Source organism: Eretmochelys imbricata, chromosome 1 (genome assembly GCF_965152235.1).
Source record: "Eretmochelys imbricata isolate rEreImb1 chromosome 1, rEreImb1.hap1, whole genome shotgun sequence".
NCBI lineage: Eukaryota > Metazoa > Chordata > Testudines > Cheloniidae > Eretmochelys > Eretmochelys imbricata.
In genome coordinates, this window is record NC_135572.1 from 38,231,001 (window position 1) to 38,303,089 (window position 72,089).

The 72,089-nt window shown below is 43.2% G+C and overlaps 2 protein-coding genes across 2 annotated transcripts; one reads left to right on the forward strand and one right to left on the reverse strand.

Moving 5' to 3' along the window:
* Positions 1 to 659: 659 nt before the first annotated feature.
* On the reverse strand, positions 660 to 24,764 carry SLC35F2 (solute carrier family 35 member F2). The gene is made up of 8 exons (XM_077816591.1): positions 24,640 to 24,764; positions 21,290 to 21,465; positions 20,328 to 20,455; positions 14,160 to 14,319; positions 11,014 to 11,170; positions 10,036 to 10,088; positions 8,691 to 8,845; positions 660 to 884 (listed from the first exon to the last, which is right to left on the reverse strand). The coding sequence occupies exons 1-8, from the start codon at positions 24,762 to 24,764 to the stop codon at positions 660 to 662; spliced, it is 1,179 nt and encodes a 392-aa protein (XP_077672717.1).
* Positions 24,765 to 49,065: 24,301 nt separating this feature from the next.
* On the forward strand, positions 49,066 to 65,580 carry RAB39A (RAB39A, member RAS oncogene family). The gene is made up of 2 exons (XM_077805936.1): positions 49,066 to 49,388; positions 65,154 to 65,580. Exons 1-2 carry the CDS (start codon positions 49,066 to 49,068, stop codon positions 65,578 to 65,580), a joined length of 750 nt encoding a protein of 249 aa, XP_077662062.1.
* Positions 65,581 to 72,089: the final 6,509 nt, after the last annotated feature.

Sequence of the window (72,089 nt, forward strand, 5' to 3'; positions counted from 1 at the left end):
TTTCAAGCTTCACAAAGCGCTTCTTTCCTGAGACCTGAGGAAGGGCTTTGTGAAGCTTGAAAGCCTGTCCTTTCCACTAACGGAAGCTGGTTCAATACAAGATATACCTCACCCACCTTATGTGTCTCATATCCTGGGACCAACACAGCTACAACATTGTAAACATATGTATGATGGCATGTAGAGCTAGATCTTGCAAGGTGCTGAGGGCCTCTTGAGAAGTGCCGAGTGCTCTCAAATCCCACTCATTTCAATGGGAGCAGAGGACACTCCCTTAGCACCTTGCAGGATTGGGCCCTTAATAGTTAACACACAACAAAGGATTTCTGCTCCAGCTAGTAACCTGAGAGCTAGCTTTGGCTTCATCTTTGTAAGGCATTTGCTCTTAAATTAATCAAACTTTCTGAACATGAGGTTCTGTCACTTCCCAGAGGCTTCCAAATATATTTCTACTTCACTTTAAGGGACAGATCTTCAGTTGGATTAGATTAACATAGCTTCATTGATTGAGGATCCAGCTTTAACAGCTAAGCGTTTATCCAGTGTACTAAAACAAATGCAGCATGATGTACACTCTTGGCAACAGAGCAGTTCTCCATATAGATATTGAGAGATAATTTTGGCAGTATAAAGGCTTCCTTTAAAACGCTGCTAGTTTTCTAACCCGTGTTCACCCGCACATTTTCCTCTTTAGTAAACTGTACAGTAGCAGCAGGAGTTTCCTGGTGGTTCTCCTCAATTTTTAGTCCAAGGTTATCAAACCCAGTGCTGGCTGGTTGTGGCAAACTGGTTGTGGCTTCTTCTGCTGTTCGAGTTGGAGTAGAACAGTACAAAATGAAGCCCACCATAATGACACCAAAGGACAGGAGGTAGAGACCTGAAAACTGACAAGGATATGGGGAGGGGAAGGGAAATAGATGTGGTTAGTAATCCTGACTTATGATTGTACCTTGCAGAAAGAGCATCAGTTACAGCTACACTTTCTTTATGACTCAATATTTAGAGTGCATCCATCACCAGAGTATATAGGGCCCAAAAAACAAAATTCAGAAGCTCAGTCCACTGTCAGACTCAGACTGCCTTATTGTTCCTCTCCACTTCCCCTTCTTAACACTGGTATACAGGGAATTGTTGTCCTAAGTTTAGACTCCCATCTTGACGGATGTGACCAAGGATAACATGGTTCTAGATACGGTGATGGCAAGGAGTAATTGTTTATGCAAGTGAACACTAATGTAATGTACCACTGAGTGTTTTCAATTTTAAATGCAACATGGCCAAATTCTGTGATGGATTTACTCCAGACTTTCACCTGTGAGAAAGAATTTGTCCCTGTTGTTGGAATTCTGCAAGTCACTAGATCAGTAGGTGTGTTGTACATCACTTTTAACCATTTGATGTGCTATATACTTGTTATTACTGGGCCAAACCTGTTTTTCTGTCTCCTGATATATACCAGTTTAATTTCACAGAAGTTATACCAGTGTAAAGAGATAACTACTACTAGGTGGATCAGGCAAACAGGAATTGGTCCATTATTATCCTCCAGTAAACTGTTAACATTCTAAAAAAGGAAGGATTACTACAAACCATCTTGATAGGAAAATAAGAGTCCACTTAAAGAGTTGACTTTATAAAATTGGATTTAAAATGTAAAAGGATCAAATTACCCTCAGCTGGGAACAGTTTGTCAGCAGACACAAAAAGCTACAGATTTTCTTCCCAACACCATAATTACTGAAGCAGCTGGATGACTGAAATCAAAATATCCCTGCTCAAAACTAACTCCCCAGTAATAATACAGGCCTAATATTCTTTTGAGGCCTGACCCTGCTGTCAATAGAAAGACTCCCATTGGTTTCAATGCATGCAGGATTGTTCCATACGTCTTTGTTATCTGGGCTTATTGTCTTATGGCTGAGATTTTCAATTATGTCCTATGATTATTGTTTAATACTATGAATTCTGATGGAGGTTTGTATTGTTTCACTTGTCTGCTAATACTTGCACTGACAGTTCTGGTGTCAAGAGGATTCTATTACCAACTACAATTAATGGTGACAAAGTCAGTGTCGAAAATTATTTTCAGCTGAATCAGAATGCAATATAGCAACCCAGCTTTAAACAAGTTCAGTTGCTCGGCGTATTGGCATGAATACTAGCCAGAACTTTTCAAACATTGGCCTCAATTTTAAGGAAAACAAGTAATTCCTCACAGTCACAAAATGAAGGAAAAATTGGGACTTCAGACTCAAGCCTCTTTGATAGCTCAGCGCTTTGAAGGGCACCACATGATACTGCACATGGAGAGGTGAGCTGGCTCAGAATGGACAGGGGCCTGAGCTTAATATGGTCACGCAGGCACAACTGAAGTTGAACTACTAAGGAAGGGTAAATGGCTGCTGCAATTCCAACTCCTCAGCTTCTACATCGAAGGATTTCAGAAATAATGTAAATTGTGCCAGATTCTGCTCAGTTACACTGATGTTAATCTGAAGTAACTCTTACCTGTAATGGAGTTACAAAAGTTTAAACTGAAGACAGAATTTTGCCCGTGGATGTCTACATTTTATTTATTGGTTCCCATGAAGACGGTCTGTTTTCATAGAGCCTTCGGTTTACGTCCACGGTTATCTTATAGCCAGGCAGCTAAATTCTCATCAGGCACACAGACGTAGCAAAGCAGAGTGTACTGGTGCCCATAATCTCTAATAAGCATGCTCATGCACAGCTTCCCCTGCTATGCCCCACCTAAAAGGATTATTCTTCTTAGAATCTGTGGCTAAGACTTTCAAAGTGACTGATCTGGGGGCGTGACTTTCTAAAAATGCTGAGCACTCAGCCCTGAAACTCAGGCCCTTTTTGGGGTGCAACCAAAACTTGAGGCACACAAAATAGTCACCTTTGAAAGTCTTAGCTTAGCTGCAGAGCTATTGCCAGGTCCAAGGGACACACACAGGCATAAACATGAAGATCATACCTTGGCCCACCCAGGAATGCCTCTGCCTCTCAAGGAGGGGTTGTAGGACAGTTTCTTCAGGGCTTTAAAGGGAGATAATGAGAACAATGATCATACCCTTTTCCTCGCACTTTCACTGCTGAACATGGGATTTCTGGACACACAGCACCTGCTGTGACTTGGCATAAGACAGACAACTCATCTCCAATCTGCACTGTGGATTTCTGTGACATAACATTGTACCATGCATGAAACTCCCACTGTCATTGATAGGAGGCCTGAGTACATAATGTGCAACAGACTGCTACAATATGGACTGGAGAAAGTTTTGGCCACTGAATAGCTTGCAGCACAGGAACTGCAAGTAAGCAAAAGGGGTGATTGGAGCCCATTTGTGAGTACCCACAAAATGACTGCTGAAACTTACATCCATCCTGTAATTAGAGATGATGGTTCCCTAAGCTTTCCAATCATATTTATGTTTTACCTAATTATTGCACTGATGTCTTGTACTGACACCAATTATTCCAGAATATTTACCAGTCACTTTAATGCAAACTCCGCTGGGATTTCTTTTCAATAGGATACTGCCAACTGCTCTTGGGGCACTCTCCCTCTAGAGGTCCTAGCTTCCTCCTAAGCTGTCCCCCTTTCTACTTCACATTAGCCCATTCAATCAACTTAGCTTAAAATGAGTCAATCAGCCCTTAAACTCTGGGGGTGTCTACCTATCATTTTCTTAGGCCATGTATACACTACAGAATTAAGTCAACCTAACTTATGTCAGCATACAGCCACCACAGTAATTTCTTCACTTGTGCATGCCTACACTTTGCTCGTGTCAGCAGTGTGCGTCCTCAACAAGACTGCTTGTATCAATTGTGCTGTCAGTGTGAAGCATTGTGGGACGGCTTCTGAAAGCCAGTAAAGGTCGACCTAAATAACAGTGTCTACACTGACACAACATCGACCTAACTACATTGACCTTAGCTCTATGCCTCTCATGGCGGTGGAGTTATTAAATAGGCATAGCAGGGTGGTTATGTCAGCGGAACTGACATTTAAGTTTAGACACTTCCATAGTTAGGTCGTCATAAGCTGCTTTGCATCGATCTAACTCTGTAGTGTAGACCAGGCCCTAGAGGCAGCTGGGCATGGTGCTATTGTCCCTACACTCTCCCAAACCTTTCTGCCTCCCCAGCCCTCTCCGTTTTCCTTCCTTTATAAATGGGCTTCTTTTCCTTATTGGTCCAGGCTGTGGTGCATGCCTCCATGATTGGCAGTCCCAGCACCTGTGCTGGGGTGTGGTCAGCCTGGTCGCCTATAAGCCAGGAAGTCTGTCTCCCACTTCTGCCTATGCTCGGTATGGGGTTTGCACCACAGACACAAAAACATTTTAGATGCAGGCGACTCAACTTTTTAGAGATGAGTCATTAGGAAAATTAAATTTGGATTTTCTGATACATAAGTTATTCTAACCACTAGAGCATGTGCTAGAGAATAAGGTATGTATCTTAGACACCAAGGCAGAGATACTTTTCCTGAAATAATAGAATAAAGGCTAAATCCTGGCTCTGAGTACAGGGGGTACGCAAGGAGGAGGCGGCTCCATCATAGTCCAGGCATCGTGGCTGGAGCCATTCTCCCCATGTGTAAATCTCAATGCCTGCATAAATAGCACAGCATTAGTTAGCTAGACGGATGGCTCTGGAAGTTGGGAGGAGGGCACTAAAGCAGCAACTGTCAAAAGCTACAGCCAGCATTCCTCCAGCACAGTCCTACTAGCTCTGTGGGGAGAGGCGTAAGGCCAGGGCTACGCTCCCACCCTGCTTACACAAATGCCCCCTGAAGCGTTGCATGCTAAGACGACTGCTGGCTGGCCTCCATCACTTAAGCTCCGAAGACCAATCTGAATCTGTGTAGACAACGGCAGACTTTACAGTGACGGTGATGGGAATCAGATTGGGCCCTAATAACAGAAGCAGCCACACCACGTTTGCTTCCTGCACTGGGGCAGGAAAGGGTCTCCCATCCTCCTTCCCCCTACAGACTCATAGGCAGAGACATGTAATTTAACCCTTCTGGTGCACAGCAAGCGGATGGTCTTGTAGTGAAGGCACTGAACTGGGTTCAATTTCTAGCTCTGTCACAGACTTTCCTGTGTGACATTGGGCAACTTACTTCACTTCTCTGGCCTTCAGATTCTCTAGCTGTAAAATGATGATCAAAATCCTTCCTGACCTCGCAGGGATGGTGTGGGGCTATATGTTTGGGAGAGCGCTCAGATACGATGGGGATGAGGCCAGATAAGAATGGGGGTTGGGATTAAAGTAGATAGCAGTGCTGCTCAGTAATCCAATGTCACTAGAACTCATTTGGGTTGAACTCACTAAATTTGGGGGTGTGGAGAAATGTGTGGCACTGACAGCAGCCCCTTCCCTTTGGAACGGAAACAGAAAGGGGGTTATTCCTCAGGCACAAAGTAAGCCATTGTTCCATTCTTTGACACCTTTTGCCTTGGTAATTCCACAGCTCCAGTGTGTTTTATGCCTCACACTGCTGAAGAAATAAAATCTCGCATAGTTTTGCTTGCCCTCCTCTTGCTGCTTTGAGAGGAGAGATTTTGTTTCCCCTTCCACTAGGACACCCTCAGCATGTCTTTTAGGCTACTGTATGTGGAAGAGGGCTGAGTTCAGAGGACTAAAAGCCCCATTTTAATTAGTGCCTCATGTACCGTATCTGAAAAACCAATATTCAAGAACAAGTATTTATTTGTTTTACTCTGTTTTATTCAGTCAGGCTTTGTTGCACCAATTTAAAGCAGCATAGAAACTAATTTTCGTTAAATCTGTACAACTTGTGTATGTAGACAAGGCACCATTCAATACCAAATCTAAAGTCTACTATCAATGTGATTGGTAATCCGGTAACTCCACCTAGTGTCCAGATTTGCAATAGACTCTTTCCTAAAAGTTTACACAACAGAAGCACGTTCAGAAAATATTTGTGGCAAGCAAACTCTCTGTTCAGTCTTTGGAGAGCTCCTGGGGTTTTGGTTTGTTTGATATTTGCCATTGTATTTCAGATCTCAGCTGCAGCTGCATGTAAGACAATGACAGAAGTGATGTTCCCAAGGGGTGAAAATGTAATTCTGAAAGGGAGGGTTGGCCATATGAAGGCCCCCTGTGGGCCTGATCCTGTAAGGGACCAAGTATCCTAATTCACATCAATTCCAGTGGTAGACAAGGGCTCACACCACCACACAGGAATAGGAATGGGATCTTCCCCCACCCCAGATACTGTTCTGTGATGAGCTTATTCCAAGTGGCAATAATGAAGAAGGTTTCAGAGTAGCAGCCGTGTTAGTCTATATTCGCAAAAAGAAAAGCAGTACTTGTGGCACAAATATTCCTTTTCTTTTTGCCAATACAGCCATATGGAGTAAAATGAATTTAGCCATATGGAAAAAAATTTTAAATTTGTTAGTCTCTAAGGTGCCACAAGTACTCCTTTTCTTTTTAATAATGAAGAAGGTTAACAAAACCATCATGTACTAGAAGACCACAGCCAAGAACCCCTGGGGTTAGCAGAAATCAGAAATGTAGAGCAGAATAAAGGCACTCTGTGGCATAAAGCTAAGATGAAGAAAGAGATACTCTAACTTCACCTGCAACAGCCTCTGAGGGGGCTTATATGGAATATCTTTTGGTGACAAGAGAAAAACTGTTCTTCTTCAGTAAGAGTTGAGTGGTTCCTTGCATTTTTTGTAGTATATTCAATCCCCTATACCTTTATAATCCATGAAACACCCTTCCTGGTGTCTTTGTGCAACAGCAAAGGAAATATAACATAACTTTGCTGCTGTTAAATATGCAAAAATTGTGCTTCCTGGTGTGTAGTTACCTAGTTCTCCCCTTAGACCTGCTTGTAACTGTAGGTACTGCATTAGTATTGCTCCATTCTCTCGCTGCCTCCCCGTGGCTGTTTTAAATTACTTATGGAAGCTCTCTGATTGTGGAGTTGTCATTCTCCAGAAAATTTCATTCCTTGATCATTCATAGTGTGATCCAGAGTTCATTACTGCTCCTTTCGCCCAGGAAAAATGTATGATGGTTTCAAACACCACTCACTCCATCTTGCTTTGTGAAGACACTAGCAAAGAATTAATTTAACCTTCAATAAATTAGTCTTGCCATCTCCTCCACTTCCCATCGTGGCCTTCACTCTAATTTCTATATGTGCCTGAAATTCTCTTCTAAGTTACCCCCAATGCCTTCTGAAATCCCCCCTTCTTTTTTTTTTTTCTTTTTTTTTAGCCAACATTGGCTGGTACCAGATGCTTCAGAAAGAGATGTAAGAAACTCTGCAGTGGGCAATTATGGGACAATCTGCCTCTAGGGAAAGCTTCCTCCTAACCCCCAACAGTAAGCAGTTGTCTTAAAAAAGCCTCATGCTTCAGGGGTTATATATGTCCCTTCCAAAATTCTTGATTATCTTTTAAAAATATTTACTATTAGCTGTATAAAAGTCTAATCCCTTCTTGAATTACACCATTAGCTGTTTGGTGCCAAGACACGTCATTGATAAGTGACTTAGAAATGGATGCAGTAACTGAGCTGCCTGTTACAATGCACAGTGCAGACATTTTCAGTCTCTCGTATTTACTTAATTTTTAAAATGAACACTGTTGAGTAGGTTAGATCCAAAATTTATTAATGCTCAAAACTGTTGTAATCTGGTGGGGAATGTCAATTGCTACATATCTCTTCGAAAGGAAACTCTAGCCGTTGTGTGTGCCTGACACTACAATATTTCTGTTCTTATGCTTCAGAATTAAAATAAATGGTCCTTCACCTTTACAACCAAATCTGACATAAAAGCTTCTGATTTCTGTATGGCTGAGGGCAAGTGACCTTGTAGAGTAATACAGCTAAGCCTCTTAAGCAAAGTTCTCAAGCTTCTCACTAAGCTTTTCCATCTACTGAGAAGGTCAATGATTAAAAAGGTGATAGTAAGCTCGGAATGACTCTGGGTGCAAAGGATTAGCCAGAGTGGAAGGTTGTTTTTAATAGGACCACATGGCTACAACAGAATGCTAAAGAAACAAATCTTACAGAAGCAGTTCCACAGACTGTCCTAGTCAGAGTGTAGAACAGATACATTTGTGTTCAGAACTCAGTGTCTTGAGTTCTGTTCAGAGATATAACTGCATAGGCTTGATTCTTCTCTCACAGATGTTCTAATAACTGATTAAACATGCAGAAAACATTTACTTTTCACATCAGCCCAAGCCATAGCTTCAGATGTAGACATGCTTGAACTTTTGATGAACTTTGGATCTGAACTTTTTAACTGGCCTGTGAGGGCTGACCAGATCTGAACACTCTCAAATTTTGGGTGATTCAAAATATGGATTAAGAATTCTGGGACTAGGATGAATCACTAATTTATTTACAGTTTCTTGTGCTGATTGCAAGACTTTCTGAGGGTTTTGCAATGGTCTTTAGCAACTTAATCCAGAAAGTGTAAAATGAATTTTAAATCACCATCTACCTAACAATGCAGTATTATCTAATTAAACTTTAGTCTTCTGATTAACTTTTTCATTTCAATGATAAATGAATGATGTAATCTGCACAAACTCACAGCTGCAAATAGTTGTTAGAGACAGTTAAAATGGTTATGCTTTGGAATGAAACTTAACTGAAACCACAATTGGATGTTTGCTTACCTTATAGCCAAACAGGAACAGTCCAAAGAAAAGACTGTAGAGATCAGCTGTCAGAATGCCCAAGTTGACAGAAGTAGCGCTAGTAACTTTAATCACTACTGGCATGAAGCTGTACAGCCCAAACATACAGAAGGCAAATGCCACAAATAGTAACACTGAAAAACAAGACAACAATTTACACTAAAAGGGATGAATAACAAGAGAGCAAAAAAGGCTGAAGTTCTTCAGACACTGTAAACCTTTGCACATTTTATCAGGTGCTACAGTCATACAAATAATAAATGTTAATCAGACTGGGTACAAGCAAATTCCTTACCCACAACTCTCTTGTATGGCAAAAGCAAGCAAGAAAGAAAATTACAGTAACAAGGGAAGTCTTGTACAGATTCAGACGCGGTGTGGATGAATGGCAGGGAGGAGGTACTGAATTTCTATACAGAAATCCCTTGATCACAGGGAGATGAAGGAGGGGGCCTGTCACATCAAAAAAAGGAATAATCCCGTTCCTTCGTTCTTCATTGGATAATATTAGAGCTGGTCAGAGAAACTTTGATGGAAACATATTCCAGGTAATATGTAAATTCATCTAAATCAAAACACTTCATGAAATCACGTCATTTTTGCTGGAGTTTAATTTCAGAAGAAATCAGAAAAACTGCAACAGGTTGAAACATCCCATTTTGACCCTTTCAAAGCAAAACTTTTCAAATTTTCATTTTGAAATGACATTTCATTTCCATTTTTTAAATATTGTCTCATATGATACAAAAGAAAAACGTTGGAATTGAAATGAAACATTTTGATTGACCCAAAATGAATTCTATTTTGGAATTTTCCTTTGCAGACAATCTCAAGATTTTTGGTTTTCGCTCAGATTTGAAACAAAGCCAATTTTGAAATCTGGATCTTTTGCAAAACTGAATTTCTGTCCTCCAATCAGCTTTAGTTAAGACTACCTTTGCCTAGAGGGGACACCAGCATCTGCCTGAAATATTCTGGCTGAAACAAACCCAGTCAAGACAACAATGATGTTGGTGGCATGAATAAAATATTATGAAATAGCAGCCAATTCCATAACTTCTGTCTTGATTGGGTCTTCTGTCCTTTGACGGTCAATGTGGTTCAGTTCCATGGACCTACTTGGCTTTTGGGGTCCAAAACCTGTAAAGCTTATCTCTTTGCTACCCAGAGTCTGCACAGAGTACAGCTCTTCTTTAAACACAGTATGAATGTTGCTTGTTTTATGTCAACAAATGAATTAAAGGCAAATGAAGATATCACAGCTCTGATAAATTCATTTTTCTGAGGTTTTTTAATTTATACATTCATTTTAATGTATACATACCAATTTTCCAGTTCCACTGAATGTGAGCTATGTCCGTGTGTTCCACAATGGCTCTACATAAGAAAAGACATGCCACAGTGAAAATTATTTTGCATTGTTTTCACTGTGTATTCAGTGACTTAGAAATGGATGGATTTAATCAAATGATGGATTTAATTACAAGCATGTATAAGAAATGTTTTGACTTTCTGTCTCTTTTATAATAAGGAAACAATACATAAGAGTTAAATAAAAGGGCTCTTGCCTTTCACGGGTTCACTTGCTATTTAACATACCAGCTGAGAAAATGATTAACTGTGATGCTGAGAGGTGAGGAACATAAAATTAGTTAGTCGGCCTTGTTTGCCTGCTCTCTCTGTCTCCATGTTTGTTTGTAATAGTAAATGTTGCCTCATTTTTAAATTCAAGCTTAAACATCACAAATACCCCTCTTTAATCATTCTTTTTCTTTTGAAATAAATTTTAACACTGATTTTTTAGTCACTTTTTAGAAAATCACAGAAGTCATTCTGCCAGGGAGTAACTTCTGCAGGTTCCCACTGGAAAAACCTTTACAGAAATGCAATCCTGTGAGTAGTCTTTCCTCACATGAGTGGTCCCATGAAGGTCAATGAGACTATTCACACAAGTACAGACTATGGCCCAGATCCTCAGAGGTATTTAGGTACTGCACTCCCACTGAAATCAATGGAGTTTGGCACCTAAATGCCTTTGAGGATCTGGGCCCATACTCAGAGAGGTTTGCAGGATTGGGCTTCAAGGGTGCTACATGAAGCAGCAGCATGTATGACCTAGGCAGAAGATGTAAAAAGGAAATGAAATGCATGCTGCAGCTCAAAAAAAGGACCCCAAATGCCTACGTAAATGCAAACTTAACAATGAATTAATTTAAAAACAATAGCACCATTTGGTGGTACACAAAGAAATCATTCTGCAGTGTTCTTAATTAGGGTTAAAGTAAATATATTAGATCCTTACAGCTGTAGACCGCTGATAATAGTCCCAAACAAGCCCACCATTCCTAGAAACTCCACTCTGCTCAGATTTTTCACAATGTACTCCTCACTCACATTAGAAATGGCATAGAAAGAAGCACCCAGCAGAACTAAGACATCGCCAATCACCACGTCACTTCCTGTACAGAAATATTAATCCACAAAAAGGGAAATACTGTAAACACTTTTTAGCTTTTTTTAATAAACAAGTTTATTTCTAATGTCTTCACCTTTCAGGATAGGGAGAGGGGAATGTTTCTGTCCTGCTTGTGACCTATCACTTGCAAACCAAAGGCTGACAATGCCAAAGGCTCCAGCCGCCCTTGCAAAGTTTGGGGTCAGCTGAGCTTTTGGTTTTTATTTTAAAGGTTAAAACACACTTTAACTCACCAGCTGTTTTATAGTAAGGTCCAGTTCTATCTAGTTCTGCTAGAGTTAAGCACTGTGTGGGAATTCCAGCAGAATCCAGAAGAATTCTAACTTTCAGACCATTGATTCAGTTCTTCTGCATTAAGGGCCTGATTCAGCTCCAATTAAAGTCAATTTATTGATTTCAGGGGGAGCTGAATTAGGCTCCAAGTCTACAAAAGCTCTTAAATGGGTGCTACAAGTCTATGATTGCAGGATATGGACTAAAATAAGCCTTTTATACTATACTAATGGAATTCCCTGTAACGCCAACAGTCTTCAGGTAATGCCTTATGCATCAGTTCAATAGCCAGATCGTTGCTCTCATTAAAGTCCTTGATTTGATTTAAAACCTCTTCCCCAAGCAGTTTGATAATCATTCTTTAGGAAACATGACTGGGAGCTGGGGGAAGGACTGAGAGAGTCACTTCTTGCAAGAAGTATAGCTATGGGCTTGTCTACACTTACATTTTATAGCGCTTCTAACTTGCTGGCTCAGGGGTGTGAAAAATCACACACACACCCCCCGAGCACAGCAAGTCTGAGCGTTTTAAAGCACTAGTGTAGACAAACTCCGAGTATTGGGAGCTGTGCTCCCAGCACTCAGAGCTAATCCCTTGGTGGAGGTGAATTACCAGGAGCTCTGGGAGAGCTGTCTCCCAGCGCTCCCGCGTGACCACACTCACACTTCAAAGCACTGCTGTGGGAACGCTCCTGCGGCAGCGGTTTTAAGTTTCCAGTGTAGCCATGCCTTATGTTGTATCTATGATGGATGAATCACGACAAATCTAGATATCTCAGGGAAGGAAGATTTTCCCTTTGGACTCTATTCTGTCATAGATTCTAAGGCTAGAAGAGACCATTGTGATCATCTAGTTTCACCTCCTGTACAACAAAGGCCATAGGACTTTCCCAAAATAATTCCTAGATCCGATCTTTTAGAAAAACATCTAAACTTGATTTTAAAATTGTCAGTGATGAAGAATCCACCACGACCCTTGATAATTGTTCCATTGGTTAATTACTCTCACCATTAAAATTTTACACCTTATTTGCAGCCTGAATTTGTCTAGCTTTAGCTTCCAGCCATTGGATTGTGTTATACTTTTCTCTGCTAGATTGAAGAGCCCATTATCAAACATTAGTCATGCTTACTAATGTCAAGCAGCACTACGACTACACCTTCACTACAAAAAAGATGTCTTTTTACATCGAGATAGCTATCACACTCACTGTAAAATCCTGGTGGAGACAAGGCACGAGGCGGTTTTACCTCCATGTAGCTAGTCGAGGTCAAACTACACCTCCCACCTGAGGTTTACCTTGACTCGTTTCTGCTAGGATTTACACTGAGATAGCTAAAAGCTGTGTAGTGTAGACAAAGCCTAAGTCATACGAAAAGACCCACTGACATCAATGAGACTGGTTGTGTAAGTAGGTGCTATTCAGTGTATTTAACAGATGCATATCTGGGCCCACTATACGTTTTTTAATTGGACTAAAGACATGTTGATACGTTAACTCTAGACAAAGAGTACTCATCCACACTCTCTTTGGTTTGCAATAGTACTAATTACTTGAAGTTTTAATTAACTCCAGAATCTAAAGGACAAGGTTTTATTTGAGGAGAGGTTAAAAGAGATAAACATACACATAGGCCACAGTACTCAGCTGCACCCAATAAGTGCTGTACACAGCAGGGTTGCCAACAGTCCCTTATTACAAGGGAGCTCCCTTATTTTTTCATCTCTGTACAACAAGATTGGGAGTTGCTGAGTGCTGCAAAAAGCAGCAAGAAATACCCCTGGCGAAGATAAGTACTGCTTATTATTAATAATGATCATTAATAATGATATCAGAAGGCGGGGTGGGGCAGGGGTACGAAGAAAATGGTCCCTTATTCTTGAAATACAATGTTGACAACCCTAGGTAATGGGCAAGCTGCAAAGGAGCTCTCTGTGGCTCCCTAATGCTGGAGCTGGCTTGAGATTGTTTTGGCCCCAGCATAGTTTAGAGCAGCCCTAATGCTGCTCTAACCGATGCCCAGTTGGCTGTTGGCCTCAAGGGGCCAGCCTTCCTGTCCACACATCCTCCATCCCCAGCATGCCCCTGACACCGGCTTCTATGCCACGCAGGGATTCCCTTATGCAAGCAGTATCTCCAGCTGCAGAGAGCTGCTAGCCTTCTGGCCCCTTCATGCCTTTGGAGTGGTAAGATAGGATAGGAGCAGGTCTTAGTGAACTTGGGTTTAGATCCTCAAAGGTATTTAGGTGCCTAACTCCCAATGAAATCAATGGGAGTTAGGCACCTAAATACCTTTGAGAATCTTGGCCTCGTTCTTTGAGGCAGTAGCATTAACCCAGGTCTGCAGGCAAACGGATACCACCATCCCCATAAGTCTGAATACAAGCCCTCAAATACTGTCTTTGGGGACCGAGGAGCTACTACACTTCAATAAAGGAACCAAAAGTGGGAGTGTTGTTCTCCAGGACAAGTAGAAGGGCATCCTGTAACATATGGCTCCACCCCCATGTCTGCAGTCTGAAAAGACAGAAGTCCTAGAGTTTGGAAGGGCATTAACCTGAAATAGAGGGTGTCACCCTGGAATAGAGCCAAACCCATTCACCATGAGTTTTCTCTTCTTTTGTCTCCCCTTTGAAAGTAAGAATGTCATGAAACCCATGTTTCCACACTCTGTCCAGATGATAACCAATTCCTTACCTTCACCGTTCTGCCTCCCAGCTAATATGTCTGCACCAACCATTGTTCCCACACCCAACAGGCAGACAGCAACAGCTATGAAATGGATGAGTCTGTATCTTGCACGCAGAATGAACCATGATAGAGCCATCAACACAGGGATCCCAAAGCAGTCCAGGAGCTACGTGTACATAGAAACAGTTTTTAATTAGAAACCTGCCAAAAAAAATCTTGACTTCACCATCCAGAGGGCAAACATGGACTTTATACTCCACCAGAGTACATGAAGAGTAAGCCTATGCCAGTCAATGAAGTTACACCAGTGTAAAGCCAGTTTAGGTCAGAAGGGAATCAGGCCCACAATTTTGCCATCAAAGCCATTATGTGACTTAGGCAGGTGTGGATGCTACTGAGTTGAAAGTCTCTCGTATCTGTAAACTAAGTGTACTATATTCATGATGGGTCTGCTCACCTCCGCTATCATTAGGAGTGAGAGCGTTGAAAGTGTTGCTGCTAAACTCAAGTTCCTCCAGGGGCCACTGAACTACTAGAAAGAGGATTTTTGTTTGGATTTCATTTTTTCCTCTTTTTATGTGGTTTTATTTTGCCACGCTAAAGTGGCTAAATCTGGTCATGCTCATCTGAGTTTTTTTCTTTTTCCCCTTTTCTACTTTGGAATCAGAACTACGGGCTAGATTCTGATCCCAGTTACACCAGTGAAAATCTGAAGTAAATGCAGTAAAAAGAATGGAGTTATTGCAGCTTTGTCCCATTCTGACTGAGACCAAAATCTGGCCCTGCATTTTTAAAATGGGTTCTGCCGAAAAAGCTATGTTTTGTTTAATTTAGTGCTACTGAAAGGAAAGGTGTAAAGAATTTTTGAGGGGAACAGTTATCCCATAGCCAGTTTCCAAAGCCTCCTGTTTCTTCCAGAAAACATCTACAATACAGCAATGCATTATCAGTCCAAAACGCTGTAGTATACTCAAAACTGAAAACTGGGTTGCAGCATAAAACAGATTGAATGTAACAGAAAATTAAATAACACAAGGAACATTGTCCCAATTGTATTAGTCATTTTTTATATTTAATTCCGTAAAAACAAAAACCACCTTTCCTGTTGGAATTTGCCAGAAACCGATGTGGACTTTCTAGTCTGCCTTAATGGATGCCATAGAAAGTGAGGGTCACGGGACTATAGCCGAATTCAGGTCCAACTTCCCACAGAGCCCTGTACATTGTGCTTCAAATCACTGAAACTTACCAGAACTAAAACATAGGTATTAAAAACTGAGCTCCTGGAGTCACATCCAAACATAAGTGCTAAATCAATGGGAAGTCTCACATAAGTACCATGATCAAGATTTAGCCCTCCGTACTTAATGTTCACTGTTACTTTTTACCTTTCTAAATACACCATTTCAGTGTTTTATTCTGCACTCCTGTTACTGAAGTGTGATTACCACTTAGAAAAGCAAGGCTGCAAAATGACTTTTGTTTATAACCCCATGTTTTCACTTGCTCATAACTATACAGAGTATTTCAACTAAAATCAAGACAGCAGAAAGAGGAATTGACACAGGTTAAATTTTAATTGGGCTTCATAAATCACATGCTCCATCTAATCCTGCTATCAGTTTTTTCTCTGTTCCCTGGATTCTCTCCAGTTTGCCCTATTTGAGAAGCAAAAGCAAAGCTGTCTAGAAATGTCCCTTTCACTGTTAATAGACAAACGCGGTCACCATTTCACTAGTTTTCTAATCATTATACAGTCCTCCAGCCAAGACAGAAAAAAATCATTTTTAAAATAAAAAATTTAATAGATTTCTAAACCCAGAAGGGACCATGGGATGATCTATTCTGACCTCCATAGAATTTTAGCCAGTGTTTCCAACATCTAGCCCAATAACTCCAATAACTTGTAGTTGAGCTAGAACACATCTTTTAGAAAGAGTTCCAATCTTGATTTAAACATCCAAAGGATGGGTAATTTTTCTTGGTAATGTTTCAGTGGTTAACCACCCTCAGTTAAAAAAAAAATCTTATTTCCAGTTCGAATTTTTCCAACTTCAACTGGATCTTATTATGTCTTTTTCTACTAGATTATAGAGCCCTCTAGTATAAGATATCATCTTCTAGCACCATAATCGGAGAAGGGCAAAGCAGCTGAAGTATAGCAGTGAATCTGGCCAACTGATGTCACTGGGATTACTTATAAGAATAAGGGTTCATACTATAGCACTCTAAGACACCTATGGGGAAGTAGGCAATTGACATTTGGAGTTATTGCTACTAGCACCTCAGCAAACTCTCTGTTGCTGTTCAATTCTGCCCTCCTTTTTTATCGGGAGGACAAAAATGACCCTCCAATTTGATTTACCAGATGTTCTGTCTCAGCTCAGTTTTGGCCACACTTTATACTGAGGTTTCATTTATAAACAGCTAATAGATGTTTTAATAAATGGTTAGTCAATTATTACAGATTCAGAGATCCCAACAGGTCAATAGGTTGCTTATAACCATTATAACACCTTCAACTAATGTGCTTATAAATATCTATAATAGATAATACTCTTGTCTATAACATGTTGATAACATCTATAATTATTCAGAAACCATTTATAAATGGGCCCTTAATATAAAGCGATCTTTCTTTCAATATTGCATATTTTGTGCTGTGAAGTATATGGTCAAACAACTTGTTTCCGTTATCAGCTCAGCTAGACGATGGTATGAAATTAAAACATGTCCTTGTTACAATTCTAATTTCCACTGGCATTGTCTGAACTGTGGCAGGATAAACCATTGCACATGTGCACCAAAATCCTTTTTTCTTTATCTACCAGGAAATAGCAGTTGCCATCTCAATGTTATCGCTGTAAAAATCTACAAGATCCTTCCTTGGCAGTACAAACATCTGCTAAACTAAAGAAAATAGTTTTGCTTTTCCATTGTTGAAAGCATGTGGAAGTTTCCCACTGAGTGGAAGTTTCCCACTGAGAAGAATCATGAGGCTGATCTCAAGCTCCATCGATTCACTGATGCACAGAGGATCCTGAACTTGCTTTAAGGGGGCAGCCCACTGGGCCATTTTGTCAAGTAGCCTGTCTCCAGCAGTGACCAGGGCCTTGGGGAAATTCAGCACCAGAGATAGGGCTAAATGTTATGGCTCGGGCCTCTCTCTGTATTTTAAACACCTCTTTCTCCCTGCTTGGCTCATTCACGGTCATATTCCCAGATGCAGGCCAGACCAGTGAGGGGCTGTGTCAACACGGCCCCTGCAACCTTGGGTGCCTCAAAGTGCTTTGCTGTTGTAGCTCCCAACCTGGGCTGCACACAAACAGCCAAACAGTATTCACGTCTCACCCCGAGTGTCTGTGTATAGCTATACCCCTGGTCCAGCAACTCTGACCCCAGCAGCCTGTCAGCAACACACCAGTCACACTTTGGCTTCCCTCACGCTTGGTTACTACTTGCAGGGAGGATCCCAACACAGTCCCAGTCCCAAAATTTCCCAGAAATGTCTGTTCTGCACTGTCTCTTTACTCCTGAGGAAATTCTGCACCAAAAAAATTAATATTCTGTGACAAAAAATTAAATATTTTATGCATAATATTTTAAAATTCTGCAAAATTCTGCACATTGTATTTGTCAAAATAACACAATATAATCACACCATTTTCAACTATTTGCTGACAAGTATTTTGAAATAAATTACCAAAATAATTGAAAATGGTGTGATTATATTGTTATTGTGTTTGTGTGTTATTTTGACAATTAAAATATGCAGAACTTTGCAGAATTTTAATTTTTTAAATTTTTTGGTGCAGAATTACCTCAAGAGTTCCAGGGTTCTGTGTGGCGCAATCTGGGTGTGGGCAGCTTGGTAGGGGTTCTGGGTGCAGGAGGAATGGGACTCTGTAGGGGACTCCAGGTGAAGGTGGTTAGGGTTTGGGTGGGGGACTGGGGGAGTGGGTCTTGGTGGGGGGGTCTGGGGAGCTCCTGATGCAGAGGGTGAAGCTCGGCAGGGTGGGAGCTTGGACAAATCAGGGGGGGGTGGTTCTGGGTGCGAGGGGCTCCTGATGCAGAGGAGGCTCAGGGAGAGGGGGCTTCTGGGTGCATGGGGGGGGGGAAGGGTCACTGTACAGGGAGCTGCTTCCCCTGTCCACCTAAACCCAGTGCATCCCCCACACACACACACCCAGCCCCCGCCACTGAGCCTCACCCCGCCACACACCTGGAACACCCCCCTCCCTCACCCCCGAGCCAGATCCCCACCACAGTGCAGGGCTTCCTGCAGCCAGGGTAAATTTCTGGGGCTTGATCTGACCCAGCCCCTGCTGCTTCGTGCAGGGAAGGGAGAAGGGGAAGGGGAACTCTCTCTCCATCCTCTTCCCGCGCTCTCTCCCCCAGCTGGAATTAACAGTCTCTAGTTTGCTGGGGCATGCCCAGCGCAAACAGAGCATCTGAGCTGCCTGGAAGGGGTGAGTGAGTACTGGTGCAGCTTCTCTTTGCTTCCCCGCAGAAACCATTTTCTGCAAGGAAGCAAAGGGAATTCAGGGGGCATTTTTCTGCTGCACTGCAGTTGCACAGCATTTCCCCAGGAGTATCTCCTGGACAGTTCCAATATTAAAGGTTTATTGTCCCTGTAAAGGGTCAATAATCAACAGTTTGCTACTTTAACTGGAGTTACCAAACAGTTCAATTTACACACGGCACTGGATTGGCTTATTTTAAAAAATAAAACAAGTTTATTACAAAAGAAGATAGGATTTTTAAGTGAATTCAAGTACAGGAGATGAAAGTGAAAACATAAATCTAAAAATCTAAAACCTAATCTAGCAAATTTTGAGTCCAGGCTTTGTTTAAGATGGCCTTTCTCACCCACAGTCTTCCAGAAAGATGATGACTGACCCTTTCCTTGGTCAGGATCTCTCCCAGAGGCTCAAAGGCCTTGGACACTTTGTCTCCTTAGGTGAAGGAGAGAGATATAAGGTGGGGTTCTCGGCCCCTCTCTTGTATAGTCCAGTGAACCTGTGAAGTGGTTTCTTCTGAAGGTTATCCCAAAGCAAAGTTTAATCAAACTGTAAAGAAGGTGACAGGGAATGTGGTGGTGAAGAAGGCGCCATTATCTTCCTTCTCACCTGTGTTTGCTGAAATGCAAATTTTGCTTTGTCTCCTGTCATTTCCTCCCCCTGCTGTCCCGAGGACCCTGTTTACTACTCATGTCACACATTCCTTTGTTTAGGGTAGGCCTGTTTAACAACTTCTGCCTGGGCAGGGCTATGTGGGTTGGAAAGTATGCTAATAATATCATACAGGGGGATTTCATAATATTACATATAATATTGCTCCTTACATTTCACCACCATGATATTATTGACAAGCCTCGAGATACCTCACAGGCCTATTTAGTACTAAGATTATTACAGTGGTGCATAAGGTGTGAATACAGGGTTGCTTTCAGTCACACTCACAAATCTCTGTCTCTGCTGGAGCTCCTTAGGGTGTGGCTGACTCCCGTGCAGCTGCTCGAGCAGAAGGGTGTGAAAGGAACCTTCCCATTCTCCTCACACTAAGGGGCAGCCACAGCTGCAGTCCTTGCTCTCCCCTGTGTCCTGGGACTGCTCCCTGCAGTGCTCCTTTGATGCGGGTACAAGCCGCATCAAAACAGGGTGAAGAAGAACAGGAGGCAGGTGGGATGATGGCCCTGCTCCCATTCCATACTGGTTGACCGAGGATGAGAATGCACCCACCTAAGTGTCGTGCAACAGGCGTGCCCCACTGTGTTACAATGCTTCCCAGAGCTCCTTGGGGCAGGGACAGCACCACCCTGCCCCCAACAAAGGCCTTTGCCAGAGAGACACAATCTGGCCCAAATCCTTGTTTTGCACCACCCAGGAAATGGAGCTGTTGTCAGCAAACTCTTAAAAACGCGTTCTATCAAACGAATAAGAGCTGTACTCAAAAGACTTGGCACTGGATACCACAAGCAAATGTTCACTGCTTCCCAGAAGTATTACTCATGGCACAGCATGCTCCACTCCCCAGACTGCAGAGAGGACTCCATATATTGACAATCTTTTCCATTTTAAAACAGTTCCATATTTGTTCTATAAAAATCTCATGATAATAACAGATTCAAACGGATTTAAAAGCAGCAAATCAGAAAGGGAAAAGGACCCATACCTGAACACTCGTTAGGGTTGTATACTGGTAAGCCTTTACAATTGTGTAATTAGCTTCGACATCCACTAGTGCCAACAGAATATACTTCCACCATTTCTTTTTCAGAATTTGCAAAAGGTTGTCACTGCCTGGTTAGAGAAAACTTCAGTCAATATATGTTTGTTTCAGAAGGAATGCTGAATGTTTTTTAAGGTATATCTGATATTACTGTGTTTGGTTCTAGTTGGCCCATCTGAATTAAGATAAAGTAGAAACAGACCGCAGCCCACAGACGGGCAATAGAAATGATTAAAGGCATAGAAAGATTTCCGTTTGAAAAGAAACTGACAAGACTAGGGCTGTTTAAAGAGAAGATGAATAAGAAAAGCAGCAGCCTCAGGACTGCTCTAATTTATTCAAAAGGCTGAGCATAGCCCTATATAGCCCCGAATACGGGAAGTGCAAAGATATCTTAAAGCTGCCTTTGCCATCACATCCTCCCTCTTCATTCCTGCCAGAAGTATAGGAATTCAGTAACTGAGAATTAGGTCCACAGACTTCAGTGGGGTTCTGTACAAGTAAAGGGGTCCACTCGTGCTTATCTGAAGGCAGGGTCAGAGCCATAAAATTGCCAGCTTCTCACTATGCTATCACTGATACTTTAAAATATATACAAAATGGGTTTTTTTAACTAATTATGAAACAAATAAAACCTCCTTTGCTCTCCCCACAATATTCAGGTGAATTCACACTTCTACAGCCCAATCCTGCTTCTACTGGAGTCATTGGGCATTTTACCATTGATGTCAGTGGGTGCAGGAGTGGACCCCTACTTTTATGATATCTCTCATATCTCTCATGGTGTTCAGTTGGCCCATACTTCACAGAGTGCATGTCTCACTGTTTTAGTGCATTAATCTGAAAAGTATGCAAGGAAAACAGAGTTTTATGAACCAAAATCCCTCCCACAGTATTTCACATACCTCTCCTAAATGCCAACATAGTCGTATAAACTAGAAGAAGCAAACAATAGTTGATAAAACTTTGTAGCATTGGAGTGTTCACTTTGTAGTGTTCTGCTAAATACTGGCTTGCAACAGCAGTCCCACAGATAAACAGGGAAAGCATCTGACCCAGCGCAAGTGTTTTCAAAATATGACTGTAAATGTAAAAGAAAAATGTAATTAATTTAGAATTAAAAAAATATTAATTATCTTAATATTTACAGAAAAAAATAAGAAGCCGTTTCTTCCAAGCTAGTTCTTTCTTCCACTCCCTTTCATTAGCTCCTCAGCTCAAACATGTTGTTGAAACCATTTTTTAGCGCACCTCCTACTTACACATGCACATGGGGCCCTGTCTACACGGGAAGCATTTTCTAACCTCATACAGTCTTGGAACCCGTTCAGTAAAAATAGATCAAGCCAACTTAAATCACCTAAAACTGAGTCCATACTATCTCTTTAAATAATTTTAAATTCAGTTTAGCTGAAGTGGTTTTAAAACCAAGCAGAGAATATCTCCAGTGTAGCTAGGTATTCTGATACCAAGGGCCTGTGGTCTATTCCTTGCTCTGCACAGACTTCCTGTGCCACCTAAACTCTCTGTGCCTCAGTTACCCAAACCATAAAAGAGGGATAATACTTATCTAACTCAAGCCTCCTGTGAGGCTCAATTCCTGAGTGACTTGAAGTCAGCTGAGACATTTGGAGGGAAGGTGCTACAGAAATGCAAAGTGTTATTATTAGGTGTGGATATATTTGCTATTTCCCATCACATTCCACTGCAGTTCTTGATGGTGATTAGAACGAACACTTCCTGTGCAAGCATTGCTTTAACTCACATGCCTCTTCCTATGCCCAGCTAAAACTAGGGAAAGGGTTCTAGCCCACTTTGGTTTTCAAGCACGTTATCTATTTAATTCAAAGTAGTTTTGAGCTTTGTTGTATTCCTAGACATTCAAAGTTAATATATCAAATTATATTCCTAGCCTAGTTCACAGGCTGGTTATGTTGGTGACATTCTGTCTATTCTATTCAGTGTAGGATATTAAATCTCACTCATCACTGCAGTATCTGAGCTCCTTCCAGTCGTGCATTAAGCAACACAACTACACATCTGTCATGGGTGGTTTATTCTCTCTTCCTCTCCCCAGACACAGAAACATGTGCAGTGGCATGCCTTGTTGTGATAAGGGTTTCGTTGTTGTTTTGGTTTTGGGGAGAGTGGTGGGGAGCTAATAAATATACCTGTTGCTATCTATGTTTGAAAAGGCAAGCTCAAAGAAAAGTGCCTTGCACTTGGGAGTGGAAGATGGTGAGGTTTGTGATGCTTCTTAGTTTCTGGGGGTATTCATTCCACAATCTCAGATCATGCGGTCTCCTGCACAGATGAGTTTTAGTGCTAAGAACTCCCATGTACCAGAGGAGTGGCGTTGTCAGCCACCATCTTTGTCCTGGAGCTTTAGTCGATCTTTTAGATATACTGGCCATGGAGTGCTCTGAGCACAAGGATGAAGACCATGAACTTGATTTGAAATTCTATGATCGTTGAATGCTTGAAGTTGGCAATATTGCAAAGATACAGCCAGGTTTTCATGTACATCACAAAACAATGTGGTTGTTGAAAACTGTCTGACTATGGGCTTGTATTCACGGCTGAGCTAACTCGAGTGTTGCCCCAGTAAGGGTATTTCTACAATCAGAGGTGTGACTGCAGCATGGGTAGACATAGCTAAGCTGGCTTTGATCTAGCTAGTTTGAATCACAAATAACAGTGAAGCCAAAGCAGCTTGGCTGGCAGCACAGGTGGTAGAAGCCCACCCAGGACCCTGGGACGTAATCATGCGGCTAGCCTATGCTGCCAGAGTTTTTGTAGCATGAGAAGACCTATGCCAAAGCCCTGGGCACCATGTCTACACTACTACTGGTAGCTGTGCTAGCTATATTAAAGCTTGCACGGGTATGCTTACCTGTGCTACAATCACATCTTAGTTTGCTGTGTAGGCACACGGGTACCTCTGAGCTGCAGCTGCAGGACATGCAGATGTCCCGGCATTAAGCTAGCTAGCTCACTAAAAACAGCAGTGAGAGCGTGGGCTTCAGCTTGGGCTAGCAATGCAAGTACATGCTTAGAATCATAGAATCATAGTATATCAGAGTTGGAAGGGACCTCTGGAGGTCATCTAGTCCAAGCCCCTGCCCAGAGCAGGACCAATCCCCAACTAAATCATCCCAGCCAGGGCTTTGTCAAGCCTGACCTTAAAAACTTCAAAGGAAGGGGATTCCACCACCTCCCTAGGTAACACATTCCAGTGTTTCACCACCCTCCTAATGAAAAAGTTTTTCCTAATATCCAACCTAAATCTCCCCCACTGCAACTTGAGACCATTGCTCCTTGTTCTGTCATCTGCTATCACTGAGAATAGTCTAGATCCATCCTCTTTGGATCCACCTTTCAGGTAGTTAAAAGCAGCTATCAAATCCCCCCTCATTCTTCTCTTCCGTAGACTAAACAATCCCAGTTCCCTCAGCCTCTCCTCATAACTCATGTGTTCCAGACCCCTAATCATTTTTGTTGCCCTTCACTGGACTCTCTCCAATTTTTCCACATCCTTCTTGTAGTGTGGGGCCCAAAACTGGACACAGTACTCCAGATGAGGCCACACCAATGTCGAAAGGCGGGGAACGATCACGTCCCTCGATCTGCTGTCAATGCCCCTACCTATACACCCCAAAATGCCATTGGCCTTCTGGGCAACAAGGGCACACTGTTGACTCATATCCAGCTTCTCGTCCACTGTCACCCCTAGGTTCTTCTCTGCAGAACTGCTGCCTAGCCATTCGGTCCCTAGTCTGTAGCAGTGCATTGGATTCTTCCATCCTAAGTGCAGGACTCTGCACTTGTCCTTGTTGAACCTCATCAGATTTCTTTTGGCCCAATCCTCCAATTTGTCTAGGTCCTTCTGTATCCTATCCCTCCCCTCCAGCGTATCTACCACTCCTCCCAGTTTAGTGTCATCCGCAAACTTGCTGAGGGTGCAATCCACACCATCCTCCAGATCATTAATGAAGATATTGAACTTGGGGGGTCAGGCAGGCTTGTGCAGCCCACTGCTATTTAGCCTCACTGCTATTTTTAGCGAATTAGCTAGATTAAAGCTACCAGATAACTCACACTCCTGGCTGCACGGTACATTAACCCCAAGGGTATTTCTTCTACACTGCAGTCAGCACATGTAGACGTACCCCAGATAGCTTTGAGCTAGCTGGCTCAAATAACAATAGCAATGAATCCACAGCAGCATAGGCTAGCCGCTCGAATACATACATACCCAGGGTCCTGGATGGGGTTGTGCAGCCCTTGCGGCCACTCAACCTGCTGTCGCTTCACTGCTATTCTTATTCGAGCTTGCTGGATCAAAACCATCTTGGGTATGTCTACTCTATACACTGTCATGCGGACATACTCAAGAACCCCAAAACTGACTGCATGCTTTTAACTCAAGTTGGCTGGCCCATCATGGGGTACAGGCGACAGCTCAAGATACACTAATGCACTAATACAATTATTTTGTGCTGTTCTAGTGTCATTTTGCAATTATTTTGCACTCAAGCTAAGCTAATTCAAGAGGAGTTAACTTGAGTTAACTGCAGTGAAAACACAGTTTTAGGAAAAAGAAAAGGAGTACTTGTGACACCTTAGAGACTAACAAATTTATTTGAGCATAAGCTTTCGTGAGCTACAGCTCACTTCATCAGATGCATTCATAGTTTTAGGGTATGTCTAAGCTGCAGTTGGGAGGTGTAATTCCGGTCTGGGTAGACATACATGTTCTAGCTCTGAACACCTTAGTACAGCAAAAATATAAGGGCCTGTCTACATCTGAAATGCTGCAGTGGCACGATGCCTGGTGGCAATGAAAGTTGCGATCTTGTACACTCACAACCCAGTGCCAAACAGAGTAGTCACCATAAATGTACAGCAAGCATGCCAACATTATTAGCTGCAATGTCGGTGACATATGCACAGATGTGCAGCAAGCATCACATGGTTCCTAACAGGCCCCCAAACTGCAGCGCCAGGTTGAGTGCAGTACACCAGAGCACATTACTTTGGCTTGCTGTTACAGTGCTCTTTCAAAGCCTCCCTACACCGTATAGCTCCTCGTTGAGTTTGTCCAATAGCCCTTGTCTTTGTGCAGTGTTGTTGTAGCCGTGATGGTCCCAGGATATTAGAGTTTGAACAGCCAGAGACACAAGGGCTTTAGAGAGACAGGGTGGGTGAGGTAATATCTTTCATTGGACCAACTTCTGTTGGTGAGAGAGACAAGCTTTCGAGTTTGCTGGGAAACTTGAGTGTCACACCTAAATTCAAGGTTCAACAGATTGTTTAGTATAAGTAGTTAACACATATTTCAAGGAACCACTCAAGGTGAAATGGCCCGTTAAGACCACTCCAGTCACAGGAAGGAAAGGAAGCCAGGAGGCGGGGGGTCCCGCCCTCTGACGTAAGGGAGAAGGAAGAGAAGAAGCAGGAAAGAAGTAATCCAGAAGTGACATCAGTAAGGTCAGGGAAGCTGCAGACCTTGACTGATTGGTAAAGGGCCCTTGGCAGGTTCCTCTACAAACCACTGCAGAGTGGTACTGTTTGGGGCGATGAATTAGAAGACTGCCTGGATCACTGCAGGAGTGACAGGGTCAGGGCAGTGGATGTGAGGAATGCCTGATGCCACTTGAACAGAAGAGACTTTGAAGGACTTTACCCTGGAAGGGGAAACCACTGAGTGACCTGGCTGGAGGACAGAGTCACAAAGAGGCAACAGCAGCTCCTATAGCGAGAGAGGGGCTGCAGACTGGGAGAAAGAGACAGTGGACAATGGAAGGAAGGGGCATTGGCCTGGCAGAGCTAATCACCAGAACCACCAGGAGGGGACACCGTTCCATGGTGAATAGAGCCCACATCACAGGTCCTCATCAAGTATGGGTTGTAGCTGTGGGATGGTAGGTGACAACAAGGTGACAATAAATCCCCTCCGACTACACACCCCTAGTTGTCACCTCCCACCATGACTGTCATTCTGCACCTGCTGAGTTGGTAGTTAAATCTTTCCATGGTGCTGTCAAGATGGCTGGTACATGGCTTCATGAGCCCAGGGCGTAAGGAGTAGGTTGTGTCCCCCAAAGATCACTACTGGCATTTCAACATTGCCAGTTAGCAAAGAAGGTCCCTGCTTGTAGCTGTCTGAACAAGAGAAGCATCATGCAGCTTCCCTGACCAGCCAGCATTGGTGGCAATGAAGTAAATCCCCAGTGATCCAACAGCACTTGCATAAGCATAGAAAATTAACCCTTTCTGTCGATGTACCCTGTGGCAAGGTGTTCTGGGTCCAAACTAGGGATATGTGTGCTGTCTATTGCTCCATCCATGATTTCAGCACATTGCTGAAAGTCACAGTCCTGCGTAGCAGGAGACTATTAATGGTCCAGCACACCTGCATCACAACGGCCCTAACTGTGGATTTTCCCACTCCAAAATGACTCCCACGGACAGGTAGCAATCCACCATTGCAAGTGTCCACAGTGTGATTGCCACTTGCTTCTGCACTATCAGAGTCTGTGCTGGGGCCGAGCCCCATCCCCTGAAAAATAGGCTGAACCAGGCCAGAGAGGCTGTGCGAACCAGCATCCAATCAGTGAAGGCCTGGGGAGAGCCAATCAGGGTGGGGGGAGGGGCAGCCAATCAGCACCGGGCAAGGTCCTATATCAAGGCTGCCCAGCTAGGAAGCAGTGTAGTCTCTCCCTGTCTGGCAAGGGAGGAGGACTGGCTTCTAAGCAGAAAGGTAGCACTGTGGACAGAGCAGTGCTGGGGAAGGGCAGAAGGCGCTGGGGAGTTCCGGCCAAGGAAAACCCCAGGCTGCAGGCCTTGCTGCAGAGGGCTGAGCAGGTGTGCAGGGCCGAAGGGGAAGCAGCCCAGGGACAATAGTTTGACAAGGGGAGAGAAGGAGGGCAGAGAGGCTGCTGCTGCTAGAGGGTCCCTGGGTTGGGACCCAGAGTAGTGGGTGGGCCTGGGTCCCCCTCCTTTCCCCCTTGTACTACACCTGGCTGAGGAGGAGCATGGCCTGATGCAGGCTGTGGCTGGCCCCTGTGACAAAGGGGCTAGACTCAGAGGCTGCAGCCGGCCACTACAGCACGTGCAGATTGTGGACTACTGATAACACCAAACGCCTGGAAGGGGGTGAGGCCGGAGCAGTGGGCACTGCCAGAGGGCAGTGTCCTGAAGAGGACACCGCCAAGCGAGGAGCAACGTGGGCCCAAATGCCAGCAGGGTGAGAGATGGATGGGACACCACTAGCAGAGGGCACTCTGCAGTAGACAGAGCTAATTCCCTGAGCTCTGCGGTGGTGAGTCTCAGACCCTGTCACAGAGTCACTCCCAGTTTAGGTGTCCCTGAGTTGGATCGTTGGGGTGAGTTCAGTGCACAGATCCAGGAATATGGTGTTGCACAGCCAAAGGTTCTGCAGCCACTGCCTGTCATCCCAAATCTGCATCACGATGCGATCCCACCAGTCGGTGCTCATTTCTTGATCCTAGAAGCGGCACTCCACCATCTGCAGATACTCTGTGAATGCCAGCAACCACCTTGAATTGGTTCTCATGTCCCATGGCAGTCTGTCTTCCAAGAAATTGCCATGTTCCCTGCAGTTTTTGCGGCTCTGCAAATACCAGAGGACTGGGCCTCCTGTGCTTGCAACGCTCACAACGATAGTGCAGAGCTGTGCAGGCTCCATGCTTCTGTCAGAGATGGCAGACAGCAACAAGTTCCACATGGGTTTGTGGGAAATTGATAACAGGTGTGAAAATTATGGGATGGAGAACATTGCTTTATGGGAAGTTGAACCCTTGCTCCCAGTCACCCTGCCCAACTCACTTATGCCCAAGACAGAGTGCTGAACAGTGGTGGGTTGCTCACTGAATACCCACAATGCAGCACCGCACTGTACATCGACACAAGCACTCCTGATGGGTACACACAGTGCCAGTGCAAGGAGCCAAGTCTGCATGCACACAAGCAATATGCTAACTGCAGCGGCTGTATGCTAACGTAACTTGCATCAGCAACACACTGTAGTGTAGACAGAGCCTTAAGTGTAGAGACACACACACAACCAGGTTGATGCAAGGCACACGTCGACCTAACTTGGTAATGCAGACCAGGCCTAAGTGTGGCCGCTGTGGCTCACGTGGTGGCTCAGTTTAGCTGCCTGAAGTACATACCTAGGATCCCGTACAGGACCGTACTCTGGAAGCTAGCCCAAGCCACTGCTTATGCTGCCATGTCAACACTGCTGTTTTTAGCACACTCGTTCAATCAGAGCTAGGACATGCACATCTACCCAACGTGGGAATTATACCTGCTAGCTGCTGTGTAGATGTACCCACAGACTAGCAACTAAGCTTGTGTGAACCCTTGTAACAGCCAGACAGCTGTAACTCAAAGCAGTTTTTAGTTGTGTTGTGAGGCTAAATTAATTAAAAAGGTCTGCACTGAAGATAGATTATATAAAAATTACATTTTTCTTATTCAAGAGCTCTGCCCGTGTGTATATTTCAGTCAGATCTGCTGGCGGGAGTGCTAATAACAAAACTTACTACTTTTTATTTTTGTTAGCCCTGCACAGCTAGCGTAAGCTGGGTTCTACTCCTTTCAGTGACTCTTCAAAAGAATTGTTTGGTGTCACCTATGCAAACCTATTGAAAGTTAATGGCATTGCAGAGGTGTCACTGCAGGTCTTTGTTACTGTTGATGATGTATGAAAAAGAAAGAGATTGCAGGCTGCGAGTGCAGAGCTGGCAGATAAAAAAAAAAAAGTAAGCTGAGCATATTTAACACAGAAGTTATTAGACACTAGTAAATATGTAGCCCAACAATGCCTTTTTACAGAGATACTTTTCAGAATAGAAGTGCATTTAATGTTTGTAAAATGTATTAAGAGCCTTGAGATAAAAGTCCAAAATAGTATATGAATTATTATTACAGTTCCTAAAATGGTTCTCTGAGAGTAGATGGCTCTGCATGCATACACTTCAGGGTATATATACTGCCTTTCACAACTTTGCCAAAATTCATCCATAGGAACAAAGAAAACTTTTTTCTTTCCCTTTTTGAGATCCCCATACTTAGCTAGCTTTCAGAAAACAATCCTGCATTGGTAGTGAGATAGTTTGTGCACCACTGATCTAGGCTATGAGGTGTGCCTCTCTGGGCATGGAGGAATGTTTGGGGGGGGCGGGGGGGGCGAACAGCGATGCCAGATGGCTCATGCCAGCTCCCACAGGGGGCTGGGGATGGAGCACCACCTACTCCCCAGACTCACCTCAACAGGCTACCCAGTCTGTGGGTCAGTGTCCACGCTGATTTCTGCTTCCACCAGCCTCCACGCCCAGCATTGGCTCTGCCCCCAGAGACTATCATACTTGCCCTCCCCACCCTGAAAACCCTAGAGGGGAGAGACAGAGGGGCAGGTATTGGCCCTGCCCTCACGATGCAGCCTGGCAACAATACAGAAGCAGCACGCTGCTGAGGAAGCCTTGACTGTGCAGTAATGGGGGGACACGGACAGATTCTGTTAATGGTAAGGGGGAGCGCAACTGGAAAAGTTTGTGCACCATTGGCCTAGATGACCTAACAGACCTTGTCCACCTCTAACTAAACTAGGGCTGGTTAATTGTTTTTTCCATATGAAGGCTTTTTTTGTTATTGTTGAAAATGAGTTCTTTTCTATATCAGAAATCTTTAGAAAAAACAAAATTTTCACAAACTTTCTGGGGGCTTTTTCATTTTCACAAGATTAGAAAATGAAAAATGTAGTCTCAGTAATGTTGTTTATGATTTATTTATTTCCCGCTTCCTTTTCCTTCCTCTTTTGTCTTTCCCCCTTTTTCTGTGGCAAATGGAAAAAGGGGTGAAGATTTGGGAAAATTAAAATGTGGGAAAAATGGGAAGGGGTGAAGGAAAAAAGGAGCCCCAAAACATTCAAAAACCTGTAAACCAAAAATTTCTTTTAAAAATTTGAATGAAAAATTCTGAAGTAATTTTCAGTCCATAGGTTTTAAAAAAGAACTTTTGTTATTCAACATGTTTGTGAATATTTTGAAAGAATGAGTTCCTTTTCTAAACCCGTGGAAAGAAAATGACTTCTAAAATTTTAGTGAAGATTTTTCCCATTTGTGTTTTCACCAGATACTAATACTCTCCAATACGAAGCTTGTCTCAGCTGAAGTCACTCGTCAGACACTGAGATGCAAAAGAGATTGTAGTCTTGAGTTTTGTCCTGTGTTAGACACAAAAAGGATCCTCCTTGAGAGACTTGACTCTTAGAAACCTCTCTTGTCATCCTGGCCCGTGATGTTACAATGCTGTAAAAAATGTTCCTACTATGTCGTGGTTCTGGGATACAGACGGATAGATGAGTGGGGATACAGGCCTGATTCTGCAAGGTACAAAGCAGTCTGCTCCCAGTCCAGCAAAACATTTAGGCGCAAAGTTTTAAAAGGTATTTAGACTTTGCTATAGTCAGCCTTGCAATGCCTCACTGATTTAAGAGCCTTAAGCACTCACTTAAATGAAAGCATATGAGTAGTTTTTCAGTGGGACTACTGGCATGTTTAAAGTTAAACATATGCTTACAGGCTTTGCCAGATCAGGGCCAGCACATTCCACATCTTACAGGACCAAAGTCACACAGGAAGAGTTAAAAGCAGCCTTTCATGGTGATGGTTCATTTAAGGCAGTGGTCACCAACCAGTCAATCACAATTGACTGGTCGATCCTAGAGGATCTCCCAGTCGATCGCAATCTCTGGTGGAGAAGCGGGGCTGCCGCTAAGGCAGGCTCCCTGCCTGCCCTGGCCCCATGCCGCTCCTGGAAGCGGCCAGTGCAGCCCCAGGGGCAGGGATCTCCCTCCGCACGCTGCTCCTGCCTGCAAGCACTGCCCCCACAGCTCCCATTGGCCAGGAACAGGGAGTTGTGGTGCTTCCAGAGAGGGGCAGCACACAGAGCCAAGTTTCCCCACAATGTTCCCCCCCAGGGGCGCATTGGCCCCTTCCAGGAGCAGCGTGGGGCCAGCGTAGGCGGGGAGCCTGCCTTAGCAGCAGCCATGCTACACCACAGACCAGGAGCCACTGGGGGTAAGTGTTGCCCGGCGGGAGGTCACAGCCCAAACCCCAGCCCTGAGCCCCCTCCCGGAGCCAGCATCCCAAACCCACTCCTGCACCCCAACCCTGACCCCACTCCCAGAGTCAGCACCCTGTACCCCCTCCTGCACCCCAACGCTGCCCAACCCCTGACCTCCCTCCCAGAGCCAGCATCCCATGCCCTCTCCTGTATCCCAACACTCTGCCCCAGCCTGGAGCCTGCTCCTACACTCAAAACTCTCTCCCTGATCTTGCACCCCTCATCCCCTCCTGCCCCCCAACCCCCTGCCCCAGGCTCAGCCAAGAGCCTGCACCCCCTCCCGAACCCCGACCTCTTACCCCAGCTCGGTGAAAATGAGTGGGGCGAGGAGCGAGCGATGGGGGGGGGGGCGGATGGAGTGAACAGGGCAGGGCTTTGGGGAAGGGGCAGGGCCTCAGGGAAGGGGAGGGGTAGATCCTGGGTTGCCCTTACATTCAAAAAGTGATCTTGTCCTAAAAAGGTTGAAGACCACTGATTTAAGGGTATGTGTGACTCCACCATACCCAGACTTCACTACTGCAGGTTTTTAAAAGGCAGAAAGATGGATGGGAGATTACATCATGCTTCCCTTCCCCCAGTTTATCCACAGGACACAAAGCGTGAAATCCAGAGCCCATTAAAATCAATGGGACTTTTACCAATAATGTAAATGAGGCCAGGATTGCAGCAAAGGTGGACAGAGTGAGTCTGTTCCCTGTTCAGGTCACTAGCTCTGCCCTGCCACTCCTTCCCAAAAGATTGTTACTACCTTACAGAGACACCAAACAGGGATGAGTGGAGGGGTGAAAGGGGACCCATCCAGGGTTGCCCCTCAAGCACTCATCCCCCTGGTACTGACTTTTTCATGGTAATCCCACTAACTGTAAACTCTGTTCGTGAGCCATTAGCAGGCCTAATTCAGCTTTAGAGCCTGCAGAATATCAGCCCACAAGCCAGGCCCAGGTTACGTTGCACCCCGGGGCTGTTTTGTTGCAAAGGGCGGACACGGTGCCAAATCAGGCTGCAATTGTCCATCCTGTTCGCATGTGGCAACACCCAGTTGGGTGCTCAATAAAGTGGCTGGTAGATCAGGGAAAGGGGGCACGTTTGCTCTGAAGCTGAGGGCACCGATTTAATAGCAAAAGCTACAGAATACCGTGCTTTTCTGTAGCACCTTCCACCCGAGGATCTCCATGCGTTTTACAGCGTCCCCTCATCCCCCCTGGGTCAGCGGCAGCGCTGAGAACTAGTCTCCTGATCCTGCAATTCACCCACAGGCTCGTTCTCCGCCTGCCAAGCAGTCCCGGAGCGGCGCCGCTATTACCCCTGGTGCTGGGGCTTTCCCAGAGAAGCACGTGTAAACGCCCCAGGCAGCCCACAGGCGCTGGTAGCTGGGCACAGCCAGGGGGCTGCTCTGAATAGGGTGGCCCTCTGGCGGGGGGGAGGGGGCGATTAGGGCATCCCTTCCAGGAAGGGAGCTCCCCGCTGCCCCATGTGCGGATCACACGTGGCTCAGCCTCGGCAGGGCTCCTCCGGCTCGCAGCAGGGCAGAGACGCGCGGCAAGTCCGCCCGCCGCCTCTGCCCTTTGTACTCACCAAGTGCAGAGTTTGTCTTTGATCCCAAGCAAGAGGCTGCGGGGCGATCTCAGAGGCGCTGCTGCAGCCGCGGGAGCTGCTGCTGTTTCCGACGGTGCCCGCGGGCAGGGGGCATCCTCCGGACCAGCCACGTCCATTGGGAGCCAGACGCCGCCGAGCAGCCGCTGTCTAGCGAGCTGGGTGGGAGGCGAGCGCAGACTGGAAGGAAGGGGGGGGGGGCGGTGCTAGCGCGCGGCTTTGCTGGCTCAGCTGCTCTGCAAAATCTCTCTCCTGTGCGGGTGGCTTCCGCAGCAAATCATTAACAGTCAGCAGACAAGACCCAAACAATCCAGTCAAGATCGCACGCTGGCATCTCTCTCCGGGGCTATAACCTGCTCCAGGAGCGGGGAGAGACTTCTGCTCCTCTCTCCTGGCTGATCTGGGGAGCTGCCAGCTCGTCATTTATTCCCTCCTTTTCTACCTGCAGGTGAGGTTGCACAATGCTTTTAGTTCTCGTTTTTCCCCTCCCAGGTGTCTTTAGGGCAGAGGAGGCCATGCCCCAAATCTCTGGGATTTTCTCACTCAGAATAGATTTGTTGTGCGCCACTATTTGCAAGAGGCAACACTTAAACCAGACTTGCAGTGAATCAGAGCTGCTTTCCCAAGGCCTGATTCTCTTTCCAGTCACACACGAGTTTTACACCAGTGTAACTATTGACGTCTACAGGGTTTCTTCTGATTTCCATCATTTTAAGTGATGGGAGAGTCATTATTTTGAGCGAACAATAGATCTGTGGGTGGTTAGAGACTACAAACCAGGTCTCTAGCATGGCCCAGAGTTTCCTTTTCAAGACGTTGAACAAATCAGGAAGGTCACTGGCTGAATCATAGAATATCAGGGTTGGAAAGGACCTCAGGAGGTCATCTATTCCAACCCTCTGCTCAAAGCAGGACCAATCCCCAATTTTTGCCCCATCCCTAAATGGCCCCCTCAAGGATTGAACTCACAACCATGGGTTTAGCAGGCACAATCTGAAAGGGTGAACTGGCAAGGAATAAGCAAGATTGTGAATATCTGGAATGTACACATGCCAGAGAGATGCTTTAACATGAATTCAGTCACCCCAAGCAAAAGTTGGCAGATCCAAAAGGGAGAGTGAATAATTTCCCTCTAAGTTTGGTTGACTACCTTCCTTTAGAATGATTTTTAGATAGCCCTTATTATTCCTGAACCAGGGTGAAAGTACCTTGTGTGGCTATGTGAAAAGTTCATGATCTCTCTCAAGGGAAATTAAAAGTGCAAAACTATCAATCAGTTATTTTACATTGATTTTCCTTGTAAGAGGGTTGGCCTAATTTAATTGTTGATTTGCTATGTCCAGGTTTTTGCATTCTCCAGTTACTTCTGTTTCTTTTTAACTTTTGGTAATGATGCAGCATATTCCTGCTTCACAAGCACAAAACCCACTGGCCCCAATAACAAATAAAATTTCAAAAATTAAGTAAACCAAAAAGTTGGATTTTTAGCAAGTTTTCTCAAATGAAAGTGGAACAAAACAACACACTGCAAACCTACTTTATAAGCCCTGGTCTACACTGGGCTAGACGCGATAAATCGACCCCACTGGATCGATCGCTGCCCTCCGATCCGGCGGGTAGTGTAGACATACCCTAAGATTCCAGAAATCTGGTGTTAATGTAACTTTCTGGTTCAGATTTTAAATGTTTGAAAATTCAAGTGATTGTCACCAGAGTAACTGCAGTTTGGTATTTTTTTTTTTTTGGTATTTTACAACCGTACATGTTTTTTTTCTTTATTATATATATATATATATATGTCTAGTGTAGAGAAAGATGGGCCCAAAGCCAAGCCCTGGGCTTTGGGAAACTTCAGATTCAGGTCTGACCTTTGCATCTGTATACCCTACCTTTACAGTAAAGGCTGGAACATAATCCTCTTAGTTTTTGTGGAGTTCCAATCTTGGATTCAGATGCAAACTTTGCAGCTTGAGCTCATCCCTAATGAAGTGAGTCAGAGTTACTCTGGGAACCATAACTTTTAACTTCCCAACCTTTATACCTATAAAATCTCAGTGATCTCACCTATTCACAAGGCTTCATTATGCCAATGACTCACAAATGTAGCTTTCCATTCCTGATTTGTCTCTATCTGTCCACATCCACATCTCAGGTTGTCTCTCGGTGATATTTCCTGAACGAATTGCTGGTAATTTAAACATAGCCCATCTTTCCTCACTAATCCTTCCTCTTGTGCCACATTCTCTGTCACTGTTGACTATCACTATCTTCCCAGTCACTTGGACATATGACTTGAGAATATTTTAGTCCTTCTCCTCTGCACGTCACAGCCAGGTTGTGTCCAGGTCTCACTCCTTCTTCCTCCATAATGATAAGATAATAAAGCAGTTGATATGTGATTCAATTAATAAAGAACTAAGGGAAGTTCCATAAACGTGGTTTATGGAAAATAGATCCTGTCAAGCTTACTTGATATCTTTTTTAATGAGATTACGAGTTTGATTAATAAAGGTAATAGTGTTGATGTAATAGACTTCTGTGAAGCATTTAACTTGGTACTGCAAAATATTTTGATTCAAAAATTAGAACAATACAAACGTAACACTGCACACACTAAAAAAAACACTTGGGAAAATAGTTAAGAAGTTATTAATCTTAGCAAAGTATTAGTGACCTTTATTGAGAATTAGGTTTATACCCAAGTTGAAGTTTTAAATCCAAACTATTTTGAGTGAAAAGGAGCCAAGATCCTCCACTCTTTTTTAAAGGTTGAAAACCAATTATAATGTCTGAAAAACAAGTTGGATAACAGACTGACAAGCTTTTCTTATATTTTCCAAAACCAATTACCGGTACTTCATGGCTGAGACTAAACAAAAAAATATCAGCCCAAAAGATAACATTTGTGGGTAGTAGGAGAAATTTGAAAGGGGGAGCTTGAAATCTAGCTGTTTTTTTTTTTAAAGGAGTTGAAAGCAGATTAAAAAATGACACCTGCCCTTGAATCCCCATTGTTACAGGAGTGCTCCATAAAAGAGAGGTGTCTAGGTGTATAGCTAAATACCTAAATAATATGCCAGTAGGTGGTTATCCAGAATATGCAGCATAGTTCATGGGTTTTGTAGGACCAGTACCACTTCTTCTTCTTGTTCATTGCAAATGGCTTCTTACGTGAAGCTCTTTACATGCAGCTCTTCATAACTGTGCTGACTTTTGTGGATTTACAATAGTATTTTCCTTTTAACATTTTTTCCTCCCTGGTTGGTGGGTGAAAGCCTGCACAAAACAATAAGGGAAACTGAGTCGTGCTCTGATACTGCAAATATTTATGCGTATGAGTAACTTTTTTTCAAATGAGTAGGCCTATTGAGATCAAACTGATTATTCATTAGCATAAAGTTACTCACATAAGTGTTTCAGGAGTGGAAGGAAAAAAACCCTGTTAGCTTCAAGAGCTTTGACTCAGGTCCTAAATAAATAAAGGAGAAACAATTAAACAAGTGCTGTCAAATGCATAAAGAAAGAAACTTGTGGAGAGAAAAAGAGAAATCTTTTTTTTTTCTCCATTCAACTTCTCTCAATACACTATTCAATCAGAAGTCTCATTTTTAAGTAGGCAGTGCCCATTACAGTAATTGAAATAGGAGCTTAAAATGGAACTGCCATCTCAAGCGTAAGCATAATATTATGTTATTAATATTACACAATCAAAACACAGATCAGATTTCCAGATCTTTAAAAAACAACAAGAAAGATTGTATCCCATTAATGCAGTGTCAATTTCTGAATGTGAACAGAAATTTTCCTGTACGATGACAGTACAGAGAAGCAGGTTTGCATTATTTTGTAAAATGGAGACCATTTTCACCACTAGAGGTTCCACATGATCCATACATGTCTCTGTGACATCTGAGTCTCAATGTCCATCTCTTCTGCCTGGTTTATGGTGCTGTTCTACTCAAACAAAAAACATTATTTATGCCATTTTTTTTCCTCAATTCATATTTCCCCTTCCATAAGAAACCCCGGATTGCTATCCATAAAGATAACTGGTTTTGTTTAGTTTAACATACATATACGTAGAATTTCCTGCAGAATTTTTGAAGGGTAAAAACATCCTGAAAATCAGGTTTTCAGTTGAAAAATTTCAGTTTCCACTTTATTTGTTTTTACTTCAAATGCCTGTTTTTTAGACCAAAAATTGTGGGTTTTTAAAAACTTTTCTGGGTTTTCTCCACCCGCTTTTTTCTCTTCGTTACACTTCTCTTTCCCAACCCCTGCACACACACTTTTTTCTGCTAAAAGGGAGATAAAGGTCAAACTGTGAGAAAGTGGGGAAATCTTAATGAAAATAGTAAAAATTCACAAAAAGTAGTTTTTTCTCCACAGTTTCCTGATGGTTTTCCCAATTGTAAAATAGTTACTAAGTGTTTGAAAAGCAGGGGGAAGGGAGGGTAAACCCACAATTTTGAAACAAAAGTGTTCATTTTTTTCCAAATTTTGCCATTTCAATTTTTTTGTCAAAAATCTAAATTTCTCTGCTTAAAAAAATTGTTGTTTTTTTTTAATAAAACTGAAACTTCTTCTTTTCCCTTTATGCTGCTTTTCTTGGTGAGGGTCGCGGCGGCAGCATGGAGAGTAGGGAGGACCAGACCTCCTTTTCCTCCCCAACAGGTTCCAGCTCCCCCTGAGGGATTCCCCAGTGTTCCCAGCCGGGAGATATCATCCCTCCAGCATGTCCTGGGTCAGCCTCAGGGCCTATGCCCAGTGGGACATGCCCAGTATAGTTCCAACAGAAGCCTCCCAGGGGGCATCCTTATCAGGTGCCCAAACCACCTGAGCTGGTGCCTCTCAATCTGGAGGAGTAGCGGCTCTCCTCTGAGGCCCTCCCATATACCCGAGCATCTCACCCTGTCTTGAACAGTAAGCCCAGCCACCCTGCAGAGAAACCTCATTTCCACTGCTTGTACCTTCAACCTCATCCTTTGGTCATTACCCAAAGTTCATGACCATAGGTGAGGATGGGGAAGTAGAGTGACCTGTAAACAGAGAGCTCCGTCCAAGAACTCAGCTCCCGCTTCACCACCACGGATCAGTACAGTGCCTGCATCACGGCTGCTGCTACACCAATCTCCTCTGAGGACCGTTACTTTGTGGTGGTGGAGGGGCTTGTGTGTTCCAACAAACCCCAGGGCTATATCGTCTGGAGCCTAGTGCTCCTGGTAGGGTCACCGTAGGCAGATAGGTCTGGGGGGAGGTTCCAGACTAAAAATGATCCACGTCAAGACCCTCTTGAAAGCCCAAAATTACCATGTGAACTTCGCCTAGACTAGGGATACCTGAACCTACCCCTGGGGGTGGAGTCAGGCGAGCATCTGGTGGCCAGGCTACCCATGTGTCCCATGGCCCCGAAAGGCAATGTGGACCCAGTGATGAGCTGCCAAAATTTTAACAACCAGTTCCCTCCTCACCTCATGAGGGGGTCGTGGCCCACCCCCGCCCTCCAGGGACTCCTGCCTCATCCAATCCCCCGCGTTCCGTGACGCGCTCCCCCCCACACCCCTGCCCCATCCACCCCCCTCCCCGTCCCCTGACTGCCCCCAGAACTGGGCAGGAGGGGTCTCATGGGCCACCATAGTGGGTGCCCACCCCACCCCTAAGAGTCAGAGAGACCTGCCGGGGGGCGAGGTGGGGAGTCCCGGCAGTGCTTACCTGGGGCAGCTCCCAGGAAGCATCCGGCAGGTCCCTCTGGCTCCTAGGGGCGGGGGAGCATAGCTGGGGGGGGAGCAGGGGGAACAGCTGCTCCCCCCAACTGATCACATCAAAAGTGGCGCCTTAGGCGCTGACTCCGTGGGTGCTCTGGGGCTGGAGCACCCACAGGGAAAATTTGGTGGGTGCAGAGCACCCACCGTCAGCTCCCCACCCCATGCCCGGCCCCAGCTCACCTCCGCTCTGTCTCCTCTCCTGAACGCACCACCCCGCTCTGCTTCTCCACCCCCTCCCCCGGCTTCCCGCGAATCAGCTGTTCGCACGGGGGGGCTGAGAAGCAAGTGGCGGCTTCACGCTCAGGCCCAGGGAGGCGGAGGTGAGCTGGGGCAGGGAGCGGTTCCCCTGCGCACCCCTGGGTTACCTGCTGCAGCACGGGCGGCCCTCCTCACGCTCCCTCCCCCCCCCCGCCCCAGCTCACCTCTGCCTCCCTAGGCCTGAGCGCGAAGCCGCCGCTTGCTTCTCAGCACACACACCCCCGCCGGCTTCCCGCGCGAACAGCTGATTCGCGGGAAGCCAGGGGGAGGGGGTGGAGAAGCAGAGCAGGGCGGAGCATTCAGGGGAGGAGTCGGAGTGGAGGTGAGCTGGGGCCAGGGGCGGGGTGGGGAGCTGCTGGTGGGTGCTCTGCACAATTCAGATTTTCTCTGTGGGTGCTCCAGCCCGGGAGCACCCACGGAGTCGGCGCCTAAGGCGACGCTTTTGGCCGGTTGTTAAATTTAGAAGCCCTTTTAGAACCGGTTGTCCCTCATGGGACAACCGGTTCTGAAAGGGCTTCTAAATTTAACAACCGATTCTAGCAAACCGGCTCCAGCTCACCACTGTGTGGACCCATTTAGTGGGCTCATCGCCCATGAGGCAGAGGTGAGGATCAGGTATGATGCCAGAATGGCAGCAGGAAAGACGGACCATGCAATGGAACTGGCCCTCAGCAATGGAAAAAAATAAAACTGAAACTTTTTGTTGGCAAATTTTAGACTGATTCTATTAGAAAGCCAGGTGTTAAAATAGGGGATGAAGGATAATGGTATGTATTTTAAGTGTGTATGTATAATGATATGTATTTTATATAATCTGTTTTTATAGTGTGTCCATCACTGTAGCAGCTGAATAAATACTTCTGAATTTACCAAGGTGCAAATGTAAACACAATGTGTGAAAAGACCCAAGATAAGACACAAAAATATTATTGCTGGTGGAAACTTAATATGCTATGGGTTTAATTCTATTAGTGTAAATGGCCGCAGTGCACTAATTCATTGTTTCTGATGTAAATAATTTTTCAACAATAAAACTGAGAGAACGCCAAATTTGTGTGAATGTGATTTTGGGAATAAAATTAGGTACACTTGACAGTTATGGCTAGGTACCAAATACAGATCTGTCTCTGGACTGTGAAAAGGATGTCTTTTATATCTCCCACCCTTGTTTCCCCTCAGGCCTTGCCAGGGCCCTAAACTACAATCATGTTTGCCTTTAGGACTACATTTCCCAGCAATCCGTAAGAAGAGTTCCATTCCACCCTGTTTATGGAGCGTTAGTCTTGGGCCTTAAAAGCAGTAGCAGTATGAGATTTTCCCCCAGGCTGCCGCTGCCTCACTTACTACGCCCTTGGTCCACCAGGTTTTGTTCCTAGAATGGAGACATTCTATAGGTAGAGCTAAATCTGAGTTACACGTGCGGCGTCACATATACCAAAACTCTTGAGAAATGTTAAAAGGAAGTATGGGAAAGAGAGTTCTTTGGTTGCTGGATCAAAATTGCTCTGTTGATAAATTCCTCAGCTGTATGTGTTTTAGGAGTGTGGTGAAGGTCTTTGGACAATTTAAGTATGTCATCTTTTATCAGAAAGGCTTTTCAAAATCACGTCATTAGGTTTTAACGCTAGTTGCTTTGCTAGATTTTCTCCAATGTTATTTACATGGCACTATTCACAGGGGAGGTCAACTGAAAAAAGCCCCAAAAACAATACTATTTTGAGCCCGAACAGCGAAAATTGCATATTTGTACAGGAGTTCTTGTTGTAAGTTATATGTTCCCAAGCCAGAGTGTTACATGTGATTCTCTGAAACCATAGTAGAGTATGACTCAGAAGGAAGGAGCCAAAATATTTTTTAGGGTTAAGAAAGCAGCCTCCTCATTTGGATGTTGGAAGATAACTGCAGGGAGATCATGTTTTTTTCTTATTAATCAAAGTGTGTTAAGTAGCTCCAAGCTTTCTGTGCTTCCTGCCTTTGTTATGTCTGTCTCTAGAAGACACAGCATAGGATTTTTTCTCACTGTAATCTCTGCCAGACTGGTTCAGAAATGCAAGATTTTCCCATCAGCTCTTTGGATTCTCATTTGTCAGGCCATGTCAAATACACTAGCAGGACAAGATGAATTTGAGGGAGCTATGTTTAGGCTGGCCATAAAGGCAGACTGTCCTTCCAGATTTTGTTAGCTATTACTGGAATTAGCAATAGGGTCAGTGAACTCAAAAACGCAAGTGCTTCATGTGTACAAAATCTGCTATAATATCACACTTTGTCTGGGCATAGTGTAATGCATTATTTCAACCTTTTCCCCCATTGTGCCTCCCTGTCAGATAGGAACCCACTACTCGCTTCTGTTGATATCTAGCTTTTGTAAAACAGTAAAGATGCATAGTGTGTGGGGCCAGAGCTAGCTGTAGCCAGAATCCTATACGTTCCCTAAATTATTTAGCCCCCATGTAACACCCTAATGGTAAATAATTCATCTGCCTCCTAGGTGTGTGCACCCTTTAAGTATTTATACTCTGTTACAGTGATTTTCAATGGTCACCCACCTCCCTTAGGCTCCTTTAAGGCTGACATTTTCAGTCTTTACTCATAAGAAAATCCCTCCAGCCCCTGATTGATTGAACTCCTTCCAATTAGTCAACATCTTTCTGGCAATGAGATACCAAAGACAGAACGTATATTTTTCCAGATATCATCTCACTCAGGCTCTTGAGAGAGGATCCTATCATCACCGTGCTCTGTGACATGGTATCTCTCAGGCAGTGTCTTAACTGCAACAGAGGTGTGGTTTTATGTCAAGCTAACTCTTGCCTAGAAGATGAACCCTGGGTAAGCAGCCCAGAATGACACTGACGCTTTCTGCAGATCTAAAAGTTATGGAGGTTTCTTGCTGGATCGTTCACAGAATAGTTGGATAATGTTCTTTCCAGACAGGATGCTTAGATACCAAAGGAGACAGATGCTTTGGAATGTATGATTAATGAGCCCGATTTTTCAGAGGTGCTAAGCACCTGCAGGTTCCATCAGCTGCAGTTATGAGTGCACAGTGCCTCTAAAAGAATCAAGCACATGATCCCCTTGGATTACAGTGGCACCGAGAGGTTCCAGTTAGCATTGGGGACTCACTCTGCTAGACAGTGTACATTCTTACAGAAAGACACAGTCCCTGCCCTGAAGAATTTACTGGCTAAGAGCATGATTCATCTTCCATTAAAGTTAACCAGAGTCTTTCCATTGATCTTAACTGGCTTGCTGGTCTAGGGGTATGATTCTCGCTTAGGGTGCAAGGGGTTCAAATCCTGGATGAGCCCATTTTTAGGCGACCATATGGCCTAGTGGAAAGAGCACTGAGCCAGGATTCAGGAGATCTGGGTTCTATTCCTGTGACTGGCCTTCTGGGCACTTCCCTCTTGGGTGAGGGATAGCTCAGTGGTTTGAGCATTAGCCTGCTAAACTCAGGGTTGTGAGTTCAATCCTTGAGGGAGCCATTTAGAGATCTGGGGCAAAAAGAAAAAAAAATTGGATGATTTAGTTGGGGATTGGTCTTGCTTTGAGCAGGGGACTGGACTAGCTGACCTCCTGAGGTCCCTTCCAACCCTGATTATTTATGATCTTAAGGGTATGGGATCAAGCCCTAAATATTTAGTATTTGTTCCCAGTCCCATTTCCATATCTTTTTCTATGCTGCCAGGTGCTTCCCCATCCCAGTTCAGCAAGCCACCAGCCCCTCTGCATTCAAATCCCTCCCTAAAGTCTCACTTGTTCCAGAATGCCTATAACCAGTAAGGTTAAAGATGGAAAATAATCCAGGTTATTCCCTCTTCTGAGCTTCCCAGTGAGTCCTCTTGTTTCTGTGTGTGTCTTTTAGACTATAAACTGTGAGCTAGGAATATCTTCATTTTGTGTCTTGTACAACCATTAAATGATAGTAGCCGTAGTAATAATAATCAATAATTAATAAATAGGTAACTACAGTTCCTGAATAAAGGGAATAACAAGCAGAGGAAGTAGGTTCTGATCATTGTGTCCTTAGCAGGAAGGACATAAGCAAAAAGACCAATAACAACCTCACAACATGCATTGCAGTCATAAGATTCAGCCACTAGAGATCATGCATTTATACTGGTTAATTATCTCCCAACTGCACACTACTAATTTATTTTCTCTTTTATGTGATTGTCTCTGGCTGGACAGCCATATCTGAGTTGAACTTTTATTTTTGCAATTACAATTAGCAGTTACTAAATCCAATACAGTAAAAATATTTATAAGCATGTGATCAGTATACTTACAAATAGGCTAAACCAGGGGTGCTTAGACCAATATTGGTCGGCTCAAGCCTGGTCAGGCAGGTATTAGTAATGAACCCTTTAAGAGTTTACGTTTAGCAAAAGCTAGTTTGAAGCAGTTTCTCCCTGCTACTTTCCTTCCTTCAAGACCTTCTCTTATTTTCTCCCCCACCTGCTCCCCACTCCCTACCATCTTTGCTTGCCCAGCAGTACAGTGGGAAGCTTTGGGTTTTTTTTCTTTTGAGACAATTTCCCTTTGTCTTGTTACTGCAGCTGCTTTTACTTTATTAGTTACTTTTAAAACCATACTTCTCATACTACAAGTAACACTACTTACTATTCTCAGGGCCCTCATTTACTTGCTAATTAGGGCCTTTTCCACACTGGTCACAAACTGTAAGAGAAAACGTTACTTTCTTAACCAAACTTAAGCTAACTTTTATTATTGTTAATTATTATTATTTTATTTATGTATTTATTTATGCATTTATTTATTAATTATCCTACAAACACCATTTAGGCAGGGCAGATGCCTTTATACATTTTTCCCTCATGCTCCATTTCTATGGGGACCAGGCCGTGGTCTCCAAAAAGCTTGAGGTTATGTCAGTGTCCAGCAATCTACTCAAAATGTAGATAAAATGTACAGAAGGTGTGCCAATATACTCATAATATGGAAAAGAAACCAAAATGCTTTCCATTAATGCTATTTTTCATAAATAATTGTTATGAATGTAGCATATGTAAAACAGGAAACTTCAAATAAAATAAAATAAGTACCATGTCTCCTACCTTTTGTTAGTTCTTTGCTTTTCTTGTTCATAAGGTTGAGGAGCTGTCCCTTAGAATGGACATTTTCCTTCCTTCTGTATATTTTTATTTCTATTATATCTATTTCTATCTCTATTCTATCTGTATATATATTTCAATTATATATTCCTCACAAGATTCTTTTTTCCCTTTATATTTTTCTCTGTGTTTTCTTCATTTTTGTCTCCTCCATGCTCTTTTCTTCCGGAAAATCTCTATTCCTCTCTTCCATGAATACCCTATTTTTCTTATTATTATCAAACCTAATGCCCCTCCACACTCTGAAATGACTCATCACTCCTGTCCTTTCTCCAGTTTCTGCCTCCCCTGCTGTCCTCCACTTCCAGTTTACCCTATGTCATATGACAAGGGTAAAAAAAATCAATTTTCTTTTAATACTGAACAAGGAACTTTATTAGAATAAGAGAAACAATAATAAAGTAGCAACTGGCTACTTCCAAACTCAGCTTTCTGGTTCTCATCCAGCCTATTCATTCCAGCTGTCACACTGCCTGCTCCTCACCTCCCTGTCCCAGCTTTGAGGTGGCAGTAGCTGCTGCAAGATCCATCTAAACAAGTTCCCTTTCTGCAACAAACCCTTTTTTAAGGATTTCCATCCATTTTGACCTTTTGGACAGGACAGTGATCTGAGGCGTGCCTTCTCTCCTGTTGACCAATTATGTACAACTGAGGTATTCCTGGGGCTTGAAAAATGAAGAATCTATAGTGCAGCAGGTTGATCACAACATGATATTTTATTGACACTCGTAGGCAGAGAAAAACTATCCAGGTTGTCTTGAGAAGATAACATCCATGTTGATAGAAGGCGCTCCCTTCAACACTTATGTGCTTAAAGAAATGGGGCTCGATCATCTTTCCATTGTTATTAAGGAATTATTTTAAAGAGGGTCATCACTGGTGAAGATTTTTTTAAGACACACTGAAATAGGGGTATTTTCACCTATGTCTAATATACACAGTTTATTCCATGGTGTGATGAGGATGTTAAAAGCCTGAGAAGTAAGACTGTAGAGGCTGTGTCATAGAGTAATTTAGGATAATTTTGTCATAGGACCAGAGTATATGTGATAGAGAAGCTGGGGAGTGTTGACACCTCCAACATTTTGCACTCTGTTACTTTAGTTGAGTAGAATTTTGCTGGAATCCAACAGTATAATATATTTAAGATTTTTATTTAGAGTTAGCAGGGAACGGATGAAGACATTAATGTGACATTGTTGACATATCATAGCCCAGTTTTCTTCCCATAGGGACTAAGCTCTTTGTCCTAACCTTCTGGAAAGGAGCAGATTATATACAGATATTTATTGAGCTAATAGCAGCAATTGCACACAAAATGAGGTTTGGCCCCAAAGTTGACAATCATGTCTTCTAAAAGTGACTAGTTGTTTCTGCAGCATAGGGTTAATTCCATGGAAAATGCCATGGACAAAGGAACTGATGGGAGCCTAACTGTAAGGTGAAAGGAGAAGAAACTTCGGATAGAACATCAACTTTTTCTTAACCACCATGTGACGTTGCACCCCATAATTCTTTATAGAAATATGCTTATGAGTGTAAATGTGACATAACTGGAATATGTTTTATGCTAGATATGCCATGTAACATACCTTTGCAAAGATTATGTTCTACTGAATATATTCATCCTATTTGTATGCATGTATCATTTTTATATCTGAAGTTATGAGAGTTGGGCTTGTGTTTAAAGTGTTTGCTGTAGGAAGCACAAAAGGCAGATTTGGTCAACATAGTGTGAAGGGGTTATTCAAGTAATTGGGAGTACTTATCTAACAATGGACTTTGGAGACGTCAATCCACATCTGAGCATTACTGGGAACATTCAAACTAACATGTAAACAATGATGTTGGCCTCCAAAAAGCTGAATCATTCATAGACATGTGATTTGCCTAGGTGGCTAGAGACCCCATCTTGTGGCTGTGAGGTGGGACAAGAGAAAGACTATATAAACCCCTGGAAACCCTTCCAGCTGGCTCAAGAGATAGCCTCTCCACCCCAAAGAGATGCCTGAAAGAAACTGGAACAAAGGACAGTAACTACCTGGGTGTGAGTGATTGCTGGACCCAGACTAGGAAGGAGTCTAGTCTGTGAAAGAAGCTTATTGGAACATCTCTGAGGGTGAGATTTACCTGCATTTAGTTTCCTACTGTATTAGGCTTAGACTTGCTTGTTTTATTTTATTTTGTTTGGGAATTTACTTTGTTCAGTCTGTTATTACTTGGAACCACTTAAATCCTACTTTTTATATTTAATAAAATCACTTTTTACTTATTAATTAACCCAGAGCAAGTATTAATACATGGGGGAGCAAACAGCTGTGCATATCTCTCTATCAGTGTTATAGAGGGTGAACAATTTATGAGTTTACCCTGTATAAGCTTTATACAGAGTAAAATGGATTCATTTGGGGTTTGGATCCCATTGGGAACTGGGTATCTGAGTGTTGGAGACAGGAGCACTTCTTAAGCTATTTTCCGTTAAGCCTGCAGCTTTTGGGGGATATGGTTCAGACCTGGGACTGTGTTTGTAGCAGGCTAGCATTTCTGGCACAGCCAGGCAAGGTATTGAGTCCCAAGCTTCCAGGGAAAATGGGCTTATAGGTAGTCTCAGTACATCAGGTGGCAGTCCCAAGGGGGTTTCTGTGACCCAACCCATCACACACCACTGGATGGAACATGACATAGGGCCACCTAGGAGCCACTGAAGTCTCACTCAGTTGCAAAAGCCAAATCCTCCAGCTGCTGCTTCTCAAGTAACCATTTTATTTTAAGCTGCCACCCAAGTTCCACATTTTCCTTATTTGGCTCTCTCAGCACCCATTTCATGCTCTTTTTCAACTCGTCTTACATGACTCTCTCCTCAGTCCCTCTTTATATGACTCATCCCATGCCTTCCTATCCCTTTTCCAGGCCTCACTCTTCACTATCTTGCACTCTCGCCCACCCATGCTTCTCCTTGACTGTCTAGTGTTCCTTTCCTAGCTCACAGCTCTCCACATCAGTCTCACGCCCTTCCTTGTCTGTCTCCCACCTAGAGCTCAGCAAGTAATTGATTTTTCAGTTCAGCGGCTGAAGTGAAAAATCCTTTCCAAATTTTTTTGGGACAAACTGAAATGGAAATTTTGGGGGTTTTCTCACCAAAGTGAAATACAATGAATAAATAATAATAATTAATTGCAATAATAATTTTGAGTCAAACAAAACATTTATTTGACGTAAAACATTTTTTCAGTTTTTTAATTTGTTACATTTTTGGGTGATTACCACTTTAAAAAAAACATTTAAATAAATCTAGCTAAATTTTGAAACAAAGCATTGTTTTGAAGCAAAAGGTCAAAGCATTTCATTTTGAAAATGTCAAAACAAACTGTTTTGGCTTTCAATTATTTATTTTTTTCATTTGTTATTTGGTCACAACCATTGCCCAAAATGGACCCAAATTCATAGCGAGTTTTGATCACCCCAAAACTACATTTTTCAGTGAATAAACTATTTGACAAAAAAAATGTCACCCAGCTCTACTCCCACTCTTGCACAGCATCTCAATCTTACGCCCTTCACTCCTTCTGCAACTCCTTACTCATCTCCCTCCCTTCCTCTTCATATCTCATGCTTCTTTCTACCATCCTTGCCCATCACCCTTTATTGCACCCACCTTTACTTTGCAACACACCCTTTTTTCTCAGCCCTGCTCACACCTTCCCTTGCCCATCTCATGCCCCACAGTCCATTGTCTATCCCGCATCACACCCCAACTCCCTGCTCATCCTTTTCAGTGCCTAGCTTGTACACCCCCCCACCACCACTGCCTCTCTAATTTGCCCCCCTATCCACCCATCTTGCAGCCCTTGTTGGATCTGTTGTGAGTTGTTACAAGCTGTTGTATAGGGGAATAGGGCCTAGCATGTGTGAATTGGAGTTTGGGGATGAAGGGGAAACTCTCGCTTCAAGGAAATGTCTTCGCCGCAGGGAGCCTGGGTAATTGGCACCCAGGTCTTAGCACCCAGAGTAGCCTAGCTGGGGGATGAACCACCACATTGCAACACCACGTCTGAGTCACTATGTCCTCTTCGGGGTTGGGCTCCCACGTGTGTCACTAGGACCTGTGCAGGGACATACCGCAGTTGGTTATACTGCAGTAAGCTAAGCCACTCTATGAATCTTTCCCAGTGAATTGTGGAGATCTTGTCTGTCCTTTGAGGCACATGGGGGGAATTGTGGGAAGGCACTGGAGTCCTGAGAGGGGCTTAGCTTGCCTCCTCACTGCAAAGTGATTGGGTAAACCCCCAGCTGGGCCAGCTAGCACCACCACACGGGGGTGAGAGGATGGGGGGAGGAGTGATGGGGTGACATCCCAAGAAGAGCATGAGTTAACTCTGCAGGGAAGACACAGGGTGTGTGATGCAATGAATGGCTCAGGCTGACCTGTTCAGCTCAACCTGAGCAGAACAGGTGCTGAAGGGACAGCACCCTCCCTCCCCTACCTGTACCGCCTCCAATCCCCCAGGAGTACAATCAGCCCTCCCCCCTGCATCACGGGGTCCGTGGGACACCCCCTCCCCCTTAGCAGGACCCCAACCCTCCCCTCTGCACCACGGCGGCCGGGGGGGGACCCCCAACCCTTCCCTTTGCCCATGGGGATCGGCGAGACCCCAACCCTTCCCCATCACCACCAGGAGCCAGGGGGCCCCGCCCCTCCCTGGCATCACAGGGTGCAGCTGCTCGGGTCCGAGCCGTCCCCTCCCCCGCAGCCGGCCTGCAGCGCCGATGCCCGGGATAGGGGCGGTGGGAGCGCGGTGCAGGCACCGGCCGAGGAGGAGCCCCAGGAAGGGCCCCGAGGCCGAGCCGGGCCAGGCCGGGGCCGCCATGGACGCAGCGATCTGGATCTATCAGTTCCGGCTGATCGTGCTGGGCGACTCCACCGTGGGCAAGTCCTGCCTCCTGCACCGCTTCACCGAGGGCCGCTTCCCGGGGCCGCTGCACTGCGACCCCACCGTGGGGGTGGACTTCTTCTCCCGCCTGGTGGAGATCGAGCCCGGCAAGCGGGTCAAGCTGCAGCTGTGGGACACGGCGGGGCAGGAGCGGTTCAGGTACGGGCGGCTCGCCTCGCTCCCGGCCTCCTTCCAGCGCCTCTGCCTCCCCGCCCATCCCCGCGCCGCCCCGGACCGCGCTCCTGTCTCCCCGCCCATCCCCGAGCCGCCCCGGGACCCCACCCCTGCCTCCTCCTCGCCCAGCGCCAGGACCCTGCCCCTACCTCCCCGTGCTGCCCCAGGACCACCTGCCTCCCCGCCCATTCCCGTGCTGCCCCGGGACCCTGTGCCCGCCCCTGCCTCCCCGCCCATCCCCATTCCACCCCCAGGATCCCGCCTCTGCCTCCCCCTGCTGCCCTGGGACCCCCTGCCTCCCCGCCCATCCCCCCGCCCCCCTAGCACCACGCCTGGGACCTCCATCCTGCCCCCTACCCTTTCCCGATCATTCCTGTGCCTCCCCTGCACCACACCCCATACCCGGGCTTCCCCTTCGCCCTCCAGTCTCCACAACACACCTTGGACACACCCTGTTGCACCCTGATCTCACCCGGGCCTCCCACCTGCTGCTCCTCCCCTGCATAGACCTTAGTGCTCCCTATTCCCCCCATCCCTCGGGACCACACTGTCCCCCTAGCTGGTTACACTGCTTTCTAGGGTCTCCACTCTCCCTGGAACTGCCTGTAACCACAGGAACTCACCTCCATCCCAACCCCCACACTCCTGTCCTTCATCACACACTTCCCAGTCCAGCCACTGGGACACCCCTCCTGTCTCTCCTCCCTCTGGAGAAGGCAAAGCCAGACATCTCTCTTTCCCCAAAGGCACATCCTCCTCTCCGGCCTTCCCCTTCCCCACCCCACCCCCCCACCCCCATACAGAAGGGATGAATAGTGCCATTGTCCCATCTCTTCACCCCTCCATCTCTGCCCCTACACCTCCACTGGGAGTAGCAATTCCCTCTCCCTCATCTGCCTCCTCCCTTGCAATAGGGGATCTTTACTCCCTGCCTCCCTCCAGTCTCTTACTTTCTCACCACCTTAAAGCTAGTCCCCTCCCCCATCTCTCCTTCCTCTGCAGTAGGGGGGAAGCTAGCCCCCTCCCCACTCCAAGGAGCTACCACCTCTCAGTTGTACCAGTGCTAGAGCCATAGTGTAGACACCTTGCTGTCTGGACTGTTGGTTGCCTGTCTTCTCTAGTGCCCTTTAATGCCTTCACACTCCCAGTCCTAACCTGGGCTCTCTCCCCTCTACTTTGGCCCGCTCCTGGAGAGTCTCTACCTGCACCCTGGGCTGCGGGCGGCTGCCCTGCTGCTCCGCGCTGAGCTCCCTCACTGGCCACTGCCGGCGACAAAAGGGAGCAGCACCGGCGGTGGGCTGAGGCGGCGGCGCAGCTGCTGCCAGAGGAGGCGCACACATAATGGCAGCTCTTCCCCTGGCACCCACCACAGGGGAGGCAAGGGGGCTTCCGGGGCCTGGCCCCTAGGAGCACGTGAAGTGATGGTGCCGGGTGAGTGTGCTGCCGGGGGAAAAGGGGGGCCCCTCCCCCAGAGCTTGCTGCTGCCAGGTGGGAGAGGGCTGGGGGGACTATGGAGTCCTCCTCTCTGTCCCCAGCCCTGGGTCAGCCTGCCTGTACCCCAAATTCCTCAGCCCCAGCCCACCCCCAGATCCTTCACCCCCAGCCAGAGCCCTCACCCCCCCCCGCACCCTAACCCTCTGCCCCAACTCTGAGCCCCCTCCTGCACCGTGAACCCCTCATCCCCAGCCCCATCCCACAGCCCTCACCCTGCACCCCAACCATCTGCCCTAGCCCTGAGCCCCCTCCCACACCCCAAACCCCTCACCCCCAGCCAGAGCCCGCATCCCCCCATACCTCCCCACATTGTGCAATAAAGGGAAACTGTACTGTTTTCAGTCCATTTTTACATTATTTTAAAATATATATATCAGCTTTCCAGGCAGGTATAGGGAGGGGGTAGGACTTGGACCCGTTCTGGACACCACCAAAAATTATACAAACCTGCCACCCCTGAAAGTAACCAGCAACTTTCCTGGGCTTGCATGAGTCAGAAGTGCATAAATATTTTTTGATGAGTCAGGCCTCTCCAAGATTAGTGCAGGATTCACGATTGATAACAATAGCCTTGTCAAGGTTCCTCCCCCACTCTGAACTCTAGGGTACAGATGTGGGGACCTGCATGAAAAACCTCCTAAGCTTATCTTTACCAGCTTAGGTCAAAACTTCCCCAAGGTACAAAATATTCCACCCTTTGTCCTTGGATTGGCCGCTACCACCACCAAACTAATACTGGTTACTGGGGAAGAGTTGTTTGGACACGTCTTTCCCCCCAAAATACTTCCCAAAACCTTGCACCCCACTTCCTGGACAAGGTTTGGTAAAAAGCCTCACCAATCTGCCTAGGTGACTACAGACCCAGACCCTTGGATCTTAAGAACAATGAACAATCCTCCCAACACTTGCACCCCCCCTTTCCTGGGAAATGTTGGATAAAAAGCCTCACCAATTTGCATAGGTGAACACAGACCCAAACCCTTGGATCTGAGAATAATGAAAAAGCATTCAGTTTTCTTACAAGAAGACTTTTAATAAAAATAGAAGTAAATAGAAATAAAGAAATCCCCCCTGTAAAATCAGGATGGTAGATACCTTACAGGGTAATTAGATTCAAAACATAGAGAACCCCTCTAGGCAAAACCTTAAGTTACAAAAAAGATACACAGACAGAAATAGTTATTCTATTCAGCACAGTTCTTTTCTCAGCCATTTAAAGAAATCATAATCTAACACGTACCTAGCTAGATTACTTACTAAAAGTTCTAAGACTCCATTCCTGGTCTATCCCCGGCAAAAACAGAATATAGACAGACACACAGACCCTTTGTTTCTCTCCCTCCTCCCAGCTTTTGAAAGTATCTTGTCTCCTCATTGGTCATTTTGGTCAGGTGCCAGTGAGGTTACCTTTAGCTTCTTAACCCTTTACAGGTGAGAGGAGCTTTTCCCTGGCCAGGAGGGATTTTAAAGGGGTTTACCCTTCCCTTTATATTTATGACAAGCCTCTTAATGTTTTTCAACTTTTTAGTATTTTCCTACAAACAAATGTAAAATACTTATAAACACATGCCTAATAACTAGTAGTTGTTGAATTTTGATTTTGCTGGCAAAGGGCCAATATGTCCAATGACAAGACTATTAGTGGACTCAAAGGGGTGTAAATAAAACACCATTTGAAATCAAATAATAGCCATCATTTAACATGATGATGCTCAGGGGATATGCAATGATGAGTCATGCATGCCGTTGCTTTGACTTTTACCCACTAGTGTACAGGATATGTGTATTTTCCAATACCCAGCAGATACTTACCAGAGGAAATACTGTTAAATATATTTGGTTTGCTAATAGACATTTCTTGACAGTTGGCATGCACAGAAATTATGAAAGCAATTATTGTGTTTAGCCTATTCAAGCATGTTATAAATAGATTACTAAAATATAAACAGTATGTTGGAAACTTGTATATTCTGTCCTCTGTTCATTACACTTAAATGAAGAAAACTGCAACCTTTGGCACGTGGCCCATCAGGGAAATCTGCTGGCGGGCTGGGATGGTTTGTTTACCTTCAGCGTCTGCAGGTTTGGCTAATCGCTGCTCCCACTGGCTTCGGTTTGCCGTTCCAGGCCAGTGGGGGCTGCAGGAAGTGGCGCGGGCTGAGGATGTGCTGGCCGCCGCTTCCCACACTCCGAATTGGCCTGGAATGGCGAACTACGGCCAGTGGGAGCTGCGATCGGCCAAACCTGTGGACACTGCAGGTAAACAAACTGTCCCGGCCCTCCAGCGGATTTCCCTGACGGGCCACATGCCAAAGGTTGCCGATCCCTGCTGTAGATCATAATCAAACTATAGCCTTCGGGAGATTAGAAGATGCCAAAAGGTCTAGGATGCTTTTGTTGTAGCAATAAAAATGACCAAGCAGTGTATAGGTCTGTTTCTCAAGTCTGCTGCAGCTCCTTTGCACTGTCGCACTGGTGCATTAAGGCTGGCTTAATACACTCCCAGAGGATTTCCCTGTGTAAGGGGAATCCATAGTAGTTAGACGCCAGCCCCCCTGCTGGTCCCAAGCCTAGGGGACATCCCCAGAGAAGAGTACATTTGGATGGTGTACTTGCCACCACCATCCTATTCAAATCTCTTTCCTTCTTCTACATCCTATGGTAAAACTTCTGAGAAAGTTACTGGATCTGCCAGTGGTGTCTTGGGATTGGGATCTGATTCTAAGTAGGCTCATGGAAACACCATTTACATTGCTGAGTGTATTACTTCGCATTACTTTTCAATTAAAGTGGCATGGTTTCTACTACTTCTGCAAAGTGGTTAAGCAAGTTGCAAGCCTGGATGGCTCCTTATACTGAGATCAGATAATACAGTGATGGACACAGTTTTATTATTACTAATTAATTGTATTGTGGTAGCACCAAGGGGCTGCAATCATGGACCAGGACCCCGTTATGCCAGGTGCTGTCCAAAGAGAACGAAAAGATAGCTCTACCCAAAGGAGTTTACAATCTAGGGGACAAGAACCTAGATAGACTATGTTTAATGAAGATAAAGTGGTTATTCACCGTGTATTTCTGACCAAGATGGGATAAAATTTAACCTAAATTAGTTAATTTCTTTGCCTACCTTTTTTCCTAAGCCTCACACTCTGCCAGGGAAGCTAGCTTCAGAAAGTCTGTTTGTGGACTCTAAGAAAAAGTCCAAGGAGAGATGATCTATGCTCACAAGCCATCCAAGTGGATTTAGTATTGCCTATAGTCAAGTTTGTTATGACAAATTATTTGTACAAGGGAGATTATGGGAAGTTTTAAAGCTCATTCTACCAGAGTGTTAACATCAATAGCTTCCCTGTAAAGTGTTTCGAATTCTGATATTGCCACTTGTTGCTCTGTTTATTTTTTCACAAAATTATTCTTGGTTCTGAGACTCAGGCTCATGCCCAGATCAGGAGACCACTGCTTCTGTCTTTATTGAATTAAGTATTCACCAGCAAGCATTAGCAGACAACTCCAATAGGAGGGCTCATTTACTATAGCAGGGATCTGCAGAGACAATTTTATGATAGAGAAAAAAAGGTTACTTACCAGTAACTGCAGTTCTCAGAATTTTTTTGCCTCTGCCCATCCATGCTGACACCACTTCTGTGGAGTGTCTTTGCTGAATTAGATGAAGCTAGGAGAAACTCTGGATTTATTAGGGGTGGTGCTTTTTATAAAGGCCTCAGGTCAATGGTACTAATGTTCCAGAATGGTCATACTGCTTTGGAATAGTATGTTCAGAACCACATGAAGACTATGGATGTTGAAAGGCAACGATATTGTCTTTGGCCTCATTTATTCTTCCAGAACTCCGCGGGCTCAGCTTTGGAAATGCATATCTTTTACAGTTAATCTCTTATGAAGGTTTTTGAACATTTTATTAATGTTAGCATTCTTCATTTCTACACACACACATCCCAGCTTTACTTATTTCAGGTAATAAGGAAGAGGTACTGACAGAGATACAGGTGTCAAAGAGGAGGTACTAAGACATTTTGATAAAGAGCAGCAAGACACCGTGGTTTGATGGCATTTATACAACAGAATGTAAATTGGGCACTCCTGTTTACTCTCTTATAATACAAGAACAAAGGTCTATTCAATTAGATTGAAAGATGTCATATTTAAAACTGATAAAATAAATACTTTTTTACACAGTGCATAATTAACCTGTGTAGCTCACTGTCACAAGATATCATTGAAACCAAGTGCGTAGGCTTGGTGAGAAAACAGTTCTTGTACCAATTTAACTACTTTGATTAGAGGTTATATTTTTAATCAAATTAGTTAAATCAGTACAAATCATAGTGTAGATGAAGCTATTTTGGTATAAAGGTGCCTTATAACAGTATAGTTTGTTATCCGTCCCTACACAAATAAGCTACATCAGTTATTTCATTTACCAGTAAAACTGTGTCCACGCCAGGGACACTTCAACTATTCTGGTATAATTAAAGTAGTATGATATGTGTATAGACAAGCCCTTGGTAAGATTTTTTAAAGGATTAGATATTTACATGGCTAATAAGAACATCCATAGTAATGTCAAATAGGATAAAACATTATAACAGATATAAGCTTCATGCTTCAAATCATAAATCAACTTCTAATTGACAGGGGTTAGGAAAAACTTTCCCTCTGGGCAGATTTTTTCCATAACTGTCCATCACAGGGTTTCTTGCACCTTTCTCTGAAGCATCTGATACTGGCCACTGTCAGAGATAGGAACTAGATTAATGGACCACTGATGTGATCCAGTATGGCAATCCCTGTGTTCCTATCACATTCTTCATAGCTCTGCATTCTGTTTCTGCAACGTAGAAGGAGCTTCTAGAGAGGAAGTTGGTTATGGAAGGAGATTTTAAGTAAGCAGATCCAACAGGTGAGTCAGAATGTGATTCTGAATTGGGAGCCAATCTTATTATTTGCACAAAATTTGCAAACGTGAGTGACTGAAGTTAGTCAGGCTCTGAATCCATCCTTAAGTACTAAAACCATGGCCTGGTTTTCAAAGAAGATGAGCAATCCCAGTTCCCATTGAAGTGATACTGTACCAGAGTATATTTGTCTACACATTAAAGCAAAAAAATTAAACTTCCAGGTTAAGTGAGAGGAAACTTTGAACAATCTTATGTGAACCTCACATGAATCCAGACTGGATAGTTTTTTCACATGACCTTCTCACATATTAACACATTTGTTTTTTTCCTATGCTTGACTGAATGCAAAGGTACCTCGTAGGAACAAATAATTTGCTATTGGCAATGTCAGGACAGAATTTAAGAGAGAATGGATCTGTTGCCAGTTTGACTGAGTAATGCTTATCACCTGCCTGGTTCGGTAGTGAGTAGGCAGTGTGGACTTTAAATGATTTGTTCAGCCCTCTCTGGGATTGAACCACTCTTATATAATCTGAGCTGCAGACATACATGCTGTGGAGTGAGTTAAAGACAGAGATTGAACTTGAATGTAGCTTGCCTTGTTGCTCTGAGTTTTTCAGATGTTTACAAGTATCCATGTTTTTAATACAGATTAATTAGTTTTAATACAGATTAAATATAAACTGTGTGAAAGGATATACCTTTATTACTGGGGTAATGGTAAAGGCTCCACAGTTAGGGTCAAAATAGACTACCATCCCCAAACTCACAGCACTTCCTCTTTGAGTAAAGAATGGATTTTCCGTTCACATACAAGTAAATCTGTAAATCAGTTGAAGTTCAAATTAATTAAAAACTGAGTCCTTTAAGAAATTTAGCATGTTTCAATCTTGTCATTGTTCAGAATTATCTTAATAATAGAATAACACAGACTCTTCAACTATCCATATAGTCAAAATGAATTGTAATCTTGTGCATAGGCTGTATTTGAAAAAAACAGACTGAAATTAAACTAAGTTATTAATGATTGTTGTATTTAATTACTATGATTATATAGACTACCGACGGGCTCAGGTAGGGTGACCAGACAAGTGTGAAAAATCGGGACGGGGGGGGAGGGGAGTAATGGGAGCCCATATAAAAAAAAGACCCAAAAATCAGGACTGTCCCTAGGACATCTGGTCACCCTAGGCTCAGGTAACTTTTAAGTGGAGCCATTGTGACTGCAGAGGTAAATCAACCAATTACCCCCCTTCTCCTACAGCTAATTTGCATGCAATAAGTCTATTGGCTGAAATGAGACAGTGGTGTGAAGCAGACTGGACAGTGTGTCAAGTGTTTTCATTGGTTGATTACGTGACCCAATTATCACTGCTCCCTAAAGATTCTTTGACTGCATACCAGCTTGGTCATCTCCGCTTGAAAGTCTCCCCATAGCACTGCTGCCTGAGCTCCACTAAGCACCAAGCCAGACCTTCTGGGGAAACTGAGGGAGGAGTGCATGGGGAGCATTAAACCCCAGAGTCATTGGGATTCTGGCACTGGGCTCATCAAACCTACTCTTATATTTTGCCTGTCTCATTAACACCACCCTCTAACTCATACATCAATAAGAAATTAAGGGTCAGAGTCACCAGTAAAGTTTGCCTGGTTTTCACTGCTGTGATGCAAAGCCGCTGTACACCTATCTTAACTGGCTAATGCACACTGGCTGTTTTGCTCTGCACTGATGTACCAGTGAATTTGCCTGTAAAAGGTATTTTTTAAATGATTTATGGTTGATATTACATATCATCAAACCATTAGAAATTTCACATGGTCAATTTTGCTTTAGGTTTCTTGTTTAATGTTGTTTGAAATTTTTAATAACTTTTAAATAGCAGGGAAATTCCAAAACTGAAAACTACATTTTGATATAGATAAGGTTGAGAATGTGTATTAGTAGTGTAAGGGTAAAACATTGCATAGATGTTGTAATTATCCTAAAACTATGCATTACAAAGCCAGAATATTATATGAATGCATTCTAGCTTTGTAAAGAATGGTTTTGGGATAATTATACCATCCCTGTAATTTTTTAATTGATTGATATGTACTCTCAAATTTAACTCCATTATAATATAGTTCGTAGGCTGGGAATAAAAATAATTCTCTTTCTAAATTAGATAAAAATAAAGCTTTCATTTGGAAAGTTTCTTTCATTTTAGTAAAAATTAGTGAGATCAGAATCAGAAAGAAACTGGTAACTAAATAAGCATGACTCTAAAATGAGCATCACTCTAAGAATACAGTTTGATGTGATTAATATAGCCTCTAATTTATTTTCAGAAACAGTTGTCCAGTGAATAATATCTTATCATTCCTTTCACTTAGAATGACTATCAGGGACATATTTTTTAACCTAATTACTCAGTTTAATCTAAAATGACTTCTGAAGTAAACAATTTCCCCTTTAGTAAAACCAGTTTAATCAGAATTAATTAACCTACACAAGGATTCCGCTAAATGAGAAGTCATAATTTCAATAAAGCATTTTAGAATCTACATTAAACAATATGCTCTCAATTAAAACTAAAGAGTGTGAAATTATTATTCTTTGGAGGGTCAGTCTGCTGCATGATTTTCTGATGGAGCAATCTCATTTTCAACAGGAAACTGTTGTAGAATACAAAGTTATTTTGTGGGCCTTGGAATTGTAGAATTCAGGATCAAAGCCATCTGGTTCCAGTTTAATAGCTACTGTAGCTTTATTTAATCTATTGAAAAGGCAGAGACTTATTAAGATTTATTTTAGCATGTTTTGATCGACAAAGATTAACTTTCTCAAAAAAAACCTGCCTTTTTTGTTGAAAAGTTTTGTATGAAGATTACAAATGTATTATTGATAGCTTTGATACAAACTCTCTTGTTGCAGATCTGAAATGATAGCAGTCCTTTCAAGAATCTGATATCCTTTAGTTAACATCGTTTATCCGGGGGAGGGGGTTGTTTTTGTTTTTTTGAGATAGATTGTTTTACTATATTTAGCAAAAGCACAAATGGTTCATAGTTTCATAACCTGTAACTGGTTTATATGGAATAGAGAATAAATATAGCATTGTTTTTTCTAAATGATTTTTAGACTCAAGTTTAGTAACATTCATAAACTTGGTTTGATTTGTACTTAGCAAATCTTTGTGATATCATGACTCTATCTGGTAAGAGGGAAATATATTTCATTTTCTCTTTTACAATAAATTAAACTTTGTTTAGGGTCTGATATTGCAGCACTTATTTGCACATTGCTAGTGATGTCAATGGGTTTTGCTTATGAACTGCATCATGCTGTTCAAAATTATTGTGATGGTGATCACAAGAAGAATGTCTGAGATGTAATTAAGCTCTTTTCCTTTAAGGTTGGGCAGGACAGAGTGAGTTGAGAAATAAAATTAATACCATTGAAAAATACTAAAAGATTTTCCCTTAGTATTAGTGAGGACCAAATTCTGCCCTTTCATATGGTTTCACAGAATCTATAGATGGATAGACCTATTGTGCATCATCTAGCCCAGGTATGTAGGAGACTAATTCCCATTGAGTTGAATGGGAGTTAGGCACCTAAATAACTTTGAGGATCTGGGCCCTAATCCATTTCCCAACCAATGCTGGAATGTTCCCCAAAATATATTTTTCTAGTGTTTGCTCAGTCTAGTTTTGAAAACCTCAAGTCTGGGGTCTTCCATGACTTCTTTTGGAGTGACTGTTCAACAGCCTAATAGATCTCAGTGCTAGAAAGATTTTTCCTGATTGTCAGCCTCAATTTCCTACTTCTTAATTTTATCTCATCACTCATAATTATACTTTCATGTAATACACTACTCTAAACAGTTGCTTTCCTTGAGGTTGAACCTCTTCAAATATTTGTACACTATTTCCACACATATCTGCCCTCCTTAGTTGTCACTTAATCAAACTATACATATTTAAATCATTTTTAAAAAAATCTTTCTTCATAAGTTATTCTCTCTAACCCTCCTCTCTTGCTATTTTCTGAACTCCTCAAGTTTATCAGATTTTCTTTAGTAATAAGATCTGAAAGTGAAAGATTTATTTGAGTTATGATTGTACCCAAAGATAGAAACTATTCTCTCCCTGATATGATGTCACTTCTTATGTAGTCCAAAATTACAGTTGCTTTTTTTAACCATTTGTTTATTTTGCAGAACTGTTTTTAGGTAATTAAACAAATAATATAGGCCACAAAATCAACATTGCTATAGTGAAGCCATGGAGCTACACTGATATACAGCTTAGGATCTGGTCCTGTATATGTAAAACACACAGGTGTACATGTGGTATTATTTAAAGGCAAATAGTTCATGGGTATTTGATGCCACATAATTCTGTATAAGAAAGTATGGTACTTGTATAGCATTATTTCATTTTCTGTCCCCTATTGCTTATATCACTGTCTGCATTACTGTTTTCAAGGATTTTCTTCAGATTGCTTGCATTATTTACATTATTCCAAGTTAAATCTCATTTTGCTGGCAATATTCCTAGTCCCTCTAGATCCATTTCAATTATTTCTTATGGCCTTGCTTGCATTTGCAATTCATCCAAAGCACCATCTGAAAATGTCAACAACATGCTAGTTATGCCCTCTTCTAAATCATTAGTGAAAATACTGGGTAAGACAGAGCCTGACACAGATCCTTTTGGTATCTCCATTAGACACTTCACACAAAGTATTATCTACCCTGTATTTATGTTTCTTCAGCCAGTTTTCACCAACGTCATTTTCCAGATCCAAGCCAATTTGAATTAATTTTGAGGGTACGATTCCATTGGCTTCACTTTAGAACTGCACACACACACATCCACAATAGAATTTGGCCCTAAGATATTGGAAAAGATCAGTCCAAAATATTAGAATAAACAGTTAGTCTTACCCTAGTATACAGCTGCTACCCCTTTCAAATGCAACTTGCTGTGACTACCAGAATTTAATTATCCCAGGATTCATGTACACATCTGCAACATCATTATTTGAGTTCGTTATGCCTTTATGTTCCAGTTGTTACAAAAAACTTTACAGGTGATAAATTGAACAGTTAAGGAGAGTTGTTGCTGTATAAAAATATGTTATCAAATAGGGTTTACCCTGATCCAAACTATTTTAAGGCTATATACACTTGCTATATAGCATTTATAAAAGAACCTGCCCCCCCACTGTAAAATTAAATAGAATAATTTGTTGGCTGTATTTTTACTCCAAATACTTACCATAAACACAGTAAGTGTATCATTTCAATTGGAAAGGCTTTTTACACTAGTAGTGTTTCTTGTGTCTTCTCCTAGATGCCCCTTCACTTCCTCAAATTAAAAATGGCTAAAATTGAGCTAATCTTTTTGGCTTTGTGAAATACCATTGACAATAATATCATTCTCCCTGTTGCCCAGGCTTGCAACCTCATGGTCATTTTCAACTCTTCTCTCTCTTTCCCGCCTCACACATCCAGGCGTTTGCCAAATCACGACATTCCCTCCCTCATCCCGCACACAGAACATATCAAAAAACTTTCCTTTCAGCAAAAGGCTTGGTTATCTCCTATCCAAATAACTGCTTTTGAGGTTCAGAGTAGGGATGGCAGTTACACTCTATCTCAAACCAATCATTGTCTCCTTCAATCTCAGGTCAGGCTCACCTTTCTCAGAGAAAGGCTTTATTTTATTGGTTTGCTTGTTAGAGGCTAAGAGAACCTGTTTGATTCTGGTATGAATATCGTTCAGCTGGGTGAAACATTCTACTCATAGTTTGGTGGGACACTATTCTAATCTTTTGTCCACAACTATGGTTACAATAGCTCTGAAACCCCATGTTCCCCAGCTGCATCCTCAGAGGTCATCATAGAATCATAGGACTGGAAGGGACCCCGAGAGATCATCTAGTCCAGTCCCTACACTCATGGCAGGACTAAAGTATTATCTTAACCATCCCTGGCAGGTGTTTGTCTAACCTGCTCTTAAAAATCTCCAGTGATGGAGATTCCACAACCTCCATAGGCAATTTATTTCAGTGCTTAACCACCCTGACAGGAAGTTTTTCCTAATGTCCAACCTAAATCTCCCTTGCTGCAATTTAACTCCATTGCTTCTTGTCCTATCCTCAGAGGTTAAGAACAATTTTTCTCCCTCCTTGTAACAACCTTTTATGTACTTGAAAACTGTTATCATGTCCCCGCTCAGTCTTCTCTTTTCCAGACTAAACAAACCCAATTTTTTCAATCTTCCCTCACAGGTCATGTTTTCTTAGGGTGACCAGACAGCAAAGGTGAAAAATCTGGATGGGGGTGGGGGATAATAGGAGCCTATATAAGAAAAAGACCCCAAATCAGGACTGTCCCTATAAAATTGGGACATCTGGTCACCCTATGTTTTCTAGACCTTTAATCATTTTTGTTGCTCTTCTCTGGACTTTCTCCAATTTGTCCACATCTTTCCTGAAATGTGGCACCCAGAACTGGTCACAATACTCCAGTTGAGGTCTAATCAGCACGGAGTAGAGCAGAAGAATTACTTCTTGTGTCGTAGTATATTGAAGGCCTGTGACAGATGAAGTGGAGGAATATTGATTAAAAAACTAGAACAATATATAATTAACATGGCACACATTAAAAGGATTAAAAACTGGCTAACTGAAAGGTCTCAAAATGTAATTGTAAATGGTAAATCAGCATCAAGCGGGTGTGTTTCTAGTGGGGTCCTAAAGTCCTCTGTTCTTGACCCTACACTATTTAACATTTTTATTGATGACCTGGAAGAAAACATAAAATCATCACTGATAAAATTTGCAGATGCCACAAAAATTGGAGGAGTGGGAAACACTGAAGAGGTTAGGAGTACTTGTGGCACCTTAGAGACTAACCAATTTATTTGAGCATAAGCTTTCGTGAGCTGCAGATCACTCACTGATACAGAGCTGTCTGGATTGCTTGGTAAACTGGGATCAATGTGTTTTAATACTGCTAACTGTAAATGAATATGTCTAGGAACAAACAGTGTATGCCAGACTTACACAATGGGGAACTCTATCCTGGGAAGCAGTGACTCTGAAAAAGAGTTCGGGGTTGTGTTGAATAATCAGCTGAACTTGAGCTCCCAGTGTGAAGCTGTGGCCAAAATCCATGGCTGCATTATCAGGGGAATATCAAGTAGGAGTAGAGAGGTTATTTTACCTCTGTATTGGGCATTGTTGCAGTCACTGCTGGAATATGTGTCCTGTTCTTATGTCCACAATTTAGGAAGGATGTTGATAAAGGGAGAGGGTTTGAAGAAGAGTCACGAGAATGATTGAAGGATTAGAAAACATGTTTTATAGTGATAGACTCAAGGACCTGAGTTTATTTACTTTAACAAAAGAGAAGGTTGGGGGTTACTTGATTACAATTTATAGGTACCTGCCGGGGAACAGATATTTGATAATGAGGTCTTCAATCTAGCAGAGAAAGATACAACGCGATCCGATGGCTAGAAGGTGAAGCTAGACAAATTCAGACTATAAAATAAGGAAATAAGATATAGATTTTTAAGAGCGAGGGTAATTAACCATTGGAACAATTTACCAAAGGTTATGTTGGAGTCTCCTTTAAAAACAAGATTGCATATTTTTCTAAAAGCTATGCTCTAGGAATTATTTTGGGGAAGTTCTATGGTCTGTGTTATGCAAACTAGATGATCACAATGGTCCCTTCTGGCCTTGGAATCAATGACAAATGTCTAGAGCCCCAATGCTAAATGTCTCATTCCAAGCCTGAGTGATTGTAGCATAAAGAATTTTGGAAGCCCTGTGCCATAGATAGGCAAGAGGTAAAGAAAGGTTCCTTGTCAGTGCTGTAATAAGTGCATTTGCCCCTCTGATTTCTTTTTGGCCAGAGTTACAGAACTTCCTTTCTTGGTCTTGTGGTATATTTAAAACTGTTAAAATTGTAAAATATCACCTTCAGTTGTCAAGGGCTTTCCTGGTCCTGCTTGTAAGATATGGGGCTCTGTAGGAAAGCGTGCCATCTGGGTCAATCTGCGCAAAGAGCCAGCCTAGAGCAAGGTGGGGTGACTTGTGCCTCTTTGCGTTAGGGAGCAGCTGCTTTTTCTCTCTCTGTCTTTGGTTTTTGCAAGTTAGAGTTCAGGATTCTAAGAAATAAAGTGATGTTATGTTGCAACCTTCCAGAAAGAGTGTTTTGTTTTTTCTAACTTCTCTTTCCGTATCCCATGAACATAACAAGCCTTATTCTTGCTGACCTCAACAGACATGATTATCTGCATGGAGTTTAATATCAAGGAATTGGTTTGAGAGGAGATTACAATAAGTATACTTGTCTATGGCAAACTTAGGTCCCAATTCTGACAACACTGTTCCATGTGCTGAACTATAGAACTATTCACGTGAGCAGTTAAGTACATGCATGAGTGTTTGCAGGCAGGGCCATCCCTAAGGGGATGCGGGGCCTGGGACAAATCAGCCTCCCCGCTAGCCTCCTCGCTGTCTGCCCAGCATGCCTGCCTGCCCAGCCACCACTCACTTCCTTATCCTCCCGACCACTGCTCTCCTCCTTGCCATCCTTCTGCCTGCTCTCCGCTCGCTTCCCCACTAGTCTCCTCAACGTCCGTCCGGCATGCCTCCCCGCCTGACCACCACTCTACTCCTTGCCGTCCTCCCACCCGCCTGCCTCCTCACCCCCTGCCCGCCTGCCGCTCACCTCCTCACCCACCTCCCCGCCGCTCGCCTCCCCGTTAGCCTCCTCCCCTGAATACCGGGACAAATGGCGTCCCAATCGTACATTGGTCAGGACTCAGGACAAAGGGCTAAATATCAGGACAGTCCCAATTTTATTGAAGTGTGGGGCCCCCCTAAGTGCAGGGGCCGGGGCAGTCACCCCGATTTGCCCTATCCAAGGGACGGCTCTGTTTGCAGGATCAGAGCCTTATCTTTAAAAAAAAAATTGTCATTAATGCTGTAAATTTTTTTCTTCTTGAATAAGTGCAACATGGTAATTTTTTTACCAGAAATACCTCTTTCCAAACTGAGTCTGCATCCAAAGTTGATATCAGAGAGGTTGAGTTCAAAGATGCTGCATGCAGTGACAGTTTTTGGCTTTAAGACAATGTGGAAAATGAACGTGATCAAAGACAACTTCAGTAAATAAATTCTGGTTGTGAAAAAGAACCAATGTGTATTTTGTGAAGAGATGGTAGCAAGCAAAGAATGTACTGCTGCACTGAAACATCAACTTGAGAAATGTAATTACATTCCCTTTAAACTTTTCTTTTTTTTCCCCCTTCTTTCTTCACTTTTCAGATCAATAACACGATCTTATTACCGCAATTCTGTTGGTGGCTTACTGGTGTTTGACATCACAAACCGGCGATCTTTTGAGCATGTGAAAGACTGGCTAGAAGAAGCTAAAATGCATGTACAGCCATTTCAGATTGTGTTTCTGTTAGTTGGACATAAATGTGATTTAGTGTCACAGCGTCAGGTTACAAGAGAAGAAGCTGAAAAACTGTCATCTGCCTGTGGTATGAAATACATAGAAACCTCAGCAAAAGATGCCACAAATGTTGAAGAATCCTTTACAATTCTGACCCGAGACATATATGAACTTGTAAAGAAAGGAGAAATTTCTATACAGGATGGATGGGAAGGTGTTAAGAGTGGCTTTGTTCCAAATGTTGTCCATTCATCAGAGGAAGCTGTAAAGCCTAGAAGACGATGCATCTGCTAAACTCATAGCATGCCAAAGAGCATATCAGGTGTTCAGAGAATGATACCAACATAAATAACATCACTTTGAAGACATAATAGATCATGATGTAGCTGAATCACCAAATGATAATTCATTTTTGTATCATTTTGTCTCATTCACAACTTCATAAAATTTAAAGTGCTTTTTCCCCACAATACAATAACTTTGAGCAGTCTTCAAGAAAATAAATTAGATATTGCTTAAGGAAAAATATGTGCTAAGTAGCAAGATGTTGAGAAAATGCAATAATCATCATGGTAACATCCTTTATGGGCTTTGTATTTTGAACAGAGTTTAAAATCAGGCTCTTGTGTATAGGCTAAGTGTTGATAAGCTCATTGCTTCAGTTCATCCTGCCTCCATTTGGGATAAAAATATTATAACCTGTACTTTTTTTATTGTGATTTTTCATTCACAAAGATGGATTTGCTAAAAGACAGTTAAGATTTAGAGCACTGTAGAATTTAATAATATAAATCACTTCGAAGAAAGCAAACTGAAAGATTGCTCCATCAGTGAACACTTTTGTTATGACTGTGAATACAAGCCTTACTAAGGAACAAGAATGTATTTGAGAAGACTAATATATTTATATACTAAAACAGGGAACAGAAGAAATGCAGTTTAGTATGAAATATTTTCCGAATCACCAGTGTAACTAGATGTAATGAAACAAATGGTACAGCCATTATTCTAGATGCACAGAAAATAGATTTTCCAACTACTAGCAGCTATATACCAAGAAGGTAATTTAAAATTTGTGAAGTGTAAAATTTTTGTTCAAAAGAGGAGTTGCTTTAGGCAAGTATGATTATCATATATTTTAAGGAATCAGTTTATACTTCTGAACTATAATAATTAATTCATTCACGAAAATATTTATCACAGTTGATAACCTAATATTCATTGGGCCAGATCCTCAGCTGGGATCACTGGCGTAAAGTTACACCATTTACACAAGCTGAAGATCTTGCCCACCAGCTTTAGAGAATAATTTTGATTCTGACTAGGAGTAAAATTCAAGAAAATATTTAGGGCTGTGTCCTAAGGGGACTCCTGCCCTGAATATGGAGAAAATAGGGATTGGTTTATTCTCAGCCACTCTTTGTCTAACTGTAGTCCACAGAATGAAAGGTTCTGAGAATCTAGCAGTTGGGAATTGGCATGTTGGGAGGGGAGGGAGTCCATAAAAGGATTTCACTCTTAGGAGGTAGGCACAGAATGAAAAAAGGTAGAGGATCCCTGCTCTAAGAAAACAAAGAACACTGAATCCTAAACTAAGAAATTTGACCCAACAGGCCTGCTGCATTTTATCTGACCTTGGGCTCACCTTCCTAACTACCTATGGGCATAACACATACTTGCTTTGTGCAAAATATTCCCCTATGTGTCACTTTTATGCCAAGGAACCCAATGTCACTTGTATCTTGGCAGCAAAACAGATGGATGGCTCACAGCTGATGAGCGCTCACCTCTGAATCAATTGCACTAAAAATCCCTTGACTTCAAATGGCATTGAACTGAACTCTTCAAGGGCCTGATTCTCATTTATATTAAGGCCCCTTTATGCTGGCAGAGTGATACAAAGGGGCCTTAGTATAAATGGGAATCTGGCCCTAAGACTCTAGTGCCATACTATAGCAGTTATAGCAGTTAACAAAAATCTGCTGTGCGCTGTGAACCAACCTATTCCTGTGTGTGACATGCTGCTAGAGGCAAGGGGCCTGATTCTCCACTGACTTTCACCTTTTAGAACTTGTCTATACAAATACTTAGTTTACAGCTAGCTGGGGTGATGCAGCACATTAAGGGTATGTCTACACCGCAAGGAACACCCAATGGCACCAAGTCTCAGAGCCCAGGTCAACTAACTCGGGCTCGTGGAGCTCAGGCTGCAGGGCTAAAAATAGCAGCATAGACATTCAATCTGGTGCCATGCCCCCCACTTTTTAACATTGGTGTAGTTTTTGGGGGCAGAGTTGGCACCTGCATGAGGCTTGCAATTCTGGGGGGGCAACGCCGCTCCCTGCTACCCAAAATATGACCATGTTAAAATGGGGGAATGCATAGCCTCCTGGTTCCGACATGGCCCTCCCACTGTTACAGAGGTTCCAGGGCCCTTGCTTATAGGTCTCAAAATATTTCCCCAAAGCTTATAAGGGAGACAGAGTGGTTTGAGCATTGGCCTGCTAAACCGAGGGTTGTGAGTTCAATCCTTGAGGGGGCCATTTAGGGATCTGGGACAAAAAAAAATTGTTGATTGTGCCTGCTTTGAGCAGGGGGTTGGACTAGATGATCTCCTGAGGTCCCTTCCAACTCTGATATTCTATGATTCTAAGACCTGAATTCTGACTCATTGTGTAACCATGGGCAAGTCACTTAACCTCTGTGCCTCGGTTTCCTCATCTCTAAAATAGGAATGATAATTCTTACTCACCTTTGCAAAGCCACTGAGATCTAGTACAACTATAAACTCTTGGGGGCAGGGACCCTTTTACCTGTGTGATTGTACAGCACCTGTCACAATGGAACCTGGAGATTATGGCTGCTACCACAATGCAAATAATAGTTACATGGATGAATAGAGATATAAGTGCTAAGTATTATTATTTTAAGTCTACATTTAATTGCATGCATCCCCAGGCCAAAATTGTTAATTTTGAAAAAAGATTCCTGAATACTCTGCAGCCAACACACTTTTCTTTCTATGTGGAAGATTTTTGGTGTTGGATCAGTGAGGAAATATGCACAGACTAATGAAACAATCACCAGAATAGAGCCTTAATGATCTCTATTGGGAATGTTGTAGTCTTCAATTAATTATGGTGGGAGGAGTGGTTTAACCAGATTTGACTGTGTGGGGAATTGCCAGAGCCAATGAAACCAGAAAGGATTTGCAATGCATTTTAAAGTACTGTGCACATATTCATCTTATTTGTAGCACCTATAACTGTAGAGTAATGTGTAAATTCAAACATTGCATATCTAGATAACATATTAAAATGATACAGTATCTTCTCACTACACACATTTAATAGAAGTCGCTGCTGTATAGCTGACTTGCTGAAAAGTATGAACTTGCTTTTATATGTTTTGCAGTGCAATATATAAGTAACAGCTTGAGCACGCTGTAGATGTCTGATTATATTTTAATGCACCTTAATTCTTTTTTCAAGAAAGTTTAAAGATAATCACTTGAAACTAATAGTGGAGCTTAATATTGTTCTTTATAGATAATTTTGCCTGCCAAATTAAAACATAGAAATGGTAGAGGGAAATATAATCCTTTACAAATTAAATATTTTTTCTGAAGTATTTTATGTATGGTAAGTCCCATTTATGGATAAATAGAATTATAAAAACAAGTCTATCTGCATTTGGATTCCAGTGTCCACTAATGCAGTGGTTCTCAACCACGGGTACGCAGAGGTCTTCCAGGGGGTACATCAACTCATCTAGATACTTGCCTAGTTTTACAACAGGCTACATAAAAAGCACTAGCAAAGTCGGTACAAACTAACATTTCATACAGACAATGACTTGTTTATACTTCTCTGTATACTATACACTGAAATGTAAGTACAATATTTATATTCCAATCATTTTATTTTATAACTATATGGGAACAATTAGAAAGTAAGCAATCATTCAGTAATAGTGTACTGAGACACTTTTGTATTTTTAAGTCTGATTTTGTAAGCAAGTAGTTTTTAAGTGAGGTGAAACTTGGAGTACACAAAACAAATCGGACTCCTGAAAGGGGTACAGTAGTGGGAAAAGGTTGAGAGCCACTGATCTAACAAAATTCTGGCATCCAAAACTTTGGTTTGTGACCCGCCACTAAAATTTTAAAAATGTAATTAGAGCTTTAAGATGTTTGAAAATTTGCTAGTGAAGAAAAATAATCTTGCTCTGCTCACCAAAATGCTTTATGCCGTAGAGTCCTTCAGATAACTGTGGCTTACAATGCACCGTAAGTGGCAGCAAGTAGCTTAGGAGCAGATCAGAGAATGAATTGTGACTCAAATTGTTAGTCACAGTTTCTCCCCCGCTCTGAGAGGGAGGGGAGTATGTCACTTAGCCTCTTTTCCTGATGCAGCTTTCTCCCCACTGTGCATCCAGCCAGCCATTCTGGCCTGCGGGTGGAGAGAACAGAGCCTGGGCTCCTCTCACTCTCCAACTTCTCACCGTCCTTGCTTTCCCAATGGAGATGGAGCCATGGCCAAAAGCAGCCCTTATTCAGCCATGTAGGGAAGAAAGGGGTGGAGGGGCAGGGCTTAGTCCCCTGCGTGTAAGAGCTGTGGCAATCTAGCCAAAATGTTTTTAAATATTTTACAAAACCACGAGACAATTATTAATAGTTAAGATTCTCCTTGCTGGTTTTGCAGAGACAATCTTCTAAATAATTTCATGGAATGCTATTCCCAGAGCAAAATATTTGAACATAGTAGTATTTTCAGCAATCCGTAATTACCAAAATCACCACACGTTAACTCCACAGTAGTCTGACAATAATAATTATGAATTTCAAAGGAACATGTACTATCCTTCATGGAACTGAGTCTACACATATTCATTTCAGAGACTGTGTACTACAAAATAATAAAGGTTGTAACCAAATTATTTGTAAAATTATATAAACCACTTTACAAGAATTAGTTGCTATGATTTGCACAACAAAATAAAGAGATTATGAATGTGCTAGAAGAAAAATCTGATTGCTTGTCAGTGATTCTTTAATATTTATTTATGTATTTATATTGCCATAGCACCTTGAGTCCTAGTCATGGACCTGACTAACAGAATAAGGAATAGTATTACCAGTTTCTGTACGTATTTAGAAATAGGAGTTTTTGTGTTGAATGCCACATTCAGCTGGCCATCCACTTAGGAGAAAAAAACTTCCAAAAGCATATCTCATTGGTGCACCTACACTTTCTATTGGCTCCCAGTTCTTAAACTTTAAAAGTGTGGCTCTCTGAAAAATGACTCTATAAATATGGCACCCTCTTATTCAGCAATTCTTCCCTCAGCACTATGGTGCTAACACATCGAAAACTAAATTCTTTGTTGTGTAGGCACATTTGATGTGGAACCACTGAGAGTCAGACACAATGAACATGGAGCTCCACACAGCCATCTTTTTCATCCAAATATTTTTGTTGCAGGCACAAGAGAACAGTGAAATCAAACTCTCAGAAGAATAAAATATGCTGTAATACTCACTGATAGGACCACAGGGATTATTGGAACACTGGAAATACCAACTCCAGCACACACAAGCAGGACTCAGCTTCCAGCTAAACCAGGTCAGCTACAACAACATCATAACATGCCACACAACAACTACACACCAAGATAAAGATACAGCACAATCTAGTGGTGGAGGTACTGCCTACGCTAATCATTACAACTTTCCCCTCTCTAGTTCAATAAGAATTTAAACAGGTTTCAGAGGAGCAGCCGTGTTAGTCTGTATTCGCAAAAAGAAAAGGAGTACTAGTGGCACCTTAGAGACTAATGCATCCGATGAAGTGAGCTGTAGCTCACGAATGCTTATGCTCAAATAAATTGGTTAGTCTCTAAGGTGCCACTAGTACTCCTTTTCTTTTTAAGAATTTAAACAGTAATTCTGGGGAATCTGGGCAACCTGCCCCCCCCACACAAGTTTTCTATTGGTCTGCCTGCTCAAGTCCTATATTCAGTCAATGAACCATCACTAATAGTTGGATCTAGATTATCAGCAAATGCAGGAGTCCTGTCCTTTTGGTCAGTCCTATCCATTGTGTTTGCTGAACCCTGAGTGTGTTGAGGTCCCAAGGACACCCTGGCAATTCTTCCTCCACAACTGGTCTCCCACCACGAGCCACAGGAACCTGCTGGGGTACTTCCAAATCGTCTTCTGCATCCCGCTGGGATGGTGGTTGAGCATCCTCAGTGTTGGCCCTCCCCTTTCTGTCAATATGTTTGTTCACCAGTTCTCAGAGTGCTACAAAGGGATGAGCTTTTGCTTCTAATATTATCAGCAAGGATAAATTGTTTAGGTTTTTTTAATTACAGACAGACAGACATAAGAACATAAAAAAGGCCATACTGGGGCAGACCAATGGTCCATCTAGCCCAGTATCCTGTTTTCCCACAGTGGCCAATGCCGATGCTTTAGAGGGAATGAATAGAACAGGGCAATTATCAAGTGATCCATCCCTTGTCATCCGGTCCTAGTATCCGTCAGTCAGAGGCTTAGGGACACCCAGATAATGGGGTTGCATCCCTGACCATCTTGTCTGTGAATCCATCTCCACAGGCATCCTTCTGGGTTGTGCTTGATAAGGAGCCACTGCAGGGCAGTGTGGTCTATGTTCACAGTGAATTTTGTGCCTAGTCAATTGGGATGATAGGCCTCAAGGGCTCCACAGTAGCGAAATACTCCAATTGTGTAGCTGAATACTTGATGGCAGTAACTGTGATGGGGATGGTCATGCTGAGTG

Coding starts and splice junctions, on each gene's coding strand:
- SLC35F2 (XM_077816591.1), bottom strand. CDS start 24,764: ATGACAGTGTATAGAGTAGACATACCCAAGATGGTTTTGATCCAGCAA. Junction 20,456..21,289: donor TATGTTGGCATTTAGGAGAG/GTATGTGAAATA, acceptor TTCTCTAACCAG/GCAGTGACAACCTTTTGCAA. Junction 11,171..14,159: donor TGGGAGGCAGAACGGTGAAG/GTAAGGAATTGG, acceptor ATTTCTGTACAG/GAAGTGACGTGGTGATTGGC.
- RAB39A (XM_077805936.1), top strand. CDS start 49,066: ATGCCCGGGATAGGGGCGGTGGGAGCGCGGTGCAGGCACCGGCCGAGG. Junction 49,389..65,153: donor GCGGGGCAGGAGCGGTTCAG/GTACGGGCGGCT, acceptor TTCACTTTTCAG/ATCAATAACACGATCTTATT.